Source organism: Myxocyprinus asiaticus, chromosome 19 (genome assembly GCF_019703515.2).
Source record: "Myxocyprinus asiaticus isolate MX2 ecotype Aquarium Trade chromosome 19, UBuf_Myxa_2, whole genome shotgun sequence".
NCBI classification, from domain to species: domain Eukaryota; kingdom Metazoa; phylum Chordata; class Actinopteri; order Cypriniformes; family Catostomidae; genus Myxocyprinus; species Myxocyprinus asiaticus.
In genome coordinates, this window is record NC_059362.1 from 7,605,503 (window position 1) to 7,677,591 (window position 72,089).

Below are 72,089 nucleotides of genomic sequence, written 5' to 3' on the forward strand. Positions count from 1 at the left end.
GGTGAGAAAAAAGCAACACACTCTTATCCTTGTGATACTTTGTTAAACTAAATCACATACAGTATCTTTAACAACTGCAAACATACTCTCAACTTCATTCCGTATAAAAGTACTATAGTGGAACCTTGGTACAGTGATAGTATCACATAGTAATGCCATGGTAATTTTCAGTAATTTTTTGTTAGTGTTACCTGAAAACACAATTTGTATGAGAACTTGGATCACTTTTTATGCCATTCCCCACTAGTCAATAACATGCCAATAAAACGTCAATAACGTTTAAAAAATGAAAAGAAAAGAACAAGAAATTATATTTTTGCTAAAGATGAATGGCTTCCTTTAATTTATGATTAAAATTCCTCAGCATTGTTACAGTATGTTCTTAATGGTTCTAAAATAAGCTTCATTTTCTTTCATTTTTTGTTTCTCCTTAGAATTTGGGGTAAAATGGGTCAAAATGTTTTCATGAGCTGCACCCAAATCCACAGATGTAAAGTTACATATCAGTTAGAAAACCAGACTGAATTTGTTCTTTGCCTCATGGCCGAGCAAAGCAAGTGGTTTTTAACTACAGTACGTTAACCGGTTAAAATAAATTATCTTTGAGTAAGTGAGTGATTGCAACTAGGAAATGTAATCTTCATTTATTGATTTGGTAAGAAGTCGTGTTATAAGACACAATAGCCTACAATTTAGATGTATTACACAGTTACTGTCAAATATCGGCATTCTGATATCAAATACTTTTGTTGTGACCACTAAACTGGCAACAGATTTCCTACTTAGCTGATCTAGTTTCATGTCTGTTGTATTGCTCCATGCTCTTATTTTTTCCTCTGACATATAGTAATTTAACCCAAATCAGTATTTCATCATTATTTGGCAAGTAGCTACTTATTACCACAAACTAAACTCCTTCAATGCTTTGCATCCGATGTGTCAGGGTTTACTGTGCAAAAACAAGCAGACTACTTCATTACCTCCATCATTGTCTATCACACAAGTCTAAATATGTGAGGGTCCAGTAAAAGGAGGTTTAAACATTGCAATGTTATGGACAGCTTCCTTTAAAAGAGAAATCTGAGCTGTAAAGTTTTTAGAAAGCTCTAAAGTAAAGATATGTATAAAGATTCCTTTAATTATGGCAATGAACAGCCACTGAAACCTGCTGAAAGGTACTGATACCATCCTTATCTAATTACTAAAACAAACATTTTACTTTTGTCTCATAAAAATGAAATAACAGTCGTTTTCTTTGACTTTTCCAGTTCTTTTATTATTTAACTATTAGTTAAAACAAATGATTAATCAGACACATTCAGTGAATGCCACAGTTTCTTAATAAAGGATATGTGACGATTGTGATTGCATGAATATTTGCTGAAAGTAGCAAATACAAATGAGTAAGAGACAAACAGTGCAGAATGCCCTTGCAGTCGAATGCAGCTCGGTTGCTTTACTTGAGTCTATAAAGATAGCCTGTGTCAACGTCATATCTGCATCTCTTAACAGTTATCAGTAGCTCTGAGGTCATATAGTCCCATTCACATACAATGTGGGCATCCAGAGACATATAGCGCTGCCTGTCCGATTAAGAACAAGACTTCAGAAAACAGAAAATAAAAGTACATCCGATAGGCATTCGTAAGCCACATCATCATGCATAGACTTAACAGAGCACTTCATTTCATATCAGTGACCCGTATTTAGCATTTCCGTCAGAGTTGTGAGGAACACAAGACAAGTATTCTTAAAAATAGATCACATTAACTCTCAACATTAAACCAGGAGCTCAAAAGCAGCTATCTAACAATAAAAAGGCAACATTAATTTCTCTCCACTGCTGTTTGTAGCAACAGACAGAAAGATTGAAATATGAACCATGTCAGGCTATTTTTGTTTAAAATTACGCAAAGGCATGAAAGATTTCTGGCTCTGTGTGATGCCTTGGCTTAGACATTATACAAAAAAACAACATTTTAGATAAGTGAATCGTCAGTGAGTAAAAAAAACATTCAAGTAAAACATAAATCAAATTAAGATACAGAAAATATATTCAACATTGGTAATGGTAAATAATTTCCCATTACAGAAAGCTGGAAAAAAAAGGGTCTTTGAGACACTGATGACACATTTATACAATGAAATGTGCATTTTGAAAAAGAATAAACATTTGTGGAGCAACAGAAAGATAGTACAGTATGTAAAAAGGGAAAAGCAGATATACTGAAATGTGTATTAATAAATATCTGTTAAATATTTTTTATATAAATACACATTTATATGAATAGTAACCCTCTTATTTACTGTTTAACAATAATAAATTAGTATACTTCTCAAAAGCTCATACTCAGCAGACAGAACTTTGTCTCTCGAACTGTGGAAAAAGTTGAACTGCCTGAAACAAAATACTAATGTATTGAGTTAGTCTTCCCCCCTCAAAAAACGAAACAAAACAAAATTTAAAATGGATAGTATTAGTTCTCTCAAATTAAAATTATGTTATTTACTCACCCTCATGTCATTTCAAACCTGTAATATTTTCTTCCTTCTTTGGAATAAAAAAAAGAAGATATTTTGATGAAGGTTCATGCAGTTCTTTTCCATTTAATAACAGTTCATAGTAACCAAAAAGCATAATAAAAGTGGGCAATATGATTTGTGCACTATATTCTAAGCTTTGTGAAGCCATATGATATTTAATTTAAGGCATTATTCACAAATAATCCCCCTTTGCAACATTAGTCAAATCTCATTTGCGCTAATGCTCAATTAAAAAAACAATGCCTTCAGATGTGTAGTGTCAGTTTGTACAAGGAATGCAAAAGCAATTGCGGGCCAGTTGGAAAATGAGATTTGAGAGCTATGTTTTGAAGAATTTTGGTCTGTTCCTCACACTAAGCTACCGTATGGCTTCTGACGACTTGGAATATAGCACATAAGGACTACTTTTTTGGTGCTTTCCTGTCATTTTTGGATCTTGACTGTAAAAATCATTGTCCTCTTTTGCTGTATGAAAAAGAGCAGTGTAAAGATTCTTCAGTACATTTCATTTTCCATGTAAGAAAGTAAGTCATATGGGTTTGGAACGACATGAGGATGACTAAATGATGACAGAATTTTTATTTTTGTGAGAACTGTTCCTTTAACTTCTATTTTGTGTCATACTGGAATAAAAACACAGTGATATGAAGTCTTATTTACTGTTGATATTGCACAATAAAATGAATTGTGACTTCTGACCATAGAGGTAAGACTTGAAATATGGTCAATCAGTGGGCTTCAATCAGTGTAAGCCCACAGAAATGAACACTATAAAAATGAAAAATAAGTTATACAGACAAAACAGAAAGAACATGTCACTCTGGGGTGGAAAGTATTGGTGGAGGTTAGATGAAGTCAGTTCGTCATGAGGGCTGGGAAAGTGCTAGTCCTGGTGGCTCTCCAGGTATGAGAAATAGTCAGTCTCTTCGTCCCCAGGTCTGTTGTTTCGCGAGTATTTCAGCTGGAGTAGATCCCCCACTTCACTGATGGCGTTTAAAGCCTGAGAGAGTAAAGGAGAGATACTGGGGTTATTACTGCTTGAACAAATGTTCGCTTTACATTTATTTACTCTGGTTGACTGTGAGATGAGTCAGAGTTTCAGTGACTCGTAGATGAACGGCTGTAGCGTATGAACACTGATTAGCGATCTCTGTGGTTTATGTGATTTAAAAAAAAGCAATGGGTTGGGTCAGGACAGATCTTACATAAAAATGTAATCTGAAAGATGTTATATAAAGAAAACTCTCTCGCTCTGCTTCAACAGCTGATGTTTCTTAGTCATGTTACAATACACAAAAACAACAACACATGGACACCATTTCATTTTTGTCTTTTACAAGTTTCTTCTCTCTTTTTCCCTGATACCTTGGATAGGGTTACATTTATGGGTGAATCTTACAAAGAAATGTACTTATAAACCTATGTAATGAAAATCTTTAAAAATTATATTTAAAAAATATAGAAACATTTAAATTAGCGTAAATTGAATTCATTAATACTAACAAGACGTAAAATTACTATCGTACCTTACAAATGTACTTTATAATATGAAAATCTCTTTTTTTTTTTTCATATTACACGAGAATGAAAATGCAATGAGGATTATTTTTTTGCCATCACGGTAATTAGAATGCAATTACAGTATATTGCATTACGGTACTAATAATTATATTTTTCACATTATGGTACTGTAAAATTATATTTCTTTCGTTTTGATAATGAAAATTTTTATTTTTTTTATTACAATAATGACAATGATCTTTTTTATTATATTACAGTAATGAGAATGAGGTTTTTCATATTATGGTAATTCCAAAGACATTTTTCAAAAAAGTAATTCCAGAGGAGAAAGTTATTACATTTTAATGGAAGTTTGCTAAAAACAAACTTTTTTTTTCTTTAGAAAAACATGAATAGTGCACAAAAACACCAGGGACATTTATATGAGACATCCTAAATAGAAATCTATAGATATTAAGTTTCCTTGGACAAAAACATCAGCTAAATGATTAAATGCAAATGTTAATGCAGAGAGTTAATAGGTTTGAAGATAACTGTGTTTATTTGAGACTCACGGTGTCGAGCATCTCTCTGGTGTGGGCGGCAGAGACACAGAAACGTGCTCGTGACTCAATGATGGGTGTGGCGGGAAACCCAACTACCACTGTACCAATGTTCCTTTTCAACATCTCCCGCCCGAACGCTCTGACCAGCAAACATACAAATAAGAAATAAAATAACGTCAGACAGCATCCTGCAAAGTCTGAATCAAATCAAATTTCATTAAAAACAAAAACACCACTATATAGCAAGTTGTTCAGCACATACAATATCCATGATTCATTTAAACAAAAAGTGACACTGACCCGATTTTAGCTGGCATGTAAAGCATCAAGGGTACAACAGGGGAGTCATTGTTCCCATAGATGATAAAGCCCATCTCGTGGAGTCTCCTGCGAAAGTAGGTTGTGTTTTCTGACAACTGACGAAGTCTTTCCTGACCTGTATAATAGAGAAAACACATAGTGGCATCTGAAACTTTCCAAAGCAAAGATGTGTGAAATCTTATATGAATTAAATTATGAAAGTCTTATCCTAGATCAAATGGTAGTATAAGCCAGTGGTTTTCAACTGGTGTCATGAAAGGGAAAGAAATTCTGAATACAAATACAATACAATGCTAGCATTCATATAATACTAAATAATTATGATAGCAAAAAATATATAAATAATAATAAAAATATTTTTTTATAATTGTTTTTCTAAAAGCAGGTCCTCCACAGTGATAGTGACAAAAGAACAATACAGAAGCACAGAAACCAGTGAACATAACTTACAAAACATGTCTGAGGAGTTTGAAGTCAAAGAATAAATGCATTTCTATGCCCAGCCTCATTTGTTTGAACCAGAGTATTCAATCAAACAGAAAGAGACAGAGGAGGCTTAAGGCAGCCACACATACTCACACTCAGAATTCAGACAGAGAGTACAGAAAACAAGAGTTTTGGATGTTTTGATTATTTAAAGTGAAAAGGAGAAACCGGAAAGAAAGGCGAAGGGCAGCAGTTTTGTCTCACGTCTTCTCTATTCTAAACCGGTGTGTGTCAATGTCAATTATGAGAATAATTTTGGACCAGTGCCAGTTCATAGCGGAAGGGGCTGCCTGGCGCGACGCCACGAATAGAAACCAAGTGATTGACAGAATGTCCCATCGCTCGCCGTGGCTGTTTAGAACAAAAACTCTGATTAACATAGAAAAGATACCTTTTATCATGTGTTGTTTGACTTCTGGTTAGGACACAGTGTGACTGTGGCTTCCTCAGCCTCTTCAATATCTTAGTTTGATTTCAGAGTAATTTCCGTTTCAAACAAACAAGGCTAGGCATAGAAATGCACCTTCTCGTCAACTTCTAACTCTTCAGATGTTTTGTAAGTTCTGTTCTCTGGCTTGTGTTTGTTGTTACTATCGCTGTAGTGGACAAGTTTTTATCAAAACCAGTTTCACTTGAATGTCCAATCTCGTGAGCAGGGGCTGTGTATTCTGTTCCTCTCATGCACTCTCATGATGCACAGAAGGTCAACGATCAGTGAGCATTTTCACTAAATACATACATTAGATTTCGTTTTTTTTTTTTTCTCACCAAACATTTTACTGCATGCTTTCAGAACATGGCATGAGTCTCATGGAATAATTTATTAGACTTCTGAATTATACTTTTGCATCCTTTTGAAGCTTGGTCACAATAAACTAACTAGCAAATAATCACTGAGCAATTTTTTAAATTTGTTTTACAATTTCTCCCCTTGTGTTAAGAAAAAAAAGTCATGTGGGGTTATAACAACACAGCAGTATGTAAACAATGACTGAATTTTCATTATTGGGTGAACTATCCCTTTAAAAGAGACATTATTCAATGACAAATGTATTGCATGGATCTTGTCTTTGTTCAAACCAAATGTTTACTTTCAACATGCAGTGAAAAGATCTCGGTGCTAAACTTCTTTCCCCACTGTACTACTCAATCACTGGTGAGTAAAATCAGAAATTTACCAGCCAGTGGCTAATAATTTAAATTTTTAGTCACATTGCGTAACTTTGGTTGCAAATGTAAGTGATTTCCTCATTTTGTAGTAGAGGGTTGTGCATAGAGTTAAAGATCGATCTTGGGATTTAAGAAACTATTTCATTCAAATGAAGATATTTTTACCCAGCCCTAGTCACTTGGTAGAAACAAGCCAAATTCGACAGATGACCTCATTCTCAAAAACCAGTCGACATTAAATAATGGATAACTTGCAACCAGGATAAACATGATTTGTGCTGGTAATTATTGGCTGAGATCATGAAACCATCGAAATTCAAGAGACATTTAGAAATCAATAAAACCAATTAATACATTTTCATGTTTGATTTTAAAAGATACTTTTGTACAATACCAGTTCCGGTACTGTGTTGGATCGCCACTTGATGTCCAATGTAAAATTTGGGTCTTGAAGCGAAACCAGTTGAGAACCACTGGCATTAAGGTCAATAACGTCACTGTGGCAGGGCGGAGGGCGGGGCCTGGCCGTGATGCTGCACACCCGGCCCCTAATCAGGCTGACCACCCGAGAGGGATTAAGGCGACCGGAGGCGGCAGTTTGAGAGAGAGAAAATTACGGGCAGCTGCCCTGTATGTGTTTGTCTTTTTGTTTAAGTTAACCATTATATATTATTTATATTGTTAACTTAAACAAAAAGACAAACACAAATACATACAGGGCAGCTGCCCGTAATTCTCTCTCTCTCGAACTGCCGCCTCCGGTCGCCTTTATCCCTCTCGGGCTTGATCAGCCCGATTAGGGCTGGCTGTGCATCATCACGGCCCGGCCCCGCCCTCCGCTCTGCCACAGTCACATACGTTTTTTTGGTCTGAATCTATTAAGTTACTTAAAAATACATAAAAAATGCAATATACATGAAACAATAACTTGAATACACCTCTAGTATACAATTTCTGAAATTCAAAGTCATTTTGATATATATATATATATATATTAATTATTTTATTTTTTCTGGCCGGAAAGTAAAAAATGTTGTGTAAGTTGTGCAAGTGTCTGTAGACAGTAAAAATAAAATAAAATATAAGTCTCTTTAAAAGCTAAAGAGCTTGAAAAAAAAAAAAAAAAAAAAAAAAAAAAAAAAATGTAAAAGCAATATTTTGCATAAAGATGTTTCTTTATGGTCTTGCCCTTTTTAGGGTTAAGACAAATGTTTTTGTGAAACATCTAATGTGCTTAAGACTTTTGCACAGTACTATTTATACTGTTAAACATCAGTCCTCTCTTACACATTCAAGAGCCATACTGCTACCAAACTGAAAGACCTCACTAAAACTTCAAGGCCGTCTGTCAGCATCTGTTGTCAAACTGAGGAGGAATGCTTGCACCTCTTTCTCTCACACTTAAGCCTCACAAGGCTTGAAGAGTTTCCAGATGTGGTATGAGAGTGTGTTTTTAAGGTATAGATCTGGCTTTCCAAACGAATGCCCTGCTAAATAAGTTGGGATTAAAATTTGGTATACTGTAAGACTATGAGCAGAGATTGTTACATGTAACCAATCACTGAGTCAGAGTTTATATGAAGTTTTTGTGTGTAAATGTTCATATAGTTCTAGGAATTTAAAGATTTGCTTTGAAAGTATGTGAACTGTGGAGGCAGTGGAGTCATTCAGGTTCCTGGGCTCTACCATCTCTCAGGACCTGAAGTGGGACAACCACATAAACTCCATTGTGAAGAAGGCTCAGCAGAGGTTGCACTTCCTTTGCCAGTTGAGGAAGTTCAACCTGCCACAGGAGCTGCTGACTCATTTCTACTCAGCCATCACTGAGTCTGTCCTGTGTACATCTATAACTGTCTAGTTTGGTTCAGCCACCAAATCTGACAGAAGGAAACTACAAGGGACAGTCGGGACTGCTGAGAGGATTACTGGTGCCCCCCTGCCCACCCTCCAAGACCTGTACATCTCCAGAGTGGGTAAATGTGCAGGTAGAACACTCTGGACCCCACACACCCTGCCCACTCCCTCTTTGAACTGTTGCCCTCTGGCCGGCGCTCCAGAGCACTGAGAGCCAGGATATCCAGTCACAAAAACAGTTTTTACCCACAAGCCATTTTCCACATGAACAATTAAACCGTCTCAGGACTTCCCCATAGTGCAATTATGTGAAAAAATATCTCATGTACATATGTAAATTGGCATATTTAATTCAATAACTGTACATACCCCTACCTCGCACATACATTACCACTTGCACGTGTACATGCGCCATTCTGTTATATGTTCTATTATTTGTGTCTATTTATACTCTTACCTTGTTTTATATTCTGTGTCTCACTGTAATGTTCTGTGTGCACTTGTTTCTCCTATCACCCCCCCCAAAAAAATTCCTTGTGTACGCGAGAACACTTGGCAATAAAGCTCATTCTGATTCTGAATGCAAACACTTCTTGTTATGCAAGGTTGATTTCACGTGCATTTGCAGGTGCTATAGGGTGATTCTCATGACACATGTCAAGAAAATGTCTATTTTCTATTTTACTCAAATCAAAAGCAAAGAGTAAGAAATCATATTTTGCAAAAAGAAAATGAAACCCATTTCAGGGCCTTTAAGATTTTTTACATTGTACATTTTTTTTATTTTAATTTTTTTTACATTGAGATGCGTTTTCGGTGATACGATCACAAGTGGTCAGCCGAGACACGATATATTCAGCTGCAGCTTTGAAGCACCTGCAGTTTCAGGGCAGAAGCTCCACGGCAGCAGTCTCAGGGCGGTAGAGAGGGCGGAGATATGACATGCTATTTTCACATTTGAATTTTATTTGATTACAATATAAAACACATTTTTACTAAGAAGTGCATGCTTTTTTTTTATTTATTTTTTATCACAAACCCTTTTGCATATCTTGCAAAATTATTTTTCAAGTGTTTTATCCACCACATATTAAAAGCAGTCACCAGAGTTGTACCCATAAAAAACAGCCGAAATTTAAGAGGTGAGACATGTGATATGGCTGATATGAGTTTAATGAACTAATGAAATATTCTTATATTACATTTTTCAGCCTCATCGGTCAATGCAAGTAAACGCCAGAAAAAAGCAGGCTACAAAAAAATTGTAAAGTAAAAACACAAAGAATGAGAATTCAACAATGATGGGGATGCAATATACTTTATTAAACAAAAAATAATATGCACTGATAACAACAATAACAAGTCATTTCTTCTTAAAAAATTTTTTTTGTTTTGCAGTATAGACATAATGGAATGCCAAAAGCTCCATCTACATTTAGATAGCAGGCTAAACGAGTAAATCTGTACATTAGTGAAATACTATGCAACAAATTTCAATCGGTACTTATAAACAGCTTGAAATGAGTATATAACTACTTTAATATGTCCAGTATCATTTAAGCACACACTATCTGAGCAAAAACGTGTGCATTGCTGTGACTAGGGTACTGAATGGTCGTTCTGAATCGTTTTATCTAGAGTATTTTAAAAGAAAGAAAAACTAAATTCATGAATATCTGTAAACTCGTTACAGTTTTACCGGCAATCCTCTGTAATAAAACACTTCGCCAATTCAAACGGTAAACACAATATCCCCAGGGACTTTTCGACTCAAAGCATAAAACCACATATAAGCAACCATAACACTGACAGAAAACATATCCAGGCAGTTAGCGTATGAACAACTTCACCAAAAAAAACAGATAACTTCTGCCACGTAAACATCCGTCCTCGAATGCTACTGGTCGGACACTTACTACGGTGACGTAATACTTCAGCTCCACCCCAGGGTCGTGTAAGGTAACCTCCCGGTCACCTAAAGTCTCATGAGAGCCACACGCAACGTTCACACACCCTGTTTAGTGTTTATTTGCAGTACTGCAGAAACCCTACATGTACCCCTAACCCTAAGACTACCACTAAATCTAACCCTAAATCTAAACTAAGTAACAGCGAATGAGACTCTCACGAGACTTAGGCCGAGGCGGTGTTACTTTCTAGATAGTCACAGCCTCAGACGGCATGCCCATGGACCGCCCACAGTCTGTGCACCAACTGTCTGATGCTTATAGCACACAAAACTGGAAAACGCTTTCTCGATAAATCAGCGCAAATCTGATAAGCTGGTTTGATGGAACTTCCGAGAGTAGAAGGACACAGGACATTTAATCAGAAGCATAGTTGTGTTCACAAGGTTCCGCGTTGATAGAATGAGCGCTTTTGAGGATGAAATAATCGCAGAATTTGCCCAAGTTTGCCAGGTTAGTGACATCAAATCTTCTAAAGATAATCAGACTCTTATTATGGTATGATACATCTCCAATAACCCTGCCCTTAAACACCCTGTAATGAGAAATCTGACTGTTATTGGTCGCTTTACATGTCAGTTGGATGGCTTTTCCTGTCTAAATGGGCAGTTCTTGGCCAAATGAAGCGGCTTTAGACCTCAGACCTATGCCATAGTCATAGGTCTGGCTACGTGAGACTAACTTCTAGACAGCCCCCAGAGACTGTAGCCCTAGCGCTTCTGCCCTGAAGGGATGCTTCTCGCTTCTTAAACGTCCACATATCATCAAGCAATGTTTACCACAGACTTTATTTTCTCATAAGTTCAAATACCCCATTATAAAAGCCCCTAGGAAAATACAGAGGGAACCCATGGCGAATTCTCTTCCGGGTTTTTGTTCTACAAGCTAAACAGCTCTATTCTCTAAATTCACCGCGATGAAGCGAGGACGGAGGAAGCGTCCAGCGGAGGAAGAATTTTTTGGCGAAGCACCTGATAAATTATCTTCCCCCTTCACATTTGGCACAACAGTTTTAATACTAGGTGGAAACAGGTTCTTTAAAACTGATTGCTTAGTGTATGGTCAAAAGCTTGAAATAATTTTTTAGATACATTTTGCATGAATATCTTTACGAAACTCAATTTTTAATTTTTGGATCAGTTGTTTGAAAGAATAAACAGAGTATGCAGAGCTGGGTTTAAGATAAATGCAAGATTGTTTTGACTTGTTTAACATTTTTTGGTTACCACATAATTCCCATACATGCATTTGTGTTATTTTAATTGTTGTGATGATTTTACTATATTCTAAAATTTGTAAAATAGTAATAATAAAGAATGAGCAGGTGTCCAAACTTTTGACCAAAGATCTTGACCATTTGTTTTACAATCTCCACACGTACATGCATAAAAAGTACACAGATGCACCGTGCAGAAGGTCAAAGGTACAGATTACATGACGCAAGAATGAAAAAAATCATATTAAAATCACATTTACATCTCAGAATTTCCAAATTGAGGTTAAGGTGAACACATAATTGGAATATTAATATGTTGAGAACACAGACCAACATCGTGAATACCAGCAGAACAAACAAACTAGTCAAAATAATGATCAACTTTCTCTATAACAATTACCTTCTCTCTGCAAGCTGATGCTGCCATCTTGTGGCTTTTTTGAAAAAAAAAAAAAAAAAATTCACACAGAGGATTTTCGGAGACATAAGACGCAAACATTACACCCTCTTGATTAGGTATTACTGTACAAATATCATGTATAACTAAAAGCAATTAATTAAATGAGCAGCACTGAATGTAAAGGCACTGATTCTTGGAGACATGTCTCATAACTTTAACTGTCATTAGTTTTAATTTTTATTTATTTTTAAAACAGCTAATTCAACCGAGATGATCATTAGAATGTACTTAACACAAATGTATCATTTATAAAATTAGGCAATATATACAGGTGCATCTCAATAAATTAGAATGTCATGGAAAAGTTCATTTATTTCAGTAATTCAACTCAAATTGTGAAACTCGTGTATTAAATAAATTCAATGCACACAGACTGAAGTAGTTTAAGTCTTTGGTTCTTTTAATTGTGATGATTTTGTCTCACATTGAACAAAAACCCACCAATTCACTATCTCAAAAAATTAGAATATGGTGACATGCCAATCAGCTAATCAACTCAAAACACCTGCAAAGGTTTCCTGAGCCTTCAAAATGGTCTCTCAGTTTGGTTCACTAGGCTACACAATCATGGGGAAGACTGCTGATCTGACAGTTGTCCAGAAGACAATCATTGACACCCTTCACAAGGAGGGTAAGCCACAAACATTCATTGCCAAAGAAGCTGGCTGTTCACAGAGTGCTGTATCCAAGCATGTTAACAGAAAGTTGAGTGGAAGGAAAAAGTGTGGAAGAAAAAGATGCACAACCAACCGAGAGAACCGCAGCCTTATGATTGTCAAGCAAAATCGATTCAAGAATTTGGGTGAACTTCACAAGGAATGGACTGAGGCTGGGGTCAAGGCATCAAGAGCCACCACACACAGACATGTCAAGGAATCTGGCTACAGTTGTCGTATTCCTCTTGTTAAGCCACTCCTGAACCACAGACAACGTCAGAGGCGTCTTACCTGGGCTAAGGAGAAGAAGAACTGGACTGTTGCCCAGTGGTCCAAAGTCCTCTTTTCAGATGAGAGCAAGTTTTGTATTTCATTTGGAAACCAAGGTCCTAGAGTCTGGAGGAAGGGTGGAGAAGCTCATAGCCCAAGTTGCTTGAAGTCCAGTGTTAAGTTTCCACAGTCTGTGATGATTTGGGGTGCAATGTCATCTGCTGGTGTTGGTCCATTGTGTTTTTTGAAAACCAAAGTCACTGCACACGTTTACCAAGAAATTTTGGAGCACTTCAGGCTTCCTTCTGCTGACCAGCTTTTTAAAGATGCTGATTTCATTTTCCAGCAGGATTTGGCACCTGCCCACACTGCCAAAAGCACCAAAAGTTGGTTAAATGACCATGGTGTTGGTGTGCTTGACTGGCCAGCAAACTCACCAGACCTGAACCCCATAGAGAATCTATGGGGTATTGTCAAGAGGAAAATGAGAAACAAGAGACCAAAAAATGCAGATGAGCTGAAGGCCACTGTCAAAGAAACCTGGGCTTCCATACCACCTCAGCAGTGCCACAAACTGATCACCTCCATGCCACGCCGAATTGAGGCAGTAATTAAAGCAAAAGGAGCCCCTACCAAGTATTGAGTACATATACAGTAAATGAACATACTTTCCAGAAGGCCAACAATTCACTAAAAATGTTTTTTTATTGGTCTTATGATGTATTCTAATTTTTTGAGATAGTGAATTGGTGGGTTTTTGTTAAATGTGAGCCAAAATCATCACAATTAAAAGAATCAAAGACTTAAACTACTTCAGTCTGTGTGCACTGAATTTATTTAATACACGAGTTTCACAATTTGAGTTGAATTACTGAAATAAATGAACTTTTCCACAACATTCTAATTTATTGAGATGCACCTGTATATACTAGTAATTACTGCACAAGTTATTGTGCTTACATTTTCTGTCACAACCACGATGTGTAAAGAAATTGTAAAGAAACTGAGATTTTAGGATAATTTGCCTAATTTTAAGTATGTCCTTAAATAGGTCATTATTCATTCAAAATATTTGAATCTGTAGCCTGTTTTGTCTCAGTATTGAAGAATCAGTGGAGGCTAATATTAAGATTGTGCTTGTTTTTAGGCTGTCATATGTTAATTATTAAATAATTCATACACTATTCTAATCCAAATAGGGAACTGATCCAGAATAACTGTCAAAACTCACCTAACGTTGTGCCATCCTCTCCCATAATGCACTTCATAGAAGTGATAATCTGCTGAGTGACGGGCGGGGACATTGAGGTAGCGTAAACTCCACTGTGAGAGTGTGAGCGCAGGTAATCAATCAGCTCCTATAAACAAATAAACAAAAAAACGAGCATTACTACATGCATCCATCAAGTTTCAAATAAAAAGAGAAAATAATCAAATAAATGAAGTACTTTTCATTTATAAAGTTTTTAATGCAATGCATTACCAAAAATAGATATTACCACATGGCTATTTAATATAAATTATTATTTTAATATATAAACCATTAAAATTTCAGCAAATATAACAATATTGTGACAATAGCACATACCATGATAAAAGATTTTGGTCATACTGGCCACCCCTAATTGCTACTTGATTCTTAAATTAGTAAAGCAATAGTGGTAAGCAATAGTGGTAATATTAAGGTAAATTGGATATAGACATATTAAATGGAGTGTTTCGTGTTTTTGCCTCTTTTTTTAGACAGACAGTGAAGAGAGGATAAGAAATCACAGCGGAGAGAGCGGGAATGAGACATGTCACAGTCCAGACTCGCCTTCTTTCCTCCAATGTATCCTCCAGCAGCACCGAAGCTCTTGGTAAATGTGCCCATCATGATGTCAACATCAGCTGGATCCAGACCGAAATAGTCCACCACACCTCTGCCTCTCGCTCCTAGTGCCCCGATACTATGTGCCTCATCTAGATAAAGGTAGGCTTTGTATTTCTTCTTCAGGGCAATGACCTCAGGAAGTCGCACTATTGAGCCTTCCATACTAAACAGAAGAACACAGGTGTAATATTAATCCATATCTCTACAGAACTGAATGTCCACCTATACATGTTCCAATATGTGAAAACAGAAGTGGGCTTTCAGTTTTAATGCTTTTTATGCTCTCGGACTCCCAACTATGTTTTACTAGGCAGCCAGGCCCTATACGACATTAAAAGGTGCACTCTGTACTTTGTTTTGTTTATGTTTTGCTGACACTTAGCGACGAAGCAAGAGCATCACGCAAAAGCAAATGTTCTTATGTCAATGTAGAAACAAGCAACTCGCAGCCAGCCATGATAACGTTATTCTGCAAGTGAAAGTTTTCAATAATGGAAGCTGAGCTTCATGTAAACTACAACAGCTTCTATAAGACCTTTGAAATGACCGGAGTCTTCATCTCATTTGAGTATACATGATTTTAAACATTTTTTTTTTTTTAAATACTATTCATTTCATTAGGGGTAAAACTTTAACGAGGGAGAGAAAAAAAAGAGCTTTGTTAATTAATGGTATTATTGTATGCCTCCAGAAATGTCAAAAGGACGAAATGGCCTTTATCTAAACCAGATAGAGAGTATGCAAACCAGCCTTTTTTTTCTTCTTTTTTTTTTATATGCCTTGCACACTACTTTGGGTTCCTGTCCCAAGCCTGGGAAAACAAGAGCGCCAAGTGTATAGGGGAACAAGCAGATTTCTGCTGTACCTGTAAATTCCCTCCACGAGGATGAGGATCTTCTTCCAGGGCCGGTGGGTTCTGGGCTGACCGTGCGCGATAGCATCCCGAAGCAGCTTCTCCAGACTCTGCATATCTGAGAGTGACAGCAAGATAGATGCATTTATTTATGATGCATCTAGACATGTTATTTGCTATGCTTATCCTAGTGAGCAGATCAATAAACAGAATGTAAAAATGTCTTTCTATTTATTTGGCAGGCCTGATAACTGCGGGAAATGGGCCTTCAAGAAGAGAGATTGTTTCACTGCCTAAGGCAAGACCTACATGATTTACATTTATGCATTTGGCAGTTGCTTTTGGCAGTGCATTCAAAATATATATTTATCAGTATCTATTCCCTGGGAATTGATTGAACCCATGTCCTTGGTGTTGCAATCGTCATGCTCTACTAGTTGAGCCAGTGGAATCCTTAAATCAGTTACATTAGCAGTGATTTGTTAAGTGGTGCTTTGATGATTAAAGTAGCGGTGCTTTATAGGGAACAACTTTTTAAAAGCAACTTCTCAGTGAGGGACTTTAAGCATGCTAAAACCCTCTCTGAGAAGCTGTGTCTCTAAATCCATCCCCTTTAACGTACCACCACTAAACATATTAGAGCTACAAAGAAAAATTCTAGTTAAACTAGTCAGCCGACTAGGCTGTTAAACAGCTTGACGACTATTCAACCATTTTGACACATATCAGCACTAAAATCTGCTGTACATGTGTTATTAGTCTTGGGATCGATGCCTTTTTCACGCATCGATAATCGGAAGATGGTATATCGATCTCTTGTGGTCTCCCAATGCTATTATGCCAGACTGTTAAACAGAGGCCAACTGAGTGTATTGGAAAGCACGCAAATTGGGCTTCTAATTTAAATGCCCGCTAATTTTTATATATAGATGCCTCAAAAATATGTCAATAAAATAACGTGCTGATCAATAATCTATATTTTATGACATTCCTATTTGATATGCATGTGATTTAGTTTTCGTCCAAATGCGTATGGTGCTGACTGTAGCTAAGTAACATGAACTTACTGTTGTGTTTGAATACACGGATGGTGGAGCCAGAAAGACGAGCTCCCAGAACCAGAGAGGCATGATTGAGCTCATCACTTAAGATCAGACAGCCCTGAGACACAAACACACACACAAAAAACACACACCATACATCAATCTTAATGAAAAGCAAAAATTTTCATAAAACTCCAGAGTGCTGAGTTGAAGAGAATGAGATACAAATAATATATGTCATTTATGACCATTTTTATGATCCTTTAGAATCAAACAGCCCATTTTTGGCAGCTGCTCCTTTAAGAAACACCTCCTTTGCATGTGAAATGAGTAATAACACTTTACTCCGCTAAGACACAGGCTCCAACTGCAGGTTTGCAGCAGAGTCCGATATAATTTTTAACTGCCACAACCTTCAATACCAGCCTCCGTGTAAAGCTGCACTAGCGGCTCCTGATGCATGAATGGTATGTATGCGCTGTCCCACTTAAATTGTGTTTAGTTTCCCATTATTACTACAGAAAGCATGCTGCGTGATTATGGGGAAGAATTGCATCAAGAGGTAGATACAGGTAAGGACTTCATATAAATAACAAACATACTCCTCTTTGGCTGTTGCTCACGTGCCAGTGATTAAGCCTTCATCTGCCAGTGGTGGCACGCATGTTGTAAGTTGCTGATGCCTGAACTAGTGAAATGCTGCAAAAGTATCCCACATAAGTTTTGCTTGGCTACTGATAAACATTATTTGAAATAAATAGAGCTGTCAGAATTAACGCGTTAACGAATGCAATTAATGAAAGTTTAACGTGTTAATTTTACTTAATCGTGATTAACGCATTTACCCTTAATACTGCATAAACACTGGTGTAAAGGGCGGAACCTTTGTAACGTGTCCGCCCGGAGTCATTACACTAATGCCTATACCACAGCACCAGAGCCCTTCAACCAAGGAGAACCTACAAGCTAAGCATAAAATAGCATAATCCGTTGATATCCTCTGTCCTATGATAAAGCCAGTAGGTTGTTATCTCAGTAAATAAAAGAATATCTTACAGCGCTTCTTTGTCAGTGATAAAATGATGGAGAAATGAGCTCTTAACACTATTTGATGTACAAAACAAGCACAAATGGGACTTGCAATAGAAATCAAGTATGTTTCAGCCTTTGTAAGGCACGTTTTACCTACCACACTAGCACACCAAATCTTAACTATCACCAAAACGCAAAATCAGACGTTTTTGTCTGCAAGCACTTTTCGTGGTGAGTTTAAAGCGGTGCACGATGCTGGCATTGCAGCTTTGACGCGAATCATGAACACAGCTTCACGATTGCAGTAGGAAAGCGGATAGCCACAGTCTACAGACAAATTAATATTGTGAAGGATGACAATTTAATGCCCATTGCAATAAATATGCAACCTATGTGGGGACTAGCTCTTTCAATTAGTCAAACTACCACTTACACTTTGGGAAACGTTTAATGTTACTTGAATTGGTGCGATTTTAGTGCATTGTCTTTATATTGTGGAAGGCTTTGTTTGGAAAATTTTAATAAAGCAATACATTGCTACATATTGTTTTGTTTTCTTTCCTAAGATGGAAATAAATGCATTTTGACAAGAAAAGAATTATATACCAATCAGCCTTAACATTAAAATCACCTGCCTAATATTGTGTAGGTCCCCCTCGTGCTGCCAAACAGCGCCAACCTGCATCTCAGAATAGCAATCTGAGATGATATTCTTCTCACCACAATTGTACAGAGCGGTTATCTGACTTACCGTAGACTTTGTCAGTTCGAACCAGTCCAGCAATACTCTGTTGACCTCTCTCAACAACAAGGCATTTCCGTACACAGAACTGCTGCTCACTGGATGTTTTTTGTTTTTGGCACCATTCGGAGTAAATACTAGTGACTGTTGTGTGTGAAAATCCCAGGAGATCAGCAGTTACAAAAAATACTCAAACCAACCCATCTGGCACCAACAATTGAAAGCAGAAAATAAAATCTTGCTTGTGAGATATTGCTTGGATATAATGTAATAATTATTGATATATTATTATCATTATTACTACTAAATTAAATATTACATTTTACTATAACATAGTAGAGCCCGACCGATATGGGATTTTTGAGACCGATACCGATTTTAGAGGGGTAAAATTCGCCGATTACCGATATGCTGGCCGATCTAGTTAATTTTAGAGCTGGAATGAAAACAGACCTTTTCTATGTGGATTGTTCACCGATTTTATACCGATATGACTATGCAAAGGTACTCAGAAGGCTGCTTTCTTAAACAAATATTTTTATCAAAGAATATTTGACATTATTATTATACATTGTCAACAAATTCTAAAAATGAACACCGAGAAAATAAAGAATAAATAAAAAACAATAAATAGCTTAATAAACATCAGTACTGTATGTTTAATATAAGTCAATTGCTGACTATTTAAATAAAGAATAAAAAATAAAATAAATAGCTAAATAAAAATCAGTACTGTATATTTAGTATCAGTCAATGGCTGACCATTAAAATAGAGAATAAATTCAAATAAAATAAATACCTAAATAAACATCAGTAGTACTCTTTAGTATCAGTAAAATGCTGACCATTTAAATAAAGAATAAATAAAAATAAAATAAATAGCTAAATCATCAGGGGCCGGTTGCACCAGCTATACGTATGTTACAACTTAGCCTAGTTGTGGCGTAAATGGGCACGAAGTCAAAATTTATGCACCACTAAATATTTGATGTTAAAATAAATTTATGTAGGACGTAACCCTATGTTAAAACTAAATATTTACGGAAACCACCGGCCAGGAGTAACGGATGTGATAAAGCAGACTGATATTTTATGTAATCAATGAGCTCATGTTTTGGTTGACATGCTTCAGTCCTTTCAACATATATGATGGTGTTGACATTTACACTTGTTTACATTTACGAGAGAGAGACAAAAAAAAAAACATACTTTTAAGCGGCTCTTCAGTATGAAACCGATCTAACGGTGCAGTTTTTAGGGTGCGTCACCTGGTGTCAAGTTTCAACACATTAAAAATATATATAGGATATTAAAATGAATAAATGTCTATTTTTCCAGCCTGTTGTATCAGTATTTATTTATCACCCCTTATTTTAGATACAGTTCCTATATATTATTTACACAGGGCAAATATACTATTTATTAAATCTACTTTTATTACTTATCCTATTTTAATGTCTGGAAAACAGACTTTTAAATATTAAATTTTATAAATGCAATGACTGGAATTGTTCGGTTGAAGGGGGGTAACAAACTGCAAATCCTGAACAAAACAGTTTGGTGAATACATGTTCACACATTAGCTTCCACTCAGATGACAAGCAATGAAAGTAGCTACGTGGTTAGCTAATTAGCTATAAGCTCGTTGTCACAGAGAGCAAAAGATGGACTTTATTTACTTTCCAGCATTGCGTCTCACCAACTAGGTAACAACGTAGCGTGAAATCAACACTCAACAGACACAATCCACCACCGCACCGCTGTCTGCTGAGCTGCAAAAAGATGCTCTGATGTTTACCTTTCAATCTGCTACATTACTTACTGCACTGACAAACTATAGCTGGCTAACAGCAAACAGATGTGATCAACATGAGTGACATGGTTGTCAGGGACAGGGTTAACATTATATTAGTTATATAAAATGATGGGGTCACTGTTTAACTTTCCAATATGTATTACACAAATTAGTTAGCAATTTACCGAGAAAAGACCACTCAACTCTGCACCGCTGAACTCCGCCCTGTCTGCAGAGCCACCGTCAGTTCAGAGTCAGCTCTGTAAACAGTGGAGTCAGAGCGCACTCTGCTGGACAAACTACGTAATGACACCAATTCTAAAGCATGGTTTTCTGCATTATATTTTCGGAAAAAAGTTTTCATACCTGCGCATATCGGTAAACATATATGCCGATACGATACATCGGTGAAAGGCTAATAATACTGGTTATATCAGACCGATATATCGGTTGGACATTATAAAGAAGTATTTTAAGAATATATTTCTGCTTAATTTTTTCCATTTCAGCCATCTAGTTAAAAGGGACTTTTATTTTGACGTTTTGGCGGAGAACATGATGCTTTAAACGACTTCACCAGACTTCTCTCCTCCGGAAAAGCAGTTCGCTCTATGGGCTAATGTGCTTATTAAACCAAAAAATTTGATTTGATTATACGTATATATACTCTGCATGTGTTGCAGTTCACAGTGAATAAAGTTCTACGCTCGTTGTCATTTATACATACAGAGCGCACGTGATGTTAATGATGCAGTTAGTGTATAAGCAGCTCACATTCACTTCCTGTTGAAGCATGCAGCTCAGCCGTATAGCCGTGTATAATACTTACAGGGTATTTGTTTAATTAAATCTTAGCCTTTTGTGGTTTAATCATCAAAATATGACACATCACTTTTTAATTTGATTGTTTACATTTATACATTAATTTAATCCCAAATATGTCAATTTCCATGACATTCCGCATTTTATGGTTAATTCTGTGTTTATCCCTGTGTCTCAATCAGCTCCCTAGCTCCCTAAGTCGTAAATCAGTATATCGTGAACACGAATTCGGGCACTGGCAAAGGTGTTCATCCACTGAACATTGGGACACTTTATGACTCAATCACCCATGACACGTTAACGAGCTCGCACACTGAAGCGCAGCTGTTATTAATCAGCACCATCACTGTATAAATGGCACTATCATTGATTTTCGTTGAAGATTCAATCGTACAGCGTGGTTATAACAGATAAATGGCATAAAGAAATAGAAATATAAAGGAGTGTATTTTAAACCTTTTAACAGCTTTTTCAAATATTTAAAAGATTGTTTCCCTTTCATGGTAATTATAAATCAAAGACATTACAAACAACATCTATTTTAAAGTGAAAATAAGGCTTTGACTTCACAGTTTTACACATGTAATGACTTGAGAGATTTCAGAAGACATGACGACGTTTCCAGAAAGGGAACACAGTGAGCAACGATGCTCCCTGGTTTTTACGGCACATTTTTAGGGAGCAAACATTTCAGTGCACTGGAATGATTTTGCGATTTTGACAGCACTAAAAAGCTGACTCCCTGATCAGTGCCCGGACTACTGAACTAGGGAGCTGATTGAGACGCACCAAAAGACTGGATTCCGTTCGTGTTTTCCACAACGTGGAAATCATAGGGCCCTATGAATGTAACTTGAAAACACCTGAATCTGCTGTCACACAGTCAGGAATGTGTGTGTACAAATTCCAGTAATGTTACGTGACTCAGTTATGAGAAACTTCCTGTGTGGGTCAAAGCACTCTCTTAAGGAAAAGGCATGTACATTGGGAGTGTTTTTAATAAAAGAGCAAAAACAAAACTCCCGATCCTCAATGTTCCTTCCTACCCTACTTAGTTTTGATGTCAAAAGGAAACTTAGCATTCCATTTGACTTATTGTTTGAGCTTACAGTAAAAGCCATTAAAAAAAAAGCAGAGGCTGACGCAGTAGCTTCAAGTGTAAACAAACACTTACCTTGCTTGTGAGTGCAGGAATATTCATGGAGTTTGTAGCAAAGCCCATTCCAAACACCATGGACGACTCCACCCCTAAAAACCTAGCCACCAGCTTCTCCAGCTTCTCATGCTTGTCAAGATTACCTGAAAGAGAGAAGATTTCAATGATGCAGCTATACCATCACTCACAAAAACAAAACAAAAACAAAAGCCTCTTAAAAGGGGTCATATCACGGAAAACAGGATTTTCAATGTACTATGTAAACATTCTCTTTAACATTCACAATACAATTGCATTTATAGAAACTAAGCTGCAAAAATGGAAGTCTATGGGGCAAATGTACTGGCGGGTTTAAAAACAAAAATCTACAGCTTGTAGATTACAGCTCACATATTAATTATTCCATATAAAATATTTCATTTGAGCTGTAAAGTTAATTATTCTTTGTTGTTTTTTTGCAGTGGGGCTACTGCTCTAGGTGAATGAACTACACTTTATGGCCAAAAGTTTGTGGACACCAACTTTTAATTTACATGTTTAGCTATTCCATTAATTTCTGTAAAGACCAATCTTAATGCTAAAGCATACAGTGGCATTCTAAAGAATTGAGTGCTTCCAAATTTGTGGTAACAGTTTGGGGAGATCCCTTTTCTGTTCCGGCATGACAATGTCCCTGTGCACAAAGCGAGGTCCATAAAGAAATGGTGTATCGAGTCTGGTGTGAAAGAACTTGACTGGCCTGCACAAAGCCCAGACCTGAACACCTTTGGGATGAATTGGTCTGACCATACTGATGCTCTTGTGTCTGAATGGGATCAGTTCAATGCAGCTATATTCCAACATCAAGTGGAAAGCCTTTCCAGAAGAATGGAAGATGTTATGGCAGCAAAGAGTGGGATTAATTCCAATTGTTTTAAAATGAAATGTTCAACAAGCACCTACAAATGTTGGTGTTCAGGTGTCCACAAACTCTGGCCGCACAGTGTATATTAATGACGTGATACCTGCAGGTGTACTTTTCTCTATGTAAACCGTCCCTTTATTTGCTTATAATATGTGAAAGTTACTGTGTTAACTGGCATTTCATGTCCAGGACGGGAGTTTGTATATACCAGACAAGGTTAGTAAGCGATTTTCACTCATACTAACACGTGTACAGTCTTGTGGCGATGTTTTAAAAACAGCGTATATTTAAATGTTCATTCTAGTGTAAAGTCTTGCCCCGTAGACTTCAATCGATTTTAATTTGAGAACTTGTACAATAAATATCTGCACTTGTAAGTTTAAATTTACACTCAAATCCCGATGTGAAAAAAAACAACAACAACAAAAAAAAAAAACATGACAATCTGCACTCACAGACAATAATCAAAAACCTGTGTTCAAAATTCAAAGTTGCAGACATATAGTCACAAATGTGTAAAATGAAATTCACATAAATACAATGACAGACTCAAACTAGTATTACATATTTACTTTTTTCCTTTAATTTGCAGTACAACCACAAATTGGCACTTTCAACCTCTTGCACTGCAACTTCAAATCTTCATACCTTGACTTGTGCAACAACTTTTGTGAAAAACCTGTAGCAAAACTCACTTGAGCACTTGTAAATACAAATGCAAGAGAGCAGATAGCCGAGGTTGGGTGGGGAGCGGAGCCAATCACAAGAAATGGGACAATCAATGCCAGACCAATCAAAACAGATCTAAGAATTCGTTAGCATTGCACAACAGTGCCAGTGCCATCTTTGAAGTCCAAAAACAAGTCTAGCCGTGGCAATGGCTGATAAAGTGGCAGGAGAATGTTAAATAACTTGACAGTAAAATGATTAAGAGTGAATTTATCATGAAACAAATCAAAAGGGACGATTTTAGCCTGCTCATCAATGAAGAACTCGGTGCCAACAGACCACAAATTAAATGTCTAGAGATGGCAATGAGATAATTCTCTAAAGAAATATTTCTGCAGGATGTTTGCATTCTGTAAAACTACATGGGTAGCCAGAAGCCATATGCCACGAATTCCATATTTCCAAGGAAAATAAGAAAAAGCTTAGGAATAAATAGGAATCAAAGATATTCTCAATTATCACCTGATAATAATTATTCCAACAGCTAAAATACAATGAATTATTTTTAATATAAAATCTAAGCTGACAAAACCTGAAATGGTAAGATTGAAGGTTCTGCTATATTTGAGTGATTTTCTGACAATTAATTAGCCTATCTTACTACTTACACATGCGTACACAGCAGGCATCAGCCTCTTCGCTTATTTTAATCAATTTGCCAGGCAGAATCTTTTTTTATTTTATTTTGAAGTGTAAAACATTCAACAACTTTTAGGAGCATCATTCTTTCGAGTTCTCTTCATTGTCATATGAATGGGTAAATGTATTAACCATGCTTGTTGACTGTACTACCTATAGAAGATTATAAATAATCATGCCTTAAATTAATATTTCAGTTTGTCGTTTCCCTTATTTTTACTTCAATGCTTTAACTGATATTGCATGGTTGCAAAATGGCAAACAAAAGTTATTTGTGAACTCAGAGCCCATACTTGCCAAGATAAGTTAACTGTAATATTCCTAAAACTATTGTAAGAGACCAACTTGTGAAATAAAGATGACAATGTTGAACACAGTGTGCATTTTTGCTTGAAATGAGACTCATCGTTATTCACTTAAAAATCCCTTATTTACATGGCAATATGTCATTTGAATTAAAGCGCACAATGATCATGGAAATCAAATAGCAAAATAATTGCGATCAGGCAATTATGTATTTAAAAAAAGTGTCAGTTCGTACTGCTTCATTCTTGTTATTGATCAGCATGGGCGAGCTGATTAAACAGACCTTTAACTAGAACTAACAAAATAATTACTGTCATGTAAAAGACATTTTAAAATGATCTATTGTAATGAATTTTATTCAGAATTGATTAATATACTATTTCTGGTGCAGTGGTACATAGATTTATTATAACTTCGAATTCTTTAGAAATCTATCACCTAAGTCAGTAATATAATCCATTTTGATTGGTCCGGCATCTATTGTTTCATCGCTTGTGATTGGTCATGACTTTATTTGCCTTGCCTCCTGCCTAACCCCAGTTGTCTGCGCTCTTGCATTTAGATTTACAAGTGCACAAGATTTGCTACAGATTTATCACAAAAGTTGTTGCATAAATCAAGGCATGTAGTTGCAGTGCCAGATTTGTGGTTGTACTGCATAACTGAAATAACGTACAAAAGTAAATATGTAATACAAGTTTGTGTCTGTCATTACATAAATTATTATGTGGAACATGTAGAGTATCAACAACAGAGATGGTGGAAAATGGTTATGTACAACTAATCCGACTGTTTTTGGTGCAGAAACCCTTAACTAACATTGCAGTTGCTAAATAAAATACAATTCTACAAAATTGCACGATATGGCCTCTTTAAAACTATTCTACTTTCTATTACAATCTAGTACACACAGTACAATACAGTATTTATCTCATAAAACTCCAGATAAATGAAAGTAAAGACTGAAACAAAGTAAGTGTTTATTACCAATTTCATGCCTGGTGCTGCTCACCCCCACACCATACATCATAGTGCACTCAGAAGAAGCATCAGCACATGTGCCGGAATTCTCTGCAAAGCCGAGGTAGTTGTATGAGCCCATATTAATCACATCCTTCAGAACCTTCCCTGTATGTCTGCAGGAAAGAACACAGTGCAAAAAATGTGGAACAACTGGAACATCTGAAGAAAAAAAAAAAAAAAAAACTAAAAGAACAAAAAGAAAAGAAAATACAATACAATAATCAAGTATATATATATATTATATAAAAATTAAACTCTAAATTACTCCCTCCACCGCCCCTCCTCGAGATTCCCCCAAAAATGCTAAGTAATTGCCCCATTTCTTACTGTAAAAATCCCTAAATCTCATCCTTCTGCCTGACCCCTCCTCGAAGGCAGCCACCCTCACGATCGCCACGCACCACTCCGGGAACGAAGGTGCTCCATCTGACTTCCAACTCCTCAAAATAACCTGCCTACCAATCATCACTGGTCAAAACCCAGTCCTTCATGTACTTATCCTCAAATTCCATGACCTACCCATCTCCCAAAATACAGAGTCTGGGGCAGAACGAGACCTGAGTGCCCAACACATCACACACAAAACTTTGCACCTTCAGCCAAAATTCTTGGATCTTACAACACCCCCAAAAAACATGGGTGGTGTCTCCATCTTCAGAATGGCATCGCCAGCAGATGGGTGTGTCCTTAAGGCCAAGCCTATACAATTTAGAAGGGGTCCAATAAAATCTATGTAAAATCTTAAATTGCATAAGGCGAACCCTTGCATCTCTACATGCAGACTTGACGTTTTTTAGAATCCTAGCCCTCCTCCAATAACAAATTGAAATCTTCCTCCCATAATCTTTTGAGAGAATTTAAAGCTCCATCCCCCAGACTCTGAATTAGCAGGGAGTAATACACTGATGCCTCATGACCCTTCCCAAAAGCAGAAATCACCACTCCCAGAGTATCTGCCGCTCTAGGGGGGTGCGTGCTACTCCCAAAAACAGTGCAGAGCAGGTGGTGCAGCTATAAATACTTATAAAATTGAGATCTGGGAATCCCAAAATGTTGAATCAAATCTTCAAAAGATCTCAATACTCCACTCTCATATAGGTCACCGAGTGTAGTAACCCCCCTCACAATCCACTCTGACCAACAGAAAGGGGACTTATTAATACATAGTTAAGGGAGCCATATGCTCGAGGCTATGCTTAAATAAATATCCGAGTTAAACACTCTGGACACCTTTGTCCATATCGAGTGTAAATGCGAGATAACGGGGTGTGACTTAACTTCTCCGGTTAATTTGATAGAAGTGCTTTGCAGTGGCGAGATAGGGTCAAGAACTTCCTTTTCAATACAAAACCAGGATGGGGCTCTCTCAGGTGGAAGCGACCAATGAGCCAAATGTCTGAGACCGAACGCATAATAATAAAACAAAATCTTGTGTAGGCCTAGCCCACCTTTGACAATCGGCCTACTAGATTGTAGTAGGTAGTTGAATTTTGGAATACAATTCATTTTAATAACATCAACCTTCACAATCATCGATAAATGTAATGAAGCCCACATCGCACGAAAACCTTTTTATTAAAGGATCAAAATTAACTCTAACTAAATTACATAAATTTGCTGGGAATTAAATACCCAAATACTTAATGCCCTGTTTGGGCCATTGAAAGGCACCCGGTTGAAAAGCCGTTACTGGGCAGTACGCAGTCAGAGCTAAAGCTTCTGATTTAGACCAATTAACTCCAGATAATTTAGAAAAAGAATTGATAATTCTGTGGAGGCAAGGCATAAATCTAGTGGGGTCAGAAACAAATAACAAAATATAATCTGCGTAAAGTAAAAGTTTATGCGCCACACCTCCCGCCACCACCCTTGGAAAATCATCCTCCTTTCTTATTGCGGCTGCTAATGGTTCCAGGGCAAGACAGAACAATAATGGGGAAAGAGGGCAACCCTGCCGAGTGCCCCTATCCAGAGTAAAATATTCTGAAATTAATCCATTTGTTTGTACCACTGCTACAGGGTGTCTATAAAGTAACTTAATCCATCCAATAAAAGTATTTCCGAACCCATATATTTCCAAAATCTTACAAAGATAATCCCATTCTACCATATCAAACTTTTTGGCATCAAGTGAGATGGCAGCGACCGGAGTCTGATCATTCGCCACTGACCACATGATATTAATGAAATACCTAATGTTATCAGAAGAGCTGTGGCCCCTAATAAACCCCACCTGATCTATATGTATAAGAGATGTCATAACTTTACTTAATTGGTTAGCCAGAATTTTTGCCAACATTTTTACATCTAACTGGATCAGGGAAATTGGACGGTAACTTTTACACTCGCTTGGATCTTTGTCCTTTTTAAGAATCAGACTGATCCAGGCTTGCATCATGGTTGGCGGAAGATTTCCATTCTTTAATGATTCCGTATAAACTTCTAGCAAAAGTGGAGCCAGTTCTGTAGCATAAGATCTAAAAAATTCTGTTTGAGACATTTGAATTGTAGATGTTTATTTTTTCAATATAATGACTCCCCTACTCTTACTTGGGCCAGCACTAAAGAAGACATGTCCACCCCATATCTTCCCAAATTTTTCAGCTTCATGCGAGGAAAGATGCGTTTCTTGAAGAAACACTATATCATATTTTTTACACTTAAGAAATAACCTTCCTTCTTTTTATGGGGTTCCCCAACCCATTCACATTCCATGTGGAGAGAGATAATCCACTCATATTAACAATTGACATATTGATATAATAGAAAAAAAATCAACTGTGTGTCAAAAAAAAAAAAAAAAAAAAAGATTATAAAGACCACATTCCCCATTAGAGCAACAACTTTGCCATCGGACTGCTCAAGTCCGGTGCTTCTGCACAAATTTTGTGAGGCAAAATTACATAATAGAAAATACTTTGTAAAACAGACCCCAGCCAACAGGCAAAATAAACACAAAGAACATGTAGATTCATTCACAGAACTGTCTTGAAGGTGTGTTCCTCCACAAAACAACTTCCAGCTGATATAAAGCCGTTCAGTTTCCTCGGACAGACAGACAACTGTTCAGTGAGCTGGCCGTATGAGTGCAGCAGATGACGAAATAATTCCAATGTCTTGTGAAAATACTCCACAAAAACAAACTCCAGCCGTTAGGCAGAACCAGCACGAAAAGAAACAAAACAGTCATCTGAGGAACTGGGATGCTCAAGAGTCAAACTCACTCGGAGGCCGCATAAAAAAGTACATCATGACTTACTCAGCCCGTCATCTTTATAAAAGACGTCCATTATGTGAGCATGTAGATATTTTGTGGTTATCCATAGTGTCCATTCTCAATCTGGCCGGTAACTTCAGTGTAAAAGCGATCTTCCGTCAATGCGAAAGTTTCTTTGAGTCATGCCACAAAACAAACTCCAGCCGCTAGGCGGAGCCAACGCAAAAAGAAACAAAAAAATGGTGCCCAGCTTCCTCAGACAATCAAGTCACTGAACAGTGAGTCAGTCCACTAATATAAGAAACATCAATTGGCTTACTCACTCCAATGTATTTATAAAGGAGAGTGCCTGTTTGGGACATGTAAATACTTTGCTGCCATCCCTGGTGTCTATTCTTAGTTTGGCCGGAAACATCAGTGCAAAAGCGATCTTCCGTCGATGTAAGAGTTTCTTACATTCCTTGAACCGATCACGTTTCTCTCGTCGAACTCGCAAAGTCCGGGAACAAGAAAATATTGTGACTCCTCCAAGAAAGCTTTCCTTTGCTCCTCGCCTGACGCAACACGAGATTTTTATCGGATGATCTCAGAAATTTGGCCAGAATTGATCGGGCCTGTCTCCTCCAGCAGATCAACAAGCCGGGACTCTGTGAGCTCGCTCGATTTCCAGTTTATGGCCTGTTATATCGAGCAAACTCGGGAAGAGCTCGTAGAGGAATTTCACCATATCTCTGCCCTCTTCGTGCTCAGGAATTCCAACAATCCGTTTGTTATTCCATCGGCTCATATTTTCAAAATATTCAAGTTTTTCCAAAATGTGTTCCAAGTCCGTTTTGGACGCGGGCGGATTAGTGGATAATTCCCTTTACGATGACTCCAGATAATCAATCCGTTTCTCAACATCCGACACACTTGTGACCAACTTGGAGAATTTTGTTTCTATCGCCGTAATCAATTGACGTATTACAGCGAGATCCTCCAAGTCAACATCGAGATGTTCGACAGCTGACACTGAATTTCTTCTCCCGACGTGCTTTCCAAATCAAGTTCCTGGCTCGCAGTCCCGTCAGAGGCCACAGCTTGAACACGTAAGTGTCTTTTAATGTCTCCAGAGTCTGAGGATTTTGACTTCTTTGCCATGTTTACCTCAAAGAGCAAATATGTAACTGGGTATATCAAATCTCACCGGATTATAACATGAAAATAATAAAAAAAACTAGCAAAGTGCACAGAGCTAGTCGCTCACATGTCTGCTTCTCGCATGGCGTCCACAACACCCACGGGTCAGAATCTTAAGTTAATGTTCACATCAACTATCAGAATGGGGAAAAAAGTGATCTCAGTGATTTGGACCGTGGTATGATTGTTGGTGCCAGATGGGCTGGTTTGAGTATTTCTGTAACTGCTGATCTCCTGGGATTTTCACACACAACAGCCTCTAGAATGTACTCAGAAATGTGCCAAAAACAAAAAACATCCAGTGAGCAGCAGTTCTGTGGACAAAAATGCCTTGATGAGAGAGGTCAACCGAGAATGGCCAGACTGGTTCGAACTGACAAAGTCTATGGTAACTCAGATAACCGCTCTGTTAAATTGTGGTGAGAAGAATAGCATCTAAAAATGCTATTCTGAGATGCGGGTTGACGCTGTTTTGGGGCACGAGGGGGACCTACACAGTATTAAGCAGGTGATTTTAATGCTGTGGCTGATCGGTGTGTGTGTGTGTGTGTGTGTATATATATATATATATATATATACACACATACACATACACACACACACAGTTGAAGTCAGAAGTTTACACACACCTTAGCCAAATACATTTAAACTCTTTTTTTTCACAATTCCTGACATTTAATCGTAGAAAACATTCCCTGTCTTAGGTCAGTTAGGATCACTACTTTATTTTAAGAATGTGAAATGACAGAATAATAGTAGAGAGAATGAACTATTTTAGCTTTTATTTCTTTCATCACATTACATTTTTTCAGTATTTGGTAGCATTGGCTTTAAATTGTTTAAGTCAAATGTTTTGGGTAGCCTTCCACAAGCTTCTCACAATAAGTTGCTGGAAATTTGGCCCATTTGTAGGCCTCCTTGCTCGCAAATGCTATGCTCAGTTCTGCCCACATATTTTCTATCGGATTGAGGTCAGGGCTTTGTGATGGCAACTAAAATACCTTGACTTTGTTGTCCTTAAGCCATTTTGCCTCAAATTTGGAGGTATGCTTAGGGTCACTGTCCATTTGGAAGACCCATTTGTGACCGAGCTTTAACTTCTTGGCTGATGTCTTGAGATGTTGCTTCAATATATCCACATAATTTTCCTTCCTCATGATGCCATCTATTTTGTGAAGTGCACCAGTCCCTCCTGCAACAAAGCACCCCCACAACATGATGCTGCCACCCCCATGCTTCACTGTTGGGATGGTGTTCTTCAGCTTGCAAGCCTCACCCTTTTTCCTCCAAACATAATGATGGTCATTATGGCCAAACAGTTCAATTTTTATTTCATCAGACCAGAAGATCCAAGATCTTTGTCCCCATGTGCACTTGTAAACTGTACTTCCTTGCTGAGCAGCCTTTCAGGTTATGTCAATAAAGGACTTGTTTTACTGTGGAGATAGATACATGTCTACCCGTTTCCTCCAGCGTCTTCAAAAGGTCCTTTGCTGTTGTTCTGGGATTGATTTGCACTTTTCGCACCAAACTACGTTCCTCTCTAGGAGACAGAATGCATCTCCTTCCTGAGCGGTATGATGACTGCATGGTCCCATGATGTTTATACTTGCGTACTATTGTTTGTACAGATGAACGTGGTACCTTCAGGCATTTGCAAATTGCTCCCAAGGATGAACCAGACTTGTGGTGGTCCACAATTTGTTTCCTGAGGTCTTGGCTGATTTCTTTTGATTTTCCCATGATGTCAAGCAAAGAGGCACTGAGTTTGAAGGTAGGCCTTAAAATACATCCACAGATACACCTCCAATTGACTCCAATTAGCCAATTAGACTACCAGAAGCTAATTGGCTAATTGTCTAAAGGCTTGACATCATTTTCTGGAATTTTCCAAGCTGCTTAAAGGCACAGTTAATTTAGTGTATGTAAACATCTGACCCACTGGAATTGTGATATAGTCAATTAAAAGTGAAACTGTCTGTAAACAATTGTTGGAAAAATTACTCATGTCATGCACAAAGTAGATGTTCTAAACGACTTGCCAAAACTATAGTTTGCTAATCTGAAATCTGTGGAGTGGTTAAAAAATAATTTTGAATGACTTCAACCTAAGTCAAATCAAATCACTTTATTGTCACTCAACCATATACATAAGTGCAACAGTGGGTGAAAGTCTTGGGTGCAGTTCTGAGCAACATAGCAGTCATGACAGTGATGAGACATATACCAATTTACAATAAACATCAGTTTATTGTACAGTTTACATCTGTACAGGATAAGTGTATGTAAACTTCTGACTTCAACTGTATATATGTGTGTGTGTGTGTGTGTAATATATATATATATATATATATACACACATATACATATACATACACACACACACACTACCGTCAAACGTTTTAAAATACTTGACTGAAATGTCTCTCATGATCTTAAAAATCTTTTGATCTGAAGGCATATGCTTAATTGTTTGAAATTAGTTTTGTAGACAAAAATATAATTGTGCCACCATATTAATTTATTTCATTATAAAACTAATATTTAATAATAAAAAAAACTTTTTGAAATTGATGACTTGGACCAAATAATAAAGAAAAGCAGCCAATAAGTGCCCAACATAGATGGGAACTCCTTCAATACTGTTTAAAAAGCATCCCAGGGTGATACCTCAAGAAGTTGGTTGAGAAAATGTCAAGAGTACATGTCTGCAAATTCTAGGCAAAGGGTGACTACTTTGAAGATGCTAAAATATAACACAGTTTTGATTTATTTTGGATTTTGTTTAGTCGCAACATAATTCCCATAGTTCCATTTATGTTATTCCATAGTTTTGATGACATCACTATTATTCTAAAATGTGAAAAATAATGAGTAATGTTTCAAATCTTTTGACCAGTAGTGTATATATATATATATATATACACACACACACACACACACACACACATTTTTATTATAAAGTAGCAAGTAGCTATGGAAAGAATGACTTTGTCTTACGTGTCTATATATTAATTGGATCACTTTAGATTTACTCATCAAGCTTTAAACCTTAGTGGCATACCCAAAATTAAAGGCTTATAACTCAAAAGGAGGGTCAAGTGTTTGATATCATTGTAAGAAAACTGTTCAATTTTTTTTTATGATATAGCTTTATGATCAATTATTAGACTCTCAGTCTTGAGCCACAATTTAACTTTTTTTTCTTAATTTTCTGATTTTACATTATATATCTCTGGGTGTAAATAAGGTGGCTTTGAAAATCTGCTTTTGTTGTTTTGTTCCAAATCATGTCAACTGTAAAAGTAAAATTGTGTGTTGATTCAAAGCAGCAATCAAAAGCTATAGCATTACAAAAACTATTTATCATAGTGAACAAAAACATCTCCAAGTGTCCAAAAGCATCTCCAAAACAAATAAAACATAACAATTTTACATAAAAACTAATTACACATACAAACACAACAATGACTAAAGGCTTGCATATCATGCAGACATGATTTTAGTCATTAGATTTCACAGAATGAGTGCCATTGGAGTCATCGTTGAGTCTGTGTCTTGTACTTGGCACCATCTACTGGTGGCCATATGTAACAGTCACCAATCACATGTCTCTCTGCCCAAATATGGATGACATTTTGCACCGATCTGAACCCAACCCAATTGGTTTAGTGTTCCATGACACTCAGCCCTCTACATTGCGAATAAATCACTTGCATATACAAGTAAATTTCGCATTATGCGACCAAAAATGTCTGTTATTAGCCACTGGCAAGTAAATATTAACATTTCACTTGCCAGTGATAGAGTTGTGTAGTGTCGAATCACCGAGGCCCTTTTACTGAATAAAAAGCAGTTGATTAAGAAGCTGGATTCAGCCTCGTCTTTCCCTGCATGCTGTCTCATGAGCGTGCAGGAAAAAGCACTTGTGTCTCATTCAGTTGAACTCCGAGCATCTCTTGGAACTGCACCGTGGACGTCACAAGAGCAGCTCTCTTGAGAGTGTGTGAAGATTAACCACTTCTCAAGCGCACTAATGTGCACGCCATCTACAGAGGCTTGCGCCAAACTCCCGCAAAAATATAAACAAGGTATAAACGTTTTAATTTTGTGAATGCAAAGCACTCCAGTTTCACTAAACGGCCATGTAATGGCAAATGTCCATGGTCATTGTGGGTTTATTCACGCAGTGTTAATAACACGCAGTGAGACAGAGAAGATGCCCTGCTCTATTTCTGTGGCGATGATAAAATGCAAGAAACAGAATCTCAGAGTATTCCTTCACGAGAAATAAGGGCTTGTGAGTTAATCAGAGAGCCTTAAAATAATGTGTGAAAGTGAAGAATTTAAGGCAGAAATATTTTACTATTGCATAATATAATATAATATAATATAATATAATATAATATAATAGCTATACAGGTTGGCTGGGTTACAAAAGAAGCAAAAGAATACAAAACACTGGAAAAAGTCCAATGGATCAAAAGTAAATCGGACAAATGAGAGAGATATATTTTAGTTTATACATATTTTGATCATTACAATATTATTTTATTTATTTTACATTTTATACTTTTATATTTGACTGTCATTCATACGTTTTTGAAGCCTGAAAAGGAAATCATATACCCTTATTTTATTATATGACCCAAACTAAATTTGCATAAATTACTTTGTTGTGTGCATGAAGCACACATAGAGAGTTTGTATGGTAATTAATCATCATATTCGTGAAACACCTAAAACAGACAATTAATCGTCATAATCGCAATTATTTGTTTGACAAGTAATTGCCAGCCAAATTTCACAATCGTGACCCCTAATTTTCATTATTAGGTTCCTACCTTGTGAATTGTTTTGTTAAAAATGTGTACGAAATTGTTTTAAAAATCTTTCATCAAAATGTAACAACTTTCTCCACCTCTGAAATTACTTTACTGCTAATCCAATCAAGGCTGTGAAGGGAGGGCAAAAATAATAAGCATTAATATCAAATCTCACTTTAAATAATACAATCAAATTGCTCTACATTACTTCCCGCTTAAGTGCAATTGTCTCATGTTGTCTTTAAAAGAGAGAATGTAAGTCATCTAAAATCCACTCCATGCTCATTAAGTGTACCACACGCTCATTTAAGCTGCAAGGAGACTCACTCAAAGGTCCAGTTGTAGTCATGTGTGACCCGCTCCACCAGGTCCATCTTGGCTCCTGGGACACTGCATATGGGCCTGTTCCAGTTATCTCTGATCCGCATGTACAAATTCCTGGTATAGAAGTTCTCAAAGTCCTGGTACAGTGGAACAAAATCCTGGGAACAAAATATAAAAGAGATTACACACCAGGACTAACTTTTATAATTGCAGAAATCAAATCCCTAACCTTACAGTGATGCTTGCCTTAGCAAACACCATGAACAGAGTTTTAAAGTTTTAACTCTACCTTCTGTTCTTCTCTCTCTCTGGCCAGGTGACACTTCTCAAACTTCCATTCTCTTAGGAAGTCTCGCAGATATCCAAAAATGGTGAGGATGCCGTAGCCCATGTAGGTGAAGACGGCCACAAGCAATGGCGTCTCCTCAAATGACTCCACGAATGATTTGTTGTAAAGCGCTGAAGTGCATGAAACATGATGGTTTTGCTGAAAAATAAAATAGATGGATTGATGATACCATAAATATGTGAACATACAAAACCCCTTTAGCAAATGTGTGATTACAAAGTGCACATCAAATATCACAATAACATCATCACTGTACTCCTAGTCCCATAAGAGCAATGTTGCTTATTTGGTCTTTCGTGAGGCTTCTACTATAATCTAGGTTAAAAACAAGTAATTTTATTATAGGTGGAACATTACTTTTGGTACAATACTGGATGTGTGTCAATAAACGAAACCATTGTGACACATTAACTTTCACTTACAAGGGCAACATGGGAGTGAACAGTTGGCAGACAGGTTTCAACTAAAGTGACTTCACAAATTATAGGGATGGTCTCTTTTCACAGCCTTTTGTTGATCGAAAACAAGAAATAAATATTTAACCCTTCAATGCATGGGAACTTCACCAAACTCTCTTACATATTCGGGTCTTTAGAAACCCGGCACTTATATCTACAACAAATGGATCAACAAAATTCCCAGACAGTGTCAAATTTTCACAATATTTTCAAGACAATTAGAAAATAATAGAATAAAATAAATTTTGAAATTGTTTATTTTATTTTTCAGATATCAAATATATAACGCAACAAATCAGGACAAATCTAGAACAGGTTTCATTATTTTCACACTGAAATTAAAAGACGCAACTGGCTGCCAAAAACATATTGAGCTTCACATCACACATAAGATAAATAGATCTTAGAGTCTAAATAGATGCACAACTTACATAATTTCAGTAGTACACCCAAATGACAATAGTCATATCATACTGTTCATGCATTGTACTTGCTATAGTTTTCTTCCATGTTGTTTCTTCATTAAATAGTAATGTCAAATGTAAATCAAGTCAATCACTGAAACAAAAGCGGCACCATGAGTAAGAAATAACATGTATAATGTATGTTTGTTGATAATTAATTGTTGATAATTAAAGAAAAACAACATGTTATGGTATTTATCTGTATAAACATAGTACTAATTTATCTCGTAATAAATAAAGAAATAGATATCCTGTAATTGTAAACTTTTGGGGGGGGACTTTTGGAATGCCTAATTCCCAATGCGCTTTTAAGTCCTCGTGGTCGCGTAGTGATTTGCCTCAATACGGGTGGCAGAGGACGAATCCCCAAGACCGCCAACCCACGCATCTTATCACATGGCTTGTTGAACGTGTTGCCAAGGAGACATAGCGCGTGTGGAGGCTTCACACCACCCACCGCGGCATCCACGCTCAACTCACCAAGCGCCCCACCGAGAACGAACCACATTATAGCGACCACAAGGAGGTTACCCCATGTGACTCTACCCTCCCTAGCAACTGGGCACAACTCCAAAAAAAGGATGATTTACAGGGGGTGGAATGAGGTCCCAGGTCACTAAAGACCCAAGATATGCACTTAAGGGTTAATTCTAACCACGCACAGCACGAATGCAGTAAAGCCATAACGCCCATTTCACATCGCAAGCGTGATCGGCGTGTGAGCAGAACGTATTTTTTCAGCGCCCGTTTACAGGCTACAGCATTCACATCGGAAGTGTCAGCAGTGCGTCAGAGTGTAGCGTGAGCATCAAGTGTGCTGCAGTGCAGCGCAGGTTTCGGCTCCAAGTCTACTTTTGCAGCGCCTCTCACGCTCAGTTAAAGTGACCGTGCACTGTTGATGGATAAAATGAATGTACTTTGACACAAAAAAGTACACAAATCACAGAATAAGCATATATTTGCACTCTAGTGTGTCTTTATACTGTGTGAATTCGAGTACATCTGAAAAACAAATGAAAAGAAAAAAAAAAAAGAAATTCCAGGAGATTTAACAATTTAAAATATTTTAATTATATAACTTAATCGGAAGTACGGTTTATATAATTTAAAACTACAATTTATGTACCCAAAAATATGAGACAAAAAACTGGCTTTTATGTACTATTAAACATAGAACAGGTCTATAGGCTTCAGCAATACCCAATCACAGCCAAGTTTGCTTTCACTTGTAAACACATGCACGTGACAGACCGTGACATCTGTAAATTCAGAACTTACCTCATTCGTGTTCAACAATGGATGATACAAGACTGATTGTGGAGGTGTAGAAGCACAAAGCGCTCTATTTTTTACATTTTAGATGCAAATGTGGTCCTCCTCCTCATGTAAATAAGATTTCACGATAATCAAGTTTGTAATACTTCTAAATGACCCACTCCTGATAACTATTTGATAAGTTATGGTCTTTATTAAAAATAAATACTCACTGTAGTAACATAAAACTCACAGTATTTTTCTGTATATAGCCGCAGCTGTGACACTAGAAAACGCTTCCAGTGTGGAAAAAGTCCTGTCGAATCTGCAGCTACGCTGTAGTTAAGCTGACACTATGCTCACGTCTCACTCAAGCTTGCAATGTGAAACAGGCGTAAACTCCACTCTCATTAATGTACGTTAAACTAAAATTCTGTGAGATGCTCACTGAACTGCCGCTATTTTTAAAGAGACAGCACTTGTTTTACTTTTCAATATTAATACTTGAAAATAGTGCAAATCATGCATGCAAACAATAAACGTAACAAAATATGTATATATGCAATATAATGCATGCGATTTAAAGACATCATATTTATTGATGGAATACATGGATTTGTACATTTTACAAAAGCTAAAATGTGACCAAAATGAAAATGAAAAACTAGAGTTCAAATATGGCCTAAACTGTAAAATTCACATTTTCATAATGAACCTAGTTAAAAGGTCCCATGTTTAATTAACAGCATTAGCTAATAATTTCTAATTAGCTAAAAATGGACATTACATTACATAACGTAAATATACCCATTTGAATTTCAATCAAAATCTAATCGAGATTAACAACATGAAGTCCAGTGCTCATTGCTTATTCTGGGCAGAAAACCGTAAATTGGAAGTTGGAAGCCAATCAGAATGGAACTGGTGATTTAAGCCAGCACTTGCTATTTCTGTGTGCAATATTCACCAGAAGGTCAGTGATGGGGGTGTAGAGGGCCCATGACTAAAGTCAGCGATTTTGTAGCTGGATGCGACAGGAGACCATTCAATTTCAATGAGAGATATTGACTGCCGGCGACAGCGACCGTTGTTTTGATGATATTACTAGGGTAAATATATTTGATCTATGGTTTTAAAGTTTAACTAGCAAATACTAAATCAAAATGTGTTTATACAGTAGCTAGCTAACCAGTAAATCAGATATGCTAAATGTAAGCTAGCTAACACCATTTCATTGACAATTTAAGAGGCTAGCTATCATGGTGCTAGCTAGCTCAACTGTGATGCTGTTTCTACTGCTAGCCAGTTTTCTGTTATCATACAAGAACATAGGTTATAGTTTGATTTAGCATGCTGATTGAGGAGTGTTCATCTATTCATCTAGCCTATTTCTATTAATTTGTCCAGCATCAGTTGTAAAATATTTTTACCATTCCAAAATATTCCAGTTGTTTAGCTATTTATATATCTGTGCATGGCATGGCATTAGTGTTTTTTACAAGCTTTTTTCTAATCTTATTCTACAGAACAATGCCACGTGCGCCATCTGATGTGTGGATACATTTCACCTCAGCCAATGTAGAAGGAAAGGCTGCAAATTTGCAAATACTGTGCAAAGACCTATGTTACGAATGCTACAAAGATGCAGCAGCATATAGCCAAGTGCCCAAAGTTTTTTCCAATATTTCCAAAATTCCCCAGCTTAACTTCCCATGGAAAGTTTCTGGAAAGTTTCCGGAAATGTTCCACCCCTTTGCAACCCTAATCATTACACTTATTAATTACAAGAAGAACAATCCTAACTCATGTAGCTGGATCCCCCGCACACCCAGCAGCCATTCAACCCGTTATATGGTACTGGACTACCCGATTCCTCTGCCACACTTTCTGTCCAGTGTGTATATGTTATAGCGGTCTTGTTTATTACGATGTTAAACATTTATCACCTTTTATTTAGTATGGCCTATTTGTTATAAGGAACCAGAGAGTGCGAAAGGGCGTGATGAGTTTAAGGGGTGTTGGCAAAGGTTGTTTGAAAACATATTTTATTTTTGCAATTCCATTTGGTGCCACTAGTAGCGCAGAAATTACATACTTCACCTTTAAGACTGGCAATTTGTATAATGCCCAGTTTATAAAGCCCTGCATTAGCACAAAACCCACTCCTTCCTGGAACAAGGTGGACAAAATGCTTCTTTAATGTGGATTGGAAATGTTACCTCAAACTGAAACTACTTTATAGGGTGTGATTGAGTACAAGAAACGTTTTTGTTTCGCTTGCTATGAGCTTTACAAGTGTAATCTTCACTAAATTATGCTGCAAACCCAAGTCATATGAGAAAAGATCTTGATCAGGACCTCAGTTCAGCACTAGAAAAACAAGCCTAACATCACACATGTTCTTGGAAAAGTTGTTACTCCCATGGAGCTCATAAGTGCCTCTGGTGAAACATCCTCAGGTTGCAAAGTACTGTTCTCCAGTTACATGAACACTACACTAAATTTTCCATGCTAGTGTCAATACAAACAGAGACAACTGAAAACTGACCTGGTCACCCATGTTAACAATGAACTCAACCCTTACCACAAACAATTCATTCCATCCCATAAACATTCATCTCAATTTAATAAGAAAAACACTTCATAATAGTTTTCATTAACAGCACATTTACAAAAAAAAATTACGGAGTGCACTTTTAAACAGTAATATTTGTTAATGATATTAATACAAGTTTTGTGAAGTGTTACCTAAAAAATTAAGAATATCATTAACATTATATGCCCATGCTGATCAGTAAATAAAGTAATAATAGTTTATTAAATATCAGGCTGATGGTAGAATATACAATTATGAGATAATTATTTATACCAAAATTATTTACACGTCCTTAACAATGTTTTTTTCCCCATTTATGTAAAAACACATGTTCATAGGAGTGCCAACCCTCCTACATTATTTGGCTTGTATTATTTCTGGATTGTGCATACAAAGTGTTTTGTCTCCCAAAAACTCATGTCCATGACGCAAGTTCATTTCACAAACTAAATTGGAAGAAAACTAATTTAGACTGACATTTTTCTGATGTCTGGACTCTAACTGCAGGTGTCTATAATTATCCATTCAAATGGTTAGATATACTGGTCATGAGTACTTTATATGTGATGTAAAATTTTATGCTTTCACTGCAAATGTCACATCTGTAACACTGGAATTGCTGAACAGTAAATCAATTTCCCCCACGCTAAACCACGCTCCGAGTGTATGACGTGTTGTCGACTGTATCTATTGACACAAATCTTGGTGTATATCATCACAAGTATGATATATGGGGTTATAACAACACAGGGGTGAGTAAACAAATACTGAGTTTTCATTTTTGGGTGAACTAATCCTTTAAGCTATTTTATGCTAAGCTTGTAGGCTCTGCTTAGTAGAAGGGTTCAGTATAACTGTATTTTGCCCTCAGAATTTCACCATGCGAAGGGAAATGTGACCGCACCTTTAAATATAAACGAATTATATGGCAAGATGCCAATAATGATCTGAGGCTGTATCACATAAAACTTCATATGTGGAACTGTGACCAAGCTTTGACAATACCATACAGCGCCACCTATTGGGCAAACGTTATAAGCACTTGTATTACACTAAAAGTCATTAAAGGTACACTCAGTGATTCCTGAGAAACACTGTTGATATTGGAACTCAACTGCCAAAACAAACACACCCCTCCCTTCAGTGCTCCTTTGGAAGCGCCACCCTCCAAATTTTACACACACCTGCTCCAGACACTCACAACTCTCCTGCTACTAAATCTAACATCACAACAACAGCATATATGGGTTCTGTGAAACATAGCAAAATGTATGTTACCTACCTATCGAGAAGTAAAAGAGCAACTTCCGCATCCGTCTTCAAGCCTTTTAACTCTCGGAGGTCTCACCACCGCTGAAAGGCCTCGCCAATGTTGAAGCGGCTCCTAGCCCTCGATTTATCATAATCCTTCTTTTTTAGTTTACATTCGTCTGACCTTTTTCTCTTGGTCTGTTTCTCAGCCATTTGTCCTCCTTGGAGTTTAGAAAGTTTGCATCAGCCAGATTTGCCGTTGCTCTTCTAATGAATTTTCCTCTCGCTCTGCCCCCACCCCCCATCCTGTGCACGCGCAAGAACCACCCCCTGTTGCTGATTGGCTGGAGTAGTGCTGTGTGGATCGGTCTGTTCGACTTTGTTTTTGCCTCATTTACAGAGCCAGGGCTGTGTACAAATACTAGCTTTTTTTTTTTAGCCCACCCACAGAACGGACAGCTTGCAGACTGTGAGGAGATATTTGCAGGATTTGACAAAAAGTGTATTGGATTAGAATTACTAAATGTATTTATTCAACAGTTTAAAATCATCATAAGCGGAATTCTAAATTCAATGAAAATGTTTGCCATTGGTGTGCTTGGCCCTGAAATTGCTACTTGCATCTTTTTATATATAATGTATTATATTTATGTAATTAATATTTTATATTTATTTTAAATTAACAACGAAGCAGAAAAAAAAAATACAATTGTACAGGTAATATTTATACCAATTTATCCACTTTGATTTCGGTCGTGTAAATAATTGAAAATAATCCATGTAAAACCTAATCCACGATACACAGTGGGTGTGAGAGAAACAACAGAACAGACACACACATAAATATATACCACAAGTGTTTTTCTAACCCAAATCAAACGTATCAGATATCCACTATTAATACTTGATAAAACGAGAGCCAGTGTAATATAGTAGTGTAAAACTATTATAAACACAATACGCGGCTCTGTGTTGTGTACATTGGAGCGTGTTTCCGGATGTGTGGAGCAAATGAGGCGGCCTCACCTTCTCCGCCAGGCGGCGGAAACTCTTCGGCGGCTGCTGGAAAAAGCAGTGGTTCTTCACGAACCCGTTGCCGGCCGCTTTCTTCGCTTGGCCCGTCCGGTGGCAGGTCTCTCCATTCAGAAGCTTTTTAGCGGAGCTTTGTGTCATGGCAGGCCGGCTGTGTGAGCTTAATCGCCCGCTTACCTTGCGTGATCTAACTATGGAGTCCCCGTCTCCTCTCAACCCCGTCGAATGGCAATCCCACGCCTACTGACAGCTTTCAGTAAAGACACGCCTTCCAAGTCCACTCGCAGCCAATGAGATTGAACAACGTCTTGCATTGGCGCCGTTAATGATGAATATTTATGATCAGATTAACGTCGTTAACCGATAGTAACCCAACAGAGGGCGTGGCCAACACAAACCTTCTGCCTTTATGTCATATATTCTACTTTTCTTATTGGACGAAAAAGGATAGAGTAATGGAAAATCTGATGTATGTAAACATTTCCCCCTCCAAGAATATGTTTTGAAAGATCTATGTTTTCTGAAAAGATATAATAAATAAAAATAAAACTTCGTTGCTATAACAACAAGGTGCATGCCAAATTGTGTGACAATAAAAGTGATTTGTGATATACAAAATAATGATTTTTCTTCATCATCATCAGACTGACTTTCCACAAATAGTGTAGGCTACACAATGTGGCTTGAAATTTCCTTCAAAAAAAAAAAAAAAAAAAAAAAAAATAGCGTCAGTGAAAGGAGATGCTTAAAGGAATATTCCAGATTCAATACAAGTTAAGCTCAATCGACAGCATTTGTGTCATAATTTTGATTACCACAAAAAATAATTTAGACTCATCCCACTTACAATGGAAGTGAAAGGGCACATTTTAGAGGTTTTAAGGCAGAAATGTGAAGCTTTTAATTTAATAAAAACACTTACATAAATTCTTCTGTTAAAACGTGTGTATTATGTGAGCTGTAAAGTTGTTAAATCATCGTTTTAAGGTTTAGGGTGTTATGTTGTCATGGCAACGAAGTTGTAAAATTGGATATAACTTTACACAGAAAAGATTAGTAAGCAATTTTATCACACTAAAATCATGTTAACACATATTGTTTACATCTTGTGGCTATATTTTTAATGTTTAATTAATAGTGTTAATGTATTTTAATGTTAACAGACTGGCCTCATTCATTTCCATTGTAAGTGCCTCACTGTAACCCAGATTTGTTTTTTTTTTTAAATTTCAAAGAAAACAAAGGACGAGTCAAAATAATTGTTTGTGCTAAAAAAAATATGCAACAAATGCCGTCAATTTAGTTTAACTTGTATTGAACCTGTGATATTCCTTTAATTTCATGTTTGTCCACCTCAGTCAGTCAATAAACATAATATGTTATAATTCAATATTATATATACTTTTTTTATTTTCTATTCAGGTTTGTAGGTTGTGCAACCCTGTTACCAAAATTTGGGACAAACTGGAATACTGTTTAAAAACCTGATTTGTGTAATTTAGTTATTTTATATTAATAAAAAGTAAATAAACAAAAATACATTAACATGTTAATGAAATCCTAAGTAAAAGGTTCTAATAAAGTAAAACATGCCAGAATGGGTAACAGGGTTGCAAGTAACTGAAGTCAAAGTTTATTTATGAAATGCACAACAATTCAGCTTGAAGTAGGAACTGCTAGCAGTGAAATGTTCACTCCAGATAAAAAGAAATAGACAAATTAATACAAAAAAGTTAAGCTAAGTAAGTTAAGAGAGAATACAATATACACATAAACAACTATAAATATGTATATAAAAGTAAAACTTTGTAAACAGTGAAAATAGTGTAAAATGTCAAAGCTATGCAAAACAATTTTAAGCATCTTTGTGCGTTTAAAGCTTTAAATCAATACCAATTTGTACACGACTGACACCCTAGAAGTTGTCTCTAATAGTACAAAGTATTTCTGTATATTTGGTCTAGTTCTGTATAATTTCCTTTTAGTTAATTCCAAGGTCTGGCCTTTGTGGCTGTGTCTGAAGGTAACATTCATGGAGTCTGCTTCCTGTTTAATAAACAATCACACACTCCCTCTCAGATGACTGGACTGACAAGAAATAAGTTATGTTTTAAAGGTCTGACATGTAATAAAACAAAGTCAACGCCCTGAAGGACAACCAGTGGATTCTGAAAGACTGAGACCTCAAGCGAAAGCTTCTAATTTAGCATTTTTCTAATTGAATACAACTGCTTCATTACAAATTATATTATTAGCTTAACAATTTAATTGAAAAGTTGAGTTGAAACTTTTACAGAATTTTTCAGAATTTCTTATTATTTGGTGTGCCCTTTTGCTTTAATCACAGCATGCACTCGAGCTGGCATGGACTGGTTTTCCACAAGTTTGTACAAAACCTGATGATCATGTTATCCGGCATGATTTGAGAATGTTTCAAATAGAATCTTGTGTACTTCAATGGAAGCAATGGAAGGACCTTTAGTACCAAGAAGTTAACATGATCAATGTCATAGATTTTCTTACATTTGATTAGTGACCTAGAAATAGTGCAGAAACTTGTATATTTCATCTTCACTTTATACCATAACTTTTCTTTGTTTTGAAATTTCCAGGTTTAAATGGGATCCCAGTTTTTCAATGTTTTCTCAGGATTTAGACCTCACTGTATATTCAAATACCAGAAATAAAGCCAAAGATGATGCCATTTTATTAGTATTTCTTTCTTTTCTTTTCTTTTCTTTTTTTTTTACCAAACACTATTTAATTAAATTAAGCTTACATTGGCAAGTGAATAGTTTTACAATAGAACTGTCTGACATTCTCAGACTACGTGATAAATATTTGACATTACTATGATGCAGACCCATAACCTGCTGGTCCAGTGTACACGAATGTTCCACTTGTCAAGGCAAGATATTTCCCTATCTACCCTGATCCCTTTATGATCTCATTATAGGCTCTTTACCACTGCAGGAACCTAAAGCCTGTTTTAGGTACTTTTTGAGGAACTAGTTTTCGCTGTTGTTGCTTTTGCACATGAGGAATTGTAGTTCCTCTTAGCCATTTAGAGGGAATTTTAGCTCCTACTCTGGGGCAAGTACATATTGGGAGAACTGTGAAGGGGCTCAACCTGTGATTGGTCAAACATGTATGACGCACAAAGCACTGACAAAGTCAAAGAGTCGGCAGACCGCCATGAGTAAACAAACTTGTAGCTGCTTTTCCAAGTGCCTTAACAGAAATAAGATAAAAGCAATAAAGTATCTAAAGAGCATCACCTGTTTCACATATTATGTGTGTGTGAGGGGTGACCAGAGCTGCTACGTGACTTCAATGGGAGATGCGCTTTTAATTTTCATCTTTTTGACGGTTGGAGTCCTACAGATAAAATAAAGGGATTTATGGACATAAATAAGATGTTTATCGAGAGTGGGTAATTGAGAAATATTATAAAGTTAGCCATCATAAAATGGCTTTAAATGAGGAAAGTGTTGTGTGCCTGACTGTGTGTTTTACTTCCATCAAGACAAGGGGTGTCATTTTTCAGTCAATGGGTGAGTTGTTCAGTACAGTATTTTATGTTGACTCATAAAAGCCTTTGTTGGTAAAGATTGTGTTGACAAACAGGTTTATTTTGCATTTAAAAAATGTTTTCCGCTGCATTTAGAATAGGCTGGGTACCTCAACTCTCCTCTCACTGCGACTTCAGGGACGCAGCACCATGTAGCTCTGGCACCCATTATCACCTGCTGATGCAGTTTGTGTAAAAGTGCCCTAATAGCCAGGGTTGGGGAGTAGCGGAATACATGTAACGAGATTACGTATTTAAAATACAAAATATAAGTAACTGTATTCCACTACAGTTACAATTTAAATCATTGGTAATTAGAATACAGTTACATTCAAAAAGTATTTTGATTACTGAAGAGATTACTTTGCATTTTATTGTCATTTGTTTCATTTAATATTTAGTCCTTTCAGATGGAAAATATTTATACATATCTATGATGCGATCCAACGTGCATCTGAACAGTGGTGAAACACTTTCTTATGATGTGTTACATTCATACGAGCAGACAGAGAAGTAGGTTTGAAGTAAGTTTGGAGCAGAAGAAATAGAAATAAACCTTGTGTAAATTGTCGGTTTTACGCTAAGCTAAAATTATATTTCTAGCCTTTTTACATGCACGTTACCAGGCATGATCATATTTTTTTATCAAGAAAATTCACGTTGGATCATACTTTCTTTTTTTCTAGTAAGACCTTTGATATTAGGGCAAAAATCATATTCTTAATAATAATTTTTGTATTGTTTTCCTGTAAAAATATCTAAAAATCTTTAAAACAAGATCAATTTGATTTATCTTGTTTTAGAAACAACACTGCATAAGATATTTAGGTTTTTCAGAGAATGTATTTTTAACATGTGTATTTTGTCTTACTGTACTGGCAGTTTTTATAGTCAAAACAAGTGAAAAAATCCACCATGATGAAGTAATCCAAAGTATTTAGAATACGTTACTGACCTTAAGTAATCTTATAAATTACAAATTACATTTTACAGCATGTATTCTGTAATCTGTAGTGGAATACATTTAAAGAGTAACCCTCTCAAACCTGCTAATAGCCCTCCAGTGCCATTCTTCCTGGGGTTACAAGACCAATTGTCCAAATGTGGTGTGCGCCATGCTCAGCGCATATGTACGTTTCTTGCGCGACGGCCTTCATGACGCTCAACCATGGCAAGCAAAAGGACAATGATGAGATTCCCCCGGTGGAAGAGGAAGTAGCAGCCCATTTATGCCCCCCCCCTCCCCCCACACCCTGATGTAAAGCCTGGTTGGCGCTTCCATCTAGACCATGCTACCTTACGCCCTCACTCACGGGCAAGGTCTACGTGGCGGCAGGTCAGGCTGGTTCGCCTCTGCACACATGGCAGTGCTGTAGGCCTATTAAGCTGACCTGCTCAAAAAGATGGATGTCAATGGTGTCGTGCTACAGATTTAGTGCTCCGGGCTACCAAGATTACTGTCCAGTCTATCATCAGGTCTATGGGTAGCCTGGTGTTCCCTATCTGTCACTCACTCGACGTTGTGTCAATGTAGTGACACTAGGGGTCACTCTTGGGAGCCCGAGACACCTCTGGTCTTTGATAAAAGGCCAATGAAAATTGGCGAGTGGTATTTGCATGCCACTCCCCCGGACATACGGGTATAAAAGGAGCTGGTATGCAACCACTCATTCAGATTTTCTCTTCGGAGCAGAGCGGTCATGCCCATTGAGCTGAATCCTACTGTTCATTCACCTCTGCTGGATCTGATGGTGCATTTCAGCGGCTTCTCCCTCCTCTGCACTGGTGCACTGCAGAGAACGCCCCTGGGCGCTTCGGCAGAAAAACAAGAGAGTATATTTTCTGAAAGAGCTTTTTTCTCCTCTAAAAGAGTATATATTTCTCTAAAAGAGCGGCACACACAGAACGTCTTTTTAAAGATGCGTCTTTTAAAAGATGCTTTTCCAGTTGTGTGTTATTCCTGGTTGCGGTCGTTATCTCTCAACTTCAGATGGTCCCCCCCCCCTTCGGTGACTGCACCAGCTCCGCCGTGGCCCGCCCCTACGGCCCGGCCCCAGTGTGGAGCCCACCGCAGGAAGCATACGGCACCCGTCTCACAGCCGGCACCTAAGAACCCACAGAGGTCCTCAAAGCGCCCCTGAGACGGGCGACCCAGGGACAAGGGAACCCACTCACTTGGAGCTGGTAAAAAAGCCGGGCGGAAAATCTTTTGTTGCCTTTTTGTTTGATTTCGCTGCATGCCCAAGTGGCTGCGTTACCCAACAGTTCAGGAAAAGAGCGGCTTCCTTCCTCCCTGGGTCACATACCCGGTGTGCACAGTCGTCACCACGACGACCGTCCACGGGTTTATTCTTGCAGGATTGGCACTTCAGCGGTGGCCTTTCCGCCCCTGAGCGCCCAGCTGTGGCACACAGCCGCCCCCGATGTGGCAGTCTCCACGGGTTACGAAGACAGGCCTCTTCCTCCCCCGTCCCAGGCTGTTCCGTAGGTGGTCACAAGGAGCCAGGTAAGTGCTTCGATGTCCCTAGACTCAGCACGGCTACGACGTGGTGTGGCACCTCGAGCTCTGCCCCACTGTGAGGCCCCACCTGCTGGTACATCCGACAACGTTGTCCCCTTGGTCCCCCTTGCGCGGAACTTGGACGCGTGGCTTGCGTTTTCCAATCTGTCGCGATGGCTGATCTGGACCGTACAACTCGGCTACACAATGCAGGCGCCCGCCCAGGTTCAGCGGTATTCACTTCACCTTTGTCAAGAGCGAAAACGCTGCTACCTTGCGCGTGGAGATCGCTACCCTCCTACGGAAGGGCGCGATAGAATCTGAACCTCCAGTCGAGATGAAGAAAGGGTTTTACAGCCCCTACTTCATCATACCGAAAAAAGGCGGAGGGTTGCGGCCAATCTTGGACCTGCAAGTACTGAACCGGGCCAAACACAGACTCCCGTTCAAGATGCTGACGCAAAAACGCATTCTGGCGAGCGTCCGGCATCAAGATTGGTTCACGGCGGTAGACCTGAAGGATGCGTACTTCCACGTCTCGATCCTTCCTCGACACAGACCCTTCCTGCGGTTTGCATTCGAGGGTCAGGCGTATCAGTACAAAGTCCTCCCTTTCGGCCTGTCCCTGTCTCCTCGTGTCTTCACAAAGGTCGCAGAGGCTGCCCTTGCCCCGTTAAGAGAGGTGGGCATTCGCATTCTCAACTATCTCGATGACTGGCTAATCCTAGCTCACTCTCGAGACATGTTGTGCGCACACAGGGACCTGGTGCTCTCACACCTCAGCCATCTAGGGCTTTGGGTCAACAGGGAAAAGAGCAAGCTCCTCCCGGTTCAGAGCATCTCTTTTCTCGGTTTGGAGTTGGAATCAGTCTCCTTGACGGCGCGCCTTACGAGCGAGCGTGCCTAGTCGGTGCTGGCCAGTTTGAAGGCGTTCAAACAGAAAACAGCGGTTCCACTGAAACTTTTTCAGAGGCTCCTGGGGCATATGGTATCCTCGGCGGTGGCCACCCCGCTCGGGTTGATGCATACGAGGCCGCTTCAGCACTGGCTCCAGACTCAAGTCCCGAGATGGACATGGCGCCACGGAACACATCGCGTGGTCATCACGCCGGTCTGTCACCATCTTTTCAGCCCTTGGACCGACCTCTCTTTCTACGGGCAGATGTTCCTCTAGAACTGGTCTCCAGGTGCGTCGTGGTCACGACAGATGCCTCCAAAACAGGCTGGATCGCTGTTTGCAACGGGCATGCAGCCGCCGGCCTCTGGATGGGTCCGCGACTGCATTGGCACATCAACTGCCTCAAGTTGTTGTCAATTCTGCTCGCCCTGCGGAGGTTCCGGCCATTGATCCAGGGCAAGCACGTGTTAGTTCGGACAGACAACACGGCAATGGTAGCATATGTCAACCGCCAAGGCGGTCTGCGCTCTCTTGTATGTCACAACTCGCCCGCTGTCTCCTCCTCTGGAGTCAGCAGCACTTCAAGTCGCTGCAAGCCACTCACATCCTGGGCAACCTCAACACTATAGCGGATGCGCTGTCACGGCAGGTTACCCTCAGGTGGTCCAGCTGATTTGGAGTCAATTCGGAAGGGCACAGGTGGATCTGTTCACCTCTCAAGAATCCTCCCACTGCCCGCTCTGGTACGCCCTCACCGAGGCTCCCCTCGGCATAGACGCGCTGGCACACGGCTGGCCCCCTGGCCTACGCAAATATGCATTTCCTCCAGTGAGCCTGCTTGCACAGACCCTGTGCAAGGTCAGGGAGGACGAGGAGCAGGTCGTCCTGATAGAACCCTACAGGCCCACCCAGATGTGGTTCTCGGACCTCACGCTCCTCGTGACAGCTCCCCCCTGGCGAATTCCCCTGAGGAAGGTCTTTCTTTCTCGGGGACGGGGCACCCTCTGGCACCCGCGACCAGACCTCTGGAATCTCCATGTCTGGCCCCTGGACGGGATGCGGAATGTAGACACGATCATTCAGGCTAGGGCCCCCTCTATGAGGCGCCTGTATGCCTTTAAGTGGCATCTGTTCGCTAAGTGGTGTTCTTCCCGATGCGAAGAACCCCAGGGAAGTGCTTTCCTTCCTGCAGGAGAGGTTGGAAGGGAGGCTGTCCCCTTCAACCTTGAAGGTGTACGTTGCCACCATAGCAGCACACCACGATGCAGTCGACGGTAAGTCCTTAGGGAAGCACGACCTCATCATCAGGTTCCTAAGAGGTGCTAGGAGGCTGAATCCCTCCAGACCGCGCCTCGTTCCCTCATGGGACCTCTCTGTAGTTCTTCAGGGTCTACAGAGAGCCCCCTTTGAGCCTTTGCAGTCAGCCAAGCTTAAGGCACTCTCCTTGAAGACTGCTCTCCTGACTGCGCTCACTTCCATCAAGAGGGTAGGTGACCTGCAAGCGTTCTCTGTCAGCTAAACGTGCCTGGAGTTCGGTCCGGGTTACTCTCACGTGATCCTGAGACCCCGACCGGGCTATGTGCCCAAGGTTCCCACCACCCCTTTTAGGGACCAGGTGGTGAACCTGCAAGCACTGCCCCAAGAGGAGGCAGACCAAGCCCTGTCGTTGCTGTGTCCAGTGCATGCTTTACGCATCTATTTGGATCGCACGCAGAGCTTTAGAATCTCTGAGCAGCTCTTTGTCTGCTTTGGTGCACAGTGGAAAGGAAGCGCTGTCTCCAAGCAGAGGATCACCCACTGGCTCATTGACGCCATAACTATGGCATATCTCGCCCAGGACATGCCGCTCCCGGTAGGGCTACGAGCCCATTCTACCTGGAGTGTAGCGGCTTCCTGGGCCCTGGCCAGAGGTGCCTCTCTAACAGACATTTGCAGAGCAGCGGGCTGGGCAACACCCAACACCTTTGCAAGGTTCTACAACCTCCAGGTGGAACCGGTTTCGTCCCAGGTAGTGGCACTCAACACAAGCAGATAAGCCCGGGATAGCTGGCCGGGTGTATCGCTTGCACATAGCGCCTTCCGCCTCCTTTTGAGCTGAAGACGTGCGCCATTAATTCCCGGTAGTGTTCACAAGTTTGTTCCCTGGTTGACTTCCTCCGAGCCCTGTGGCAGTCGAGTTTTCGGAGAGATTCGCTACCGGCCCAGTACATGTGCTAACTAAGAGTCCTGTTCTGGGGTAGGTGCTCTGCATGTGGTGGTTCCCTGTAAGGCTAACCCCATGCGATATATATCTTCCGCTAATTCGTTTCCCTGTTGGTAAACTGCGTCTTCCTTGGGCAGAGCCCTTCTGCCCCAGTTGGGCAGGATCTACCTTGAAGACTCTCCACATGGTTGGAAAGACCATGTGACGTATCCTTCCACTTAAATATCCCCCCCTCTCTTTGGGCGAGGTGTGGTCTCCGCTGTGTCTTCCCCTTGGGAGGGACACCCCCTGACTAGGCCTGGCAGCCCAGCCGGATAATACCCCTTCTTTTTTAGGGAGTGGAAAAGAGAGAAGGGGAAAAGAGGCCACGACTGGGTTAAGCCTGTCTCTATCTCTTGGGTAGTCGACTTGTCCCCAAAAAGGGCCGTTCGACACTCATAACTATGTTGGGGGAGGTTACATGTCGACCTGGTGTGCTGGCTATGAGGCCCACAGTAGTCTGCCCACCATACACCGCCAGTTCACAAAACACAGTTCAGCCAATTGTGGCATTTCGTATAGGGACCCCTAGTGTCACTACATCAACACAACGTCAAGTGAGTGACAGATAGGGAACGTCATGGTTACTTGTGTAACCTCCGTTCCCTGATGGAGGGAACGAGACGTTGCGTCCCTCCTGCCACAACGCTGAACTACCCGCTGAAATGGCCAGACCTTATATCGGCTCCTCAGCATAAAACCTGAATGAGTGGTTGCATACCAGCTCCTTTTATACTCATATGTCCGGGGGAGTGGCATGCAAATACCACTTGCCAATTTTCATTGGCCTTTTATCAAAGACCAAAGGTGTCTCGGGCTCCCAAGAGTGACCCCTAGTGTCACTACATCAATGCAATGTCTCGTTCCCTCCATCAGGGAATGGAGGTTACACAAGTAATCATGACGTTTTTGGAGCATTATCTCTGGCTCAATCTCACAGAGATTCACAACAGGGACAAAGCTGCTTTGCTGGACACCCTGCTAATGTCAGTGCTAAATCCATTCTAGCTCCCCTGAAAGTGGAGACTGAGTCAGTGGTTAGACCTCAGTGCCCATGGCCTAGGTGTAAAATTGTGCTTCCAGGCTCCCATCCCAGAGGAAAGACTCCTTCTGGGCAGAGCAAGCACTCCTGACAATGTTGGCATCATGAAACAGGGACCAGAACCCACTGAACTGTTTGTTCCAGCTCCCAAGAAGGGCCAGATCATGTCCCTGTGTCCCTGCCAAGTTTTCCTCGCTCTCCCCACCACAGTTTGTAAGGATCGAGAAGTTGTTCAAGACAGTTCCAAAAAAGACAGAAGTTTGTCATGTTCCAATAAAAATATGAGGCCTTGCGGTGCATGCTCAAGTTCTAATTTCAGACTCACAAAAGAGCTCAATTCCAAACTGCACTTTGAATTTTGTTCCATAGAGCAACTGCTCCCTGAAGGCGAGCAACATTTAACTCCTGGTTAACACAAGCCAGACTTTGTGACTTCTGGCCCGTTACACTGAACATGGTCGAGCATGGTTATTTTCTGCAAATTGTGAAGCGGACACCTCACTTCAACGGCATTCTGTCTTCCACCATGGCAGTGCAGGACGCACCACTTTTACACTTGGAGGTACAAAATCTCCTTGTCAAGGAAGCGATAGAGTCTGTACCGATGTACAACATATATAAGAGCTTCTACAGCCAGTCTTGAGATTCGCCTTTGAGGGAGCTGCTTACCAGTTCAAAGTCATGCCCTTCGGCTTGTCCCTGACTCCCTGCACATTTGCAAAATGTGTCAATGCGGCGCTCGCTCCACTGAGGCTGAGTGGTGTCATGTTTTGAACTACCTCGACTACTGGTTGCTGTTAGCTCAGTCAGAGAAGCAAGCTTGTGAGCACATGGACCTGTTGGGTTCAATTGGGCGGAAAGTTTATTGGTGCCCAGTCGGTAGGTCTTCTTCTTAGGCATGAGATTTGACTCTGTGACCATGAAGGCATGTCTGTCCGATGAACATCATTTCAATGCATGGCGAGCTTTAAGCTGAGGAGAGCTTTTCCACTGACATGTTTTCAGTGGGCCCTGGGGCTAATGCCCGCAGAGGCCACAGTCACCCAGATGGGGTTGCTGCACATGAGGCCTCTCCAATGTTGAGTTAATTTGAGGGTGCCTCATCAAGCATGGCGATACAGTTGCCAACATCTTCTAGTGATGCGGCATTGTCTGGCCGTGCTAGCTATTTGGAGTATGCCTACTTTTAATCAAATGGGCACTGCTCTCGGCAAGATGCAAAATGGACGCGGACCATGGACATGTCCAACACGGGCTGGGGAGCTCTATGTGACAGTCATCCAGCCTTTGGCACCTGGACAGGTGAGCGGTTGGCATGGCACATAAATCGCCTAGAGTTGCAGGCAGTCTGTCTGGCTCACAAGGCCTTTCGTACAGTCGCACAGGACTTTCACATACTGATCTGGATGGACAACATGAATTTGTTTAATCAATGAACTTTTTGTACAGTATATCGGGGTTAATATTGTAAATTTCATGTCTGTGTTTCTTCACACACAATCGCCTACTAAAAATAAACTAAAACAATCAATAATAGTCTAATTAAAAAACAGCTACAACTGATGTAACTACTTCTTCTTTTCGTTGTAAAAAGTAAGCTGAACTGATAATGTACTTCAATTCTCACCAGATGTTCTTTAATTCTGTAAGTGGTTAAATCATTTATTTGGTATTAGGTAATAGCTATTTCCTACTAAAATGTTTTTATGATATTTATACATGTGTATTAATCGGTAGTCAATCTAAAAAGAGTTTTAAGCCGTAGTAAAAAACTAACTACCATTTGGTGTACATGTTTTTTTCATGCAGATAATTTTGTTATGCCTCCCCACCACAATTCCACCCCATTTTAAATAGATTGTGGGTTGTATTTTGTTTTCTATAATCACTGTAGGCGCATTGAGGTTTGTGCGCAAGACCACGACGGGTTGTTTAACACGTAACATTTCTCTTTTAAAATGGCATTTATTTCAAAAGTATGTGTTGTTTGTACGATTGATTTATTTATAAAATATTAGAAATTTACAAGAAAAAACTTACAGTTTGTAACTTGATGTTTAACAGGCTTTTAAAAAATCTTGTGTGTATGCAATTCAGGACATGTCGATAACTGCGAAAACTTGGTCTGAATTGATCTGCTGTGTAAGTTTACATAAAGACCATTTTCTTGTATTTATAAATTTGTTATTAGAAGTGTGTAGATGTTATGTGACAATTTATTTTAATTTTAATGTCTGGTCCGTTAATTAATAATAATAGATCTACGGATCAGAGCGGCGCTGTCAACAGAGGTGTTCTGCAAGGTAGGCATACATTATTTGCTGTCGCTCTCTTGAGTATACAATGTAACAATGTTGCTAAAACAAAATGTGATGATGTGCAACAAAATTTACTTTCATAGTCACTATACAGAAGATGAACAAATGGGTTAAGAAAGACAAAGATTAACATTAGCTTAACAAACAGGGTTATGTTACTAAAACGCAACATTGCATTTCATTTAATTTTAGCTGTACCTTTAACACAAAAGTGTTTTACACTTTTTACTTTTAACAAAGATAAGAAAGTGTCTTTTTAAAACAATACATACAAGATGTGCCACAAAGCAGCTTACATATTCACTTTAAAATGATGAATAAATGGTTTAACAAAGCTAATGTTTGGCATTAGTTTAACAAACAGCTTTATTTTACTAAAATACAATAATGTATTTCATTTCATTTTAGCTATAGCTCTAACAAAAAATGTCTTACATTTGTACTTTTAACAAAGAGGAGAAAACGTGTTTCTAAAACAATGGATATTGGCTGTGAAGCAAACTCATTCATATTTTCACTTTTAAAGATAATGAATAAATGGTTTAACCTAGATAAATTTTATCATTAGTTTAACAAACGGTTATGTTACTAAAACACAATAATGTCTTTCTTTTAATTTTAGTTTTGTCTTTAACACAAAAGTGTCTTGCATTTTTACATTTATCAAAGATAAGAAAGTACCTTTCTAAAACGATGAGTAAAGGATGTGCTGCAAACTAACCCACATATTCACTTAGCATTACAGAATTTTAGCAAACAGGTTTGTGTTACGTCAACAACAATTTTATATAATTCTAGTTGTATCTTTAACACTTGTATCTTTAAGTTTGTTCATTTTTTACTTTTAACAAAGAGGATAAAATGTTTTTCCAAAACAAAAAGGTGAACGTTGTGCAGTAAACTCAGTTACTTTAAAGAAAACGAACAAATGGTTTAACAAAAATAAAGTCTAACATAACGTTATGTAATCAAACAGAGTTATGTTACTATAACACAGTAATGCATTTCATGTCATTTTAGATGTAGCTTTAACACAAATAGTCTTACATTTTTATTTTTAACAAAAGAGAAGAAAATTAGATTTTTAAACAATAGGTATTAGATTGTGAAGCACATCTCTAGCGTTGTCACTTTAAAGATGATAAACAAAAAGTAAAAAAAGTTTAGCATTCCAGTGTTTTACCAAACTGGTTTGTGTTACTGCAACACAATATTTATTGTTATATATTTCTAGCTGTATCTTTAATACAAATGCTTGTTATTTTTTACTTGAAACAGTGAGATAATATGTGTTTCTAAAACAAAGACTACTGTTATGCAGCAAAACTCACATCCGCTTTAAATATGAACAGTTTAACAAAAATAACGTTTTGTGTTTTCGTTATGTCACTTAAGCACAATAAAGCATCATGTTTAATTTTAGATGTAGCTTTAACACAAATTGTCTTGCATTTTTACTTTTAACAGAGGAGAAAATGTATTTTTTAAACAAAATGTATTTAGTTGTCAAGTACATCACTAACATAGACACTTTAAAGATGATAAACAAAAAGGTTTAACATAAAATGTGTTTAACATTTTTATTTCAACAAGCACTATTTTAAATAAAATACAATGTATTCAATTTAAAATGTATCTTTAGCAAAAAGAGTCTTAAATTTTTCCGATCAAAGTCCTTTCACAAGAGCTTCCAAGCGATAATGAGTTCTTACAGGCATTCAGAGGCCTGGGGTGGGAGGGGTTTCAAGTTAGGCACATACCCTCTGTTCACACCTTGATCAGACCAGACAGGGGTCTTGTGTGATCCTGTTCAGGAAAACAAGATGGTGCGATGAGTTTCCTGGCCTTTTAGGATTTCCTTTCACTGAAAAAACATTGTGACAACCAAATGTGTGAAAAAAAAAAAAAAAAAAAGAGAAAACTTTTTATTGTCTTTTTCCCCCTCTTTTTTCTTCAAAGCAAAATGTTATTAAACTATTTTAAAACATTGTTCATTGGTTTTCTCTGGTATATGTTTCTGTTAACATGTATTTTATTACTCATCAAGGCTCTGTATTTGATACATGCATGTCTTTAATAAGCTGGTGTGTACAATTTACATCAGCAAGAGAAGTATAACAGATTTGCAACATCGTTAACAAACAGACTAAAATAGGTCTCTAAAGTAGAAAGTGTTTTCACGTTTAGTTTGGAGATATTTGATTATTCAACTCTCAGTTTTTACAAAGAAAACTTTATCCATTTCACACACTGAAACATCAATTAAAACAGTTTTAGTACAGTAGTAAAGTGAAAACACTGATTTAGCAATCAGGCAGTATAGCGAATGCTAGTCATATTACAAATAACAGAGATATAATTAAGAATAATAATAACATGACATGCGTAGGCTCTGTTGTGTATGTTACCTATATCATACATTTACTGACTATTTTAATTTAGAGAACACAAGCAAAGGTAAAAAACAAACAAAACAAAAATTTCTTTTTGACCATCAAGTGCTCCATGAAGGCATACTGTATACAGTATATGCTAAACTTTTATTTTACATTTTGTTTATCATCTTTAAAGTGACAACGCTAGAGATGTGCTTCACAATCTAATACCTATTGTTTAAAAATCTAATTTTCTTCTCTTTTGTTAAAAATAAAAATGTAAGACTATTTGTGTTAAAGCTACATCTAAAATGACATGAAATGCATTACTGTGTTATAGTAACATAACTCTGTTTGATTACATAACGTTATGTTAGACTTTATTTTTGTTAAACCATTTGTTCGTTTTCTTTAAAGTAACTTAGTTTACTGCACAACGTTCACCTTTTTGTTTTGGAAAAACATTTTATCCTCTTTGTTAAAAGTAAAAAATGAACAAACTTAAAGATACAAGTGTTAAAGATACAACTAGAATTATATAAAATTGTTGTTGACGTAACACAAACCTGTTTGCTAAAATTCTGTAATGCTAAGTGAATATGTGGGTTAGTTTGCAACACATCCTTTACTCATCGTTTTAGAAAGGTACTTTCTTATCTTTGATAAATGTAAAAATGCAAGACACTTTTGTGTTAAAGACAAAACTAAAATTAAAAGAAAGACATTATTGTGTTTTAGTAACATAACCGTTTGTTAAACTAATGATAAAATTTATCTAGGTTAAACCATTTATTCATTATCTTTAAAAGTGAAAATATGAATGAGTTTGCTTCACAGCCAATATCCATTGTTTTAGAAACACGTTTTCTCCTCTTTGTTAAAAGTACAAATGTAAGACATTTTTTGTTAGAGCTATAGCTAAAATGAAATGAAATACATTATTGTATTTTAGTAAAATAAACCTGTTTGTTAAACTAATGCCAAACATTAGCTTTGTTAAACCATTTATTCATCATTTTAAAGTGAATATGTAAGCTGCTTTGTGGCACATCTTGTATGTATTGTTTTAAAAAGACACTTTCTTATCTTTGTTAAAAGTAAAAAGTGTAAAACACTTTTGTGTTAAAGGTACAGCTAAAATTAAATTAAATGCAATGTTGCGTTTTAGTAACATAACCCTGTTTGTTAACCCCCCCCCCCATCACCCAACATACATCCCAGTGGTCACACATTAAATAAAAACAGACACACATATAAACATGCAGTTCAAATAAAATACTCTATGACATAAAAAGACAAAGAAATTAACCAACCGAAAAAAAGATTCCACATGTTAATTACAGAAATGACCCAATTGTCCCTCTCCACTACTCCTCCCCCTCAACCCCCCAGGAAGGCCAAATAAGTGCCCTACTTCCTGCCATAATCACCCAACCTGCCCAGTAGTCTATATGATATCTCCTCAAAAGCCGCCACTCTGCCCAACTCGGTGCACCACTCATGAAATGAGGGTGCATCTGGCGACTTCCATCCCCTGAGTATCACCTGCCTGCCGATCATCACGCAGGTAAGGACTCAGTTTTTTATGTGTTTATTTATAATATTAATACCCGCCCCATCACCCAAAATACAAAGTCTGGGGCAGAATAAAATCTGAGTGCCCAAGACCTCACAGAAAAATCTCTGAACCCCAGACCAAAACTCCTGAATCTCAACACAGGACCAAAAAACATGGGCCATGTCCCCATCCTCCAACCGGCATCATCAGCAAGTAGGTGTGTCTTTAAGGCCAAGCCTATACAGTCTAGAGGGGGTCCAATAAAGACGATTTTGAAATTGAATGAGGAACACCCTTGCATCCCTAGACATAGACTTGACATTTTAAAAAATCCTACCCCATTCTCCATGTTCTAGTACTAAATTCAGGTCTCTCTCCCATAACTTCTTAAAAGATGTTAGAACCACGTCACCTAGACTCTGAATTAGCCAGGAATAGTACACTGAAGCTTCATGACCTTTTCTAAAAGCAGCAAGCACCATCTCAAAAGTGTCTGCCACTTTAGGGGACTGCATACTACACCCAAAGGTGGTACAGAGTAGATGGCGCAGCTGTAAATACCTGAAGAATTGAGATCTGGGAATAACTAACTGCTGTATTATATTTTCAAAGGATCTCAATGCTCCATCTTCATACAAGTCACCCAGCATAGCAACACCCTTCTCAATCCATTCTGTCCAGCAGAAAGGGGACTTGTTAATGCACAATTTCGGGTTTAACCAAATACTTGCGGCAACGTTCAGATAAATGTCCACACTAAATGCATGTGTGAGATAACGGGATGTGTCTTTACTTCTCTGGACAGCTTGGTGGGAAGACTTTGCAATGGCAAGATAGGGGCAAGGACCTCCTGTTCAATAAAGAGCCAGGGAGGGGCTCCCTCAGGTGGAAGTGACCAATGTGCCAAATGTCTGAGACCAAAAGCATAATAGTAATACAAAATCTTGGGGAGACCTAACCCACCTTTGTCTACTGGCCTGTGTAACTTGTTAAAATGCATCCGAGGATGTTTACCATTCCAGAAAAAGGATTTAGCAATAATATCAAACTGTTTAAAATAAAAGAGGTGAACTTCACTGGGGAGAGACTGTAGTAGGTAGTTGAATTTTGGAATACAATTCATTTTAATAACATTAACCTTCCCAATCATAGATAAATGTAATGAAGCCCACCTGGAAAACTTAGCTCGAAAACCTTTTTATTAAGGGGTCAAAATGAACTCTAACTAAATCAGACAAATTCGCTGGGAATAAAATGCCCAAATACTTAATGCCCTGTTTGGGCCACTGGAAGATGACCAGCTGGAAAGCCGTTACTGAGCAGTATGCTGTCAGAGCCAATGCTTCGGATTTAGACCAATTGACTCTGTATCCTGAAAATTTAGAAAAGGAATTGATAATTCTGTGGAGGCAAGGCATAGATCTAGTAGGGTCGGAGATGAATAATAATATAATCTGCGTAAAGTAAAAGTTTATGTGCCACACCTCCCGCCATCACCCCTGGAAAATCCTTTCTTATCGTGGCTGCTAATGGTTCCAGGGCAAGACAGAACAATAATGGAGAAAGAGGGCAACCCTGTTGGGTGCCCCTATCCAGAGTAAAATAATCTGAAATTAATCCATTTGTTTGTACCGCTGCTACAGGGTGTCTATAAAGTAACTTAATCCATCCAATAAAAGTATTCCCAAACCCGTATATTTCCAAAATCTTAAAAAGATAATCCCATTCTACCATATCAAATGCCTTTTCGGCATCAAGTGAGATGGCAGCGACCGGAGTCTGATCATTCGCCACTGACCACATGATATTAATGAAAAGCCTAATGTTATCAGAAGAGCTGCGGCCCCAAATAAACCCTACCTTATCTATATGTATAAGAGATGTCATAACTTTACTTAATCGGTTAGCCAGAATTTTTGCCAACATTTTTACATCTAGCTGGATCAGGGAAATTGGACGGTAACTTTTACACTCATTTGGATCTTTGTCCTTTTTAAGAATAAGACTGATCCGGGCTTGTGTCATGGTTGGCGGAAGCTTTCCATTCTTTAATGATTCCGTATAAATTTTTAACAAAAGTGGAGCCAATTCTGTAGCATAAGATCTAAAAAATTCAGCGGCAAAGCCATCTGGCCCCGTAGCCTTGCCAGTAGGCGAGGTTTAATTACCTCATCAAGCACCTCCAAGGTTATCTCAGAATCAAGAGAATTTTTTTGCTCGGTTGTCAGTTTAGGGAGTTCTAATGGTTCCACAAAGTTTCTAATATCTTCATCAGTAGACGAAGATGTGGAACTATAAAGATCAAGATAGAATTCTTTAAAAGCATCATTAATATCATTGGCCGAGGTAAATATTTCACCACCAGCAGATTTCATTGAGGGAATGGTAGAAAAAGACTCTCTCTGCTTTATATATCTAGCCAAAAGTTTTCCTGCTTTATCCCCCGACTCAAAGTCTTGCCCTGAATAACCAAAACTCCACTTTCCACGACAAAATAGTGTTATATATGTATTTCAATTGGGTCAATTCTCTGTGGCCATCAGACGACATTCGGTGCTTCAGCTTTGCCTCGGCACTTTTAAAATTACTTTATAACTCCACGAGTTTTCGTGCTTTGGATTTTTTGGTGAATGCAGCATAATGTATGATCCGACCCCTAAGAACCGCCTTAAGTGCCTCCCAAGCCACGGCCACAGAGGATACTGAGGACCAGTTGGTCTGCATATAGACATTGATTTTAGTCTTTAACATTTGTTGGAAATCAGGATTTTGCAAAAGGGATACATTAAAGTGCCAACTATTTTATTATTTTTTTCTCTATATGTGGCAACATCTCTAAACTCACCAGGGCGTGATCTGAGACTAAAATGTTTCCAATTGAGCAATCGACAACAGATGGAACGAGGGATTTAAATATTTTTTAAAAATCTATTCTAGAATAAATCTTATGGACTGATGAAAAAAATGTGTAGTCTCTACCAGATGGGTTTAAAAGTCTCCAAATATCTGTAAGACCAAGATTTTTACACATCCTGTGAAGCGTCAATGTTGCTCTAGGGGGCTTACACACTTTTGCTTCACTATGATCAAGGACTGAGTCCATCAAAAGATTAAAGTCTCCTCCCAATATTATATCATGAGGGGTGCCAACGGCTAGCAACATCCCTTCAAGATCTATAAAAAAGCCCTGATCATCAGCATTAGGTGCGTAAATACAGGTGCTGGTCATATAATTAGAATATCATCAAAAAGTTGATTTAAAAAGTTGAATTTGGGATTTTCCTTAGTTGTCAGTTATAATCATCAAAATTAAAAGAAATAAACATTTGAAATATATCAGTCTGTGTGTAATGAATGAATATAATATACAAGTTTCACTTTTTGAATGGAATTAGTGAAATAAATCAACTTTTTGATGATATTCTAATTATATGACCAGCACCTGTATTAGCCAAAATCAACCTTTGCCCCTGAATTTCAGCTAAAACAATAATGACTCTTCCTAATTTATCATTAATCTGTTTGAGAAATTTGAATTGTAGATGTTTACTTATCAATGTAATGACTCCCCTGCTCTTACTTGAGCCAGTGCTAAAGAAAACATGTCCACCCCATATCTTCCCAAATTTTCCAGCTTCCTGCGGGGAAAGATGCATTTCTTGAAGAAACACAATATCATATTTCTTACGTTTAAGAAAAGAAATAACCTTCCTTATTTTTATGGGGTGTCCCAACCCATTCACATTCCATGTGGAGAGAGATAACATACTCATATTAACATTTGACATATTAATATAATAAAAAATTAATAAATTGTGTGTCAAAAACAAGATTATAAAGACCACACTTCAGCATTAGTGCAACAATAAAACCCCAAACTTCCCCCCCAAACAAAACAAACAGAAAAAAGAAAAACGTTGGCATTAACCCCGCACACGACAGCGCCAACCGGCATCAATCCCTCTAAACTCAAAGAGTCCATGTACGCCTACGAGAGCCCCAGCGACAACTTTGCCGTCAGATTGCTGAGGTCCGGTACATTTATACAAATTTTGTAAAACAAACTCCAGCCAATAGAAGGCATAAGCACAAAGAACAAGCAGATTCATCCACAGCTGTCTTGAAGGTGTGTTCCTCCACAAAACAAACTCCAGCCACTAGGCGGAACCAACACAAAAGGAAACAAAACAGGCGTCCCGGTTTCTCGGATGAACAAGAGTATATTTAACGAGTCGAGCTGACTCAGAGGCCATATAAGAAACACCATGATTTCCTCAGTCCATCAACTCTATAAAAGGCATCGCTTGTTGTAGGCATGTAGATATTTTGCTGTCATCCTTATCATTGGCCAGGAACTTCAGTGTAAAAGCGATCTTCCGTCAATGCAAACGTTTCTTGAAGGAGTGTCATGCCACAAAACAAACTCCAGCCGCTAGGCGGAACCAACACAAAAAGAAACAAAAATGGCGCCCAGTTTCCTCAGACAGCCAAAGTAAGAACAGCGAGTCAATCCACTCACATGAGAACAATCAAATGACTTACTCCAATGTTTTTATAAATGACAGTGCTTGCTTGGGGCATAAAAATACTTTGCAGCCATCCTTCATTTCTATTCTCAGTTTGGCCGGGAACATCAGTGCAAAAGCGATCTTCCGTTGATGTAAGGGTTTCTTGCATTCCTTAAATCGATCGCGTTTCTCTCTTGTTGCATTCGCAAAGTCTGGGAACAAGAAAATGTTGTGATTCTTCCAAGAAATCTTTCCTTTGCTCCTCGCCTCGCGTAACACAAGATCTTTATCGGATGATCTCAGATATTTGGCCAGAATTGATCCGGGCCTGTCTCCCTCAGTGGATCTGTGAGCCGAGACTCTGTGAGCTCGCTTGATTTCCAGATTATGGCCTGTTATGTCGAGCAGACTCGGGAAGAGCTAGTCTAGGAATTTCACCATATCTCTGCCCTCCTCATGCTCAGGAATTCCAACAATTCGGATGTTATTCCTGAGGCTCCTATTCTCAAGATTTTCAAGTTTTTCATGAATGTGTTCCAAATCAACTTTGGTCGCCAGTGGATTATCAGATAATTCCCTCTCTGATGACTCCAGATAATCGATCCGTTTCTCAACATCTGCCACTCTTGTAACCAACTCAGAGAATTTTGTTTCCATCGCCGTAATCGATCGACATATTACAGCGAGATCTTCTAGGTCAGCAACACAAATATGTTGGACAGTTTCAGCTTGAGCATGTATGTGTCTTTTAATGTCTCCAGAGCCCAATGATTTTGAATTGTTTAACATATTGACTTCAAAGAGCAAATATGTAGCAGGGTGTATCAAATCTCACTAGATTATAACCCAAAAATAACTAAAAACTAGCAAAGTGCGCAGAGGTCGTCGCTCACAGGTCTGCTTCTCGCATGGCGTCACATGAGACTCCCAATCTTTGTCTTTCGTAACCTATTTGTTCATCTTCTGTATAGTGACTATGAAAGTAAATTTTGTTGCACATCATCACATTTTGTTTTAGCAACATTGTTACATTGTATACTCGAGAGAATGACAGCAAATAATGTATGCCTACCTTGCAGAACACCTCTGTTGATAGCGCCGCTCTGATCCGTAGATCTATTATTATTAATTAACGGACCAGACACTAAAATTAAAATAAAATAGTCACATAACATCTACACACTTCTAATAACAAATATATAAATACAAGAAAATGGTCTTTATGTAAACTTACACAGCTGATCAATGCAGACCAAGTTTTCACCGTCATCGACATGAATTGCATACAAACAAGATTTTTTAAAAGCCTGTTAAACATCAAGTTACAAACTGTATGTTTTTCTTGTAAATTTCAAATATTTTATAAATAAATAAATCGTACAAACAACACATACTTTTGAAAATAAATGCCATTTTAAAAGAGTAATGTTATGCGTTAAACAACCCGTCGTGGTCTTGCGCACAAACCTCAATGCGCCTACAGTGATTATAGAACACAAAATACAACCCACAATCTATTTAAAATGGGGTGGAATTGTGGTGGGGAGGCATACCAAAATTATCTGCATGAAAAATACATGTACACCAAATGGTAATTTGGTAATTTTGGTAGTTTTTTACTACGGCTTAAAATAAACTCTTTTTAGATTGACTACCGATTAATACACATTTATTAATATCGTAAAAAACATTTTAGTAGGAAATAGCTATTACCTAATACCAAATAAACGATTTAACCACTTACAGAAGTAAAGAACATATGGTGAAAAGTGAAAAAATTTATCAGTTCAGCTTGCTTTTTACAATGAAAAGAAGAAGATATAGTTACCTCAGTTGTATGATTTAATTAGACTATTATTGATTGTTTTAGTTTATTTTTAGTAGGCGATTGTGTGTGAAGAAACACAGACATGAACTTTACAATATTAACCCCAATACACAGTACAAAAGATTCATTGAGTAAACTAATTCTTGGATGTATATTTTGTTAAAAACTCTTTTACAACTGAAAATGATCTTGGTAGATTTGATAGTATAACCTATGTTTGAATCATTTTGGGGCTTTTCCACTGCACGGTATGGCTCGACTCGACTCTGCTCGCTTTTTGGGAGTTTTCCACTGTGGATAGTACCTGGTACTTTTTTTAGTACCACCTTGGTCGAGGTTCCAAGTGAGCCGAACCGATACTAAATGTTATGTCAAAACCCTGCAGATCACTGGTTGGTCATAGAGAATCTATAAGCTAGATGGCAGGTTAGCTTACCCTCATGCATCGTCTTTGAGCTAACACAGTGATGTCCTCATCTGCACTTTGGTATATGATTTCCCAAACTCTCCTGTTTTTTTTTGTTTTTTTTGCGGTATTTTGTCTTGCTGCCGTCAGCCTCTTTTGAAACAAAGTTTGTCGTCTTGCTGTGAAAAACAGCCACATGCCGAGAATCAAGAACACCATTCCTGATGATGTCACAGCAGTAGAGGCGGCGCAACTATGACGATCAGCTTATAATTCCACCCATGCTGAGGCTGGACTAAACTGCAGTGGAAAAGTAAGCTCAGAAAAGTAAAGCAAGCAGAGTCGAGTCAAGTCAAACCGTAACATGCAGTGGAAAAGTGCCATTGAAAAGGACTACCAACCATACCATGCCGTATGTTTTGTTTTTTTGTTGTTCAAGTATCCAGGATGTCACTTCAGAGAGGATCAGATCAAAGATTTTAAAACACAAAATTCCTAAACACAGCAAAGCATTTGGCCGAAACATTTTCCCATGGGAATGCAGACACACCACTTTGTACAAACGATTACCAGACAATGAGAAATCACGTTTCACAAAATCCACATCTTCATGAAGAAATTTGTCAAGCTAACATTTAGCTTTTTCCTTGGCGCAAAAGTCAGATCCTCTCTCATTTCAATAGGCCCTCTTGTTGATGAAATACACATCACTCTTCTAGGGGTTTTAGGAGTTCTCGGAGCAGCCATTGTAAAAGAAAGTTGCAGAGTGTCTTCTGTGTTTTAACTACGGCATCTTAAACCATTATGTAGGTGTGAAAAGCATACCAGGAAGGAACAATGGTGAGAGGTAAGACATAATTAACATTAGCACACCATAAACAATCATTGACATCCGACAACTGGCCAATACATCCCAGGAAGATCATGTCCACACATGTTCTTTAACATGTCCGGACTATCTTCTACCCCATCAGCCTGGAAGGACATGCCACCACATATCACACATACCTGTCAATCAGGGGTGACAGGGGGGTCATAAATCACATGTCATAAATCAATCAATTTGACATTTTGACACATAGTATAGGTTATAATTACTCGCCATAAAAGAGAAGAAGAACAACAAAACAAGAAACTAACACAAGAACACAACATTGATTTGGACACTGCAGTGGAGACATGTTAAACACTTTCCTGCAACATTCAGCATTCAGGAGGACGCCAACGCATCAGAGAGTTATTTGTTTGAATTTATTCATTCACATTTCATTAGAAAGAATTATCATTTGTGAGTATATTTATACATATGCCCAGACGTTATGAGCAAGCATTATTAGGCAGCATATTCTAACAACTGCAATTTCCCAGAACTGTCAAGACACTTACCCTGTGTTTTCTTTAAATGTGCCAACCCAGCAAGCACAGAATGTTCTCCTAACATTAGCATTTGGTTCCCATTTGGTCATATTTTTTGGGAACCAATTCCTAATGTTCTAGGAAAGTTCTCTTTAGGTTAAATTTTTTGTAACCATAAACTAATGTTCCCAATAAGTTGCAGGGAGGTTTTTGTGTGACATCCTAATAAGAACCTACACAGAACGTTTCCTAATGGTTATTTTTATGTTTTATTTTTTATAACCATAAACTAACCTTCCCAGAATTTTGCAGGGTTTTTTTTTTTTTTTTTTTTTTTGCTACAACCTAACAATAACTTTACAGAATGTTCTGTAATGGTTATTTTTAGATTTTATTTTTAATTAACTTTTTAATTATTTTTTAATATCATTTGATTATTTTTTACAAACATTTCAGTGAGGTTGATACAACAACAACTGATAATAGTGCAGTACAGTGTTTAAACAAATGTAGAAGATCACAGTGTATGGGATTTGAACTAGTGGTGTGAATCCTTGGTTTGAAAGCGAATCGTTTCGATTCACAGGTTTTCAATTGGATTCAAACCTATTTTTTGCTAATTCAGAACGATTAAATTTTGATTCGATTCACAATGAAATTTTATGCGATTAATGACTCGATTCTGCATTTTTTTAAATGCAGGATTCATTAATTACGCCCCCTAATGTTTCTTTGGAAAGAAAAAGACAAAATGCTGAAGATAGTTTATTGCACCAAAAGCAGCTTGAAAGAAAACACATTAAATAAATGTACTGTACATACAGCAGGGGCATAGATTCTGTAGATACACCCCAATAATAATAATAATTCGTTTATCGATTTAATCAATAACTAAATATTTCTAGATGTGAGATTAGAAATAAATGTTACTGATTTGACAATGATTTGAGTCATATAATTGAAAAGAACATGATGTAGTAGTGCAAACGAGACATTTTTTGATTACAGACTTGAAGCAGATGTATCTGCTAAACTGTACACTTCAGTGGTAAGAAATGTATCTAATGTTAGCCTTTTAAGGTTACAGTGTAAAACATTTCCATAATTTTAATGGTAACAGACTGTAAAAATGCTACAGTAAAAAAACGTAAACTGGTTAACGAGTAGTTTTTTGAATATATTTAAAAAGACAGTACATGTAGTTTTACGGTAAAATGTTGTAAAAAAAAAAAAAAGAAAAAAATTAGATGTAAAAAGTATAATTTCCCGTATAATTAATGGTTAAAATTTATATGATGTTTAATGAGAGAGTACATTTTATGGTAAATTATTGTTAAAATGACAGTAAAAAACAGTAATCAGGTGTTCCCAGAATTCCTTGCATGAACTTTCATTATAATTTTATGCAAATAGTTATGTTTCTTCTTATTTTTAATATCAGTTATGTAATTTGGGGTGTTCTGTGTTATATTTTATGTAGTTTAATTAATGTTTATAACATAAATTTAATTTCACGTGTGTTACCCTGATGGTGTTAAATGTTTGTGTGAGTGACACTGAGCACTGTCTCTACATGTTTATTGGTCATTGTTCCTGGAAGGGCCACTATTGATGAACTTCATGTCATCGTATGCCCTTCTGTAATTACTACGGTGATTAAAAATATATTATAAAGTGAAAAGCAGATTTTTACAGTTTCAGAAGGTTAATATATTAAGTTTAACATTTAATAATATAAACAACGGTACTGCACCTTAAAATATACCGTAAAAACAACAAACTGTAATCTGTCAAATTTACAGGTTGTTCTGTAAATTTGTTTACATTTTTACTGTATTTTATACATAATTATTCTCACAACCACAGCTGCCAGTTTTTTTTTTTTTTTTTTTTGTAAAAACAACAGAATTGTTAGACAGTGTAATTAAATGCTTATTCCATTTTTAATGTCTGTCAATACATTTTCTGATTTTCAAACCCTTGACTGTGTTGAGGCCATTGGTTATTTGTAATAATTTACTTCAATATTTGCATATTAATGTCCGGGGCTGAGGTAGCTGAGGAAATGCAAAAATCAAGGCTCAGTTTTCAGTATGGTACAATGTAAGATAAAAAAATTATATTTCAGAAAATCTTACACATTAATGGAAGAATTACACAATACATATTAATTTAATCCACACGTTCAGGGTGTTTCCCTCCCTTAATTCGGCCCAAGGTAGCTGGGACAGGGTCCAGCACCCCCAACCCTATACACCATTTGAAGACGGTTTAAGGAAGTGACATCTTTTTGTTCCTTGAACATTTCTTGCTAGACTTGAACTTAGACTGTGTTCCAAATGGGATAAATCACCCTTTGACACTTTGAAGGGAGAATGTCTCGGTTACATATGTAACCTCGGTTCCCTGAGATGAAGGGAACGAGACATTGCATCACTAAGCTGATGCTATGGGGAGTGTCCTCCTACACGACCTAGTTGAAACCTTTCTACAATAACGGCAGGATTGGCTATGGTGTCTAAGCCCTGCCCTTTTAGGTGTGAAAATGTCCGGTCTAAAAGCGGGCACGCAAACACCTTTCCTCAGAATTTTCTGACTGAGGGACAAAGAGCGCATCGTTCACACCTTAAAAAAAGCCCTGAGTCCGTAGTGGAGCCAGCTTATGCAATGTCTTGTTCCCTTCATCTCAGGGAACCGAGGTTACATATGTAACCAAGATGTTCCCTTACGATTCAGTACACTTGACATTGCATCACTAAGCTGACGCTACGGGGAACAAATTCCCATCATGCCACACTACACGACATAACCTGCCCAGAGAGGAAAAAGGACGCCACAAGTGAATGACACTCATGGTGAGCCAGGATGGGAACACTCAGAATATATATATAAACTATGGTCATATAGTATGAATTAACCCCTTCACGAACCCAGTCAAGAAGGACATTTATTTGTAATGAAAGTGCCTGTGACTTTAGGGAAATACAGCAGTCTGAATGCAGGTGGTTGTGTAAAATGACAGGGAGCCCATACTTAAAAAGAGGGGCATAAGCATATGTTTGGCCAATGAAATAGCAAGCGCTCTAGACAGAGAGTACTTGCTATGAGACAGACGTTACGTCTAGGTTGTAAAACCTTGTGAATGTGTTTTGAGAAGACCATCCTGCTGCAAAACATATGTCTTGTAAGGACACACCATACGTCCATGCCCATGAAAAGGCCACACCTCTAGTTGAGTGTACATTAACACCAATTGGGCAATTCGCACCCTGCGACTTTTAAGCCAGGGTGATCGCATCAACAATCCAGTGAGAAAGTCTTTGCTTGGAGACGGACATTCCTTTCGTGCATCCTCCATAGCACACAAAGAGCTGGTCAGACAGTCTGAATTTGCAGGTGTGCTCAATGTATGTGTGTAGCGGTCACAAAGGGCATAACAAATGCAAGGACTGTTCCTCATTCAAATTAAAAGGAGGGAAAAAGACTTGAAGGTGAACCACCTGCGCTCTGAAGGGCGTGGTTAGAACCTTAGGCACATAGCCTTTCCTGGGTTTGACAGTGGTTTTTGAAATACCCGGACCAAATTCCAGACATGAATTGTCAACTGACAGTGCAAATCACCGACCCATTTTATTGAGGCCAGTGCTAGCAGTAATGCGGTCTTAAGAGAAAGTACACACAATTAAACATATTCCAGATGCTTGAACGGAGGCTCCGCAAGCACTTTTATGACCAAAGTTAGGTCCCAAGTTGGGACTGTAGCTGGGCAAGGGGGATTTAGCTGCCCCACCCCCTTAAGGAATTTTATGATTAAATCATTATTGCCTATAGAGGTGCTGGCTTCAGGTGCGTGATATGCAGATATTGTTGCCACATAAAAGACGGAGTGAGCCCTGTGTCCAGTCGCTCTTAAAAAAATGTACAAATTTCAGGTATGGGGCAGTTCACTGGGTCTTTGCTGTGTGAAAAGCACCAATTAGTGAACACATTCCATTTCAGTGTGTAAAGGCATCTCATGGACGGTGCTCTAGCCTGTAAAATGGTGTTCATAACTGACTAAGGTGGTGATTGCGGATGCTGCCACCATAAAACCCAGCATTCTCTGAAATGACTTCAGTGGTAATGTTTTTCCAGTTTGAACTGAGACAGACACCGAAGAATGGTCTGTACGTGCTCGTTCGTGAGGTGCACACGCAGGCACACAGAGTGGAGACTAACTCCTAAAAAGGAGATTTACTGGCTGGGGAAAAGTGTGCTTTTCGCCCAGTTGACATTAGACCAGATTTTCCATATGGCAAAGCAGCAAGTCTCTGTGTTCGCTCAGCAGTGCCTCTGACTGGCTAGTAATAACTAATCGCTAATAAACTAATAAACTAATTCAAAACACGCATATCGTTCAATTTTAAAGGGGCGAGCGCCGCATCGATACATTTCGTGAACGTGCGGGGAGCCAGAGACAGACTGAAATGAAGGACTTTAAATTGATACACAGTTCCATCGAATGAGAATATAAAAAGCTGCCTGTAACGCGTCCTTCATATCTATTGATGCAAACCAGTCCTGAGGACGGATGTGCGATAACATCTGATTTTGAGTTAACATTTTGAATG

General features: G+C 38.2%; 1 protein-coding gene across 3 annotated transcripts; it reads right to left on the minus strand.

Moving 5' to 3' along the window:
- Positions 1-1,255: 1,255 nt before the first annotated feature.
- On the minus strand, positions 1,256-43,105 carry LOC127410431 (serine palmitoyltransferase 2-like). 3 transcript variants are annotated; one of them, XM_051645692.1, is made up of 12 exons: positions 42,872-43,105; positions 35,763-35,960; positions 35,477-35,631; positions 25,892-26,040; positions 22,345-22,469; positions 16,804-16,897; positions 15,749-15,854; positions 14,827-15,046; positions 14,242-14,368; positions 4,911-5,046; positions 4,620-4,749; positions 1,256-3,544 (listed from the first exon to the last, which is right to left on the minus strand). In XM_051645692.1, exons 1-12 carry the CDS (start codon positions 43,016-43,018, stop codon positions 3,428-3,430), a joined length of 1,704 nt encoding a protein of 567 aa, XP_051501652.1. In that variant the 5' UTR covers positions 43,019-43,105; the 3' UTR covers positions 1,256-3,427. The 3 variants fall into 3 exon arrangements, with proteins under 3 accessions (XP_051501652.1, XP_051501653.1, XP_051501654.1); XM_051645693.1 differs by lacking the exon at positions 42,872-43,105 and adding an exon at positions 41,877-42,120; XM_051645694.1 differs by lacking the exons at positions 1,256-3,544; positions 4,620-4,749; positions 4,911-5,046 and adding an exon at positions 9,746-12,058.
- Between the last annotated feature and the right edge of the window lie 28,984 nt (positions 43,106-72,089).

Excerpts from the sequence above, each read along its gene's own strand:
- LOC127410431 (XM_051645692.1), bottom strand. The coding sequence starts at position 43,018 with ATGACACAAAGCTCCGCTAAAAAGCTTCTGAATGGAGAGACCTGCCAC. Across the intron at positions 15,855-16,803 it reads CCGTGTATTCAAACACAACA|ATATGCAGAGTCTGGAGAAG; the intron begins GTAAGTTCATGT and ends TGTCACTCTCAG. Across the intron at positions 4,750-4,910 it reads TACATGCCAGCTAAAATCGG|AGCGTTCGGGCGGGAGATGT; the intron begins GTCAGTGTCACT and ends TTTGCTGGTCAG.